Source organism: Cupressus sempervirens, chromosome 7, assembly GCF_028749045.1.
Source record: "Cupressus sempervirens isolate cs-2001-9-10 chromosome 7, ASM2874904v1, whole genome shotgun sequence".
NCBI lineage: Eukaryota > Viridiplantae > Streptophyta > Pinopsida > Cupressales > Cupressaceae > Cupressus > Cupressus sempervirens.
The window spans coordinates 622,908,467-622,980,555 of record NC_143124.1 but is presented as its reverse complement, the minus strand read 5'-3'; the positions used below and the strand labels follow the sequence as shown (position 1 = coordinate 622,980,555).

At 36.5% G+C, this 72,089-nt stretch overlaps 1 long non-coding RNA gene across 1 annotated transcript; it reads left to right on the top strand.

Moving 5' to 3' along the window:
• The first annotated feature begins 24,937 nt into the window (after window positions 1-24,937).
• LOC149548242 (uncharacterized) lies at window positions 24,938-59,316 on the top strand. The gene is made up of 2 exons (XR_016354007.1): window positions 24,938-25,118; window positions 58,949-59,316. It is a non-coding gene; the product is annotated as an uncharacterized LOC149548242 (long non-coding RNA).
• The last annotated feature ends 12,773 nt before the right edge of the window (window positions 59,317-72,089 follow it).

Here is a 72,089-nt window from a genome sequence, read left to right as displayed (position 1 = left end):
ATTTCGATTTGGATCATGAGGGGGTAGTACTTATCAAATTTGAATCCTTGATTCAATTTTATCCTCAACTTTTTCAAGTCAAAAATTATTTGTATTCTTTGTCTTGATGTGCTCCTGAATCAACCACACATTTGGGTTGTTTTGTGATCCCAAATCGATCTCAGGCTTCAATTTCTTTCTTTGACTACATGTGTTCCCAAATTGATCACACATTAGTCAAAGAGGGGCAAATGTATGTCCCCTTAAATGGTTGCCTAGACTATGGGCCCCCATTATTCAATTTATCAATTTATCAAATTTCTAGAATCAATGGTTTGCAATATTTTATTAAATCAATTTCCTTGATCAAATTTGATTATTTATTTTTCTAGGGTTGATCATTTTATCCTAAGTCTTGTTTAATTAAAATAAAATCACCCTTTTAATTAAATAAAATTAATCCCCATTTAATTAAAAGAGACCTCTCTTTTAATTAAATTCATTCACATTTAATTAATTAAGAGACAAACCCCTCTTTTAATTTAATTAAATATTTCCTATTTAATTAAAAGAACTTGCTCCCTTTTAATTAAATAAATCCCATGTGAAAAAGAAAAAGAAATAAATAAAAATTAAATAAATTCCTTTTTCCTTCCCTCATTTAATTATTCTCTTCTTTTCTCATTGGTGGAATATTGTCTCACATGGACCAAACTCTATTATCCCATATTGGTTGTGACTAGCTTCCCACTTCCACATTTTTTATTTATAAGGGAGAGCCCTCTCCTCATTTTTGACATCCATTATTATGCTATTGTTATGTTGTAGGTTTGGAGAGTGATTTTTGAAGAAGGAGTTTGAGTACTAAATCTTTTTGTGGAGAACTTCTATCTTCTTGTCTTCTTCTCTCATGCATCCATGGCTTCTATCATGAGGTTCCATCCTTGCATTTGCATATTAGCTTAGATCCATATTTGTTTTGATAGATTAGTATTGCATTGTTATTATATTTCCTTTCTTGCATTGTTTTGCATTGTTATCATTTAGATTAGTTTGAATTTTCATTTGCATGCATATTTTTATCCTTGAATCTCTTGTTTCATGGTGTACTTGCATGGGCACAATCTAGGTCAAACTGAGGGCCTTCATTACAAACCCTTGCACTCCATGAATAGAGAGCTATGAGTCGCCATTCGAGACCTCATTTTTGAGCAATCTTGGATATAATGACTCATAGAAGTGTGCCCACATTTTAGGCATACAAGTACTAGCGGGCATGTTTCCCAATGCATTTTAGCACGAGTCACAAGGCAATATTTTTTATTTTACCCTTCCTACTCTTTTTTGACCTACCTGTGGTTGTTTGGTCATAACTTGCTCATGCATACTTTGATTTTTGCAAATGAGATATCATCAGAAAGTTAATTTTGAGCCCATCGTGATGGTACAATTTATTTAGACTTTTGATACTATTTGGTTACCAATTTTTACAGTCAAAGTTATAGTTTATATTTTTCACTCTAGGAGACATGTCTTGAGACATTTTATTTTCCATATTCTACTCTAGGCACATCCCATTTAGTTTTTTGCTTTTTTGCATTGTTGTGAATATCTTGGTTGTTTTAGGTCCAAAGATCAATTTTGTTGCTTCAAATAATTTTTCATGGGATGTACTATCTCTTTTATCATCCTTATGTCTCTTTTGATCTTTGTTGACATCCTTTTGTAGTGTTTTTGCAAATGGACTGAGATAAAGTGCCACTCTATTACATTTCAGGATCTTGCACATCTTTGTGTTTTGTTGTACTCACACTACATAATAAAAGTGCCTTAGGGGGTTTCATGTTGGCCATATTTTTCATCTTCCTTTGTCAAGTGAGTGTTCCTTCCACAACATTAGCCTCATGATGTGTCAATGACACATGTTATTATGGGTGTTTGTGTTTCTTTTGCACTCTCAATGTTCCAGGTTCTTCTTTCTACAGGAGCTATTACATTCAACTTTAGTGTTCATGTCTTACCTTTTAGCATTATAGGGGGTTATGTTGATTCTTGTTGAGTTATCATTTTGCAAGATGCTTAACGACAAGAATCCTTTCAAACTCCTCTCTTGAAAAGCTAATATGAGATCAACTACAAGGTTCTAGGTGATCTTGTGACCTACTAGAATCCGCTCAGTTGAAGATAAATGCATTTGTTCACAGAGAGGCCTTTGCTAGTTCTAAAAAAATTGGATAAGATGTAGAATCTGCTTGCTATCTCAAATGAAAAATTCACACAAAAAAAATAATATTTTTTTCATTTTCTATTTTTTAATGAATTCAATCTAACAATGCAACTATATGAATTCCTAAATTAACCAAGTATTTATAAAAGCAAATAACAAAGATAGGGTAACAAGAAGTTTAAGCAAACGACTTGTAAAGTAAATTCCTAATGGACATAAGCTATGAGAACAACACAGCTATGAGTTAAGCCTTTGAAAAGATTGGTAGGTAACCAATAAAAATAGGAGTAGGGATTTCTTAATTGCACTGATGCAATTGCCGATGGGAATTCAATAATCTAATCACAAGGCCATGAAAAGTGCGCTCATACGAGACAAAAAGCTATGTAGGAACAATATATATAATCTCTTCTTGAACCAAGTATGTCAACAAAATTTGTAGAATTGTATCAAACACTAGAATTAAAAGATCATACAATCAAAATAATGCAATAAAACTATTGGCTTAATTACATTCCATGAACATACATTCGCAAAATATAACACAATTAGGCAAGGATCACTACACTCCAAATGCGAACACCAATAACATATATTATTGCATCAAAATAATGGCCTAGGATACATATTACATTCATCAATTTATAAGAAATCTTCTCCTCAATTTGTGCTAAGAGTGAGAGATATCTTTATGCAAACATATGCTTCTAAACTAATAAAGCAAATCTATTTATGTACAAACTAACTCTCTAACTGGTGCCCAGTAGGACTTCATCCATATTTATATCATTAAATGGATGCATGAGCCTTTACATGGCTTAAAATAAAGAAATCATGAGAAAATAAGAAGAACAAAGCCATTAGATGATATAGGAGTGTCTGGAAGTGCCAAAAATAGAAGCTCTATCTTCACTAGGTGTTTATAGGAGTTAAATTACCATCAGAATGTGTTTCTGATGCATGGAAAGCTCTAAATTTAGAATTGGTAGTTAACTGTTAGCGCACCTTTGAATTCTTCAAAAACTTCCAGCACACCTCTAAAAAAGCGCACCTTAGAAGCAACGCACCAACACACCCGGTGCACCTCAAAAGTAGGTTCAAAAAATGCAAAATTTCACCAAGTGTTAAAACTAAAATTCTAGCTTTTGGGTTTTTTTCCCCTTTGTACTAGAGCTATGTCTGGGTATTTGCTCTTGAATTTCTCAATAATCTTTGTGACTTGGACTGCATCTGACAAATCTAAAGCTTCACATTTTTCCTTCACCTTCTGCCTATAATTGCCCACCTCGATGCGAGTCTCTACAAAATCTCCTAGTTTCACATCCAAATCTAGTAATGCTTCTTCAGTCCTGAATGCTTGTCTAATATCATCATCATTAGAAGCTTCTTCAAAATTCTTTCAAAATTATTCAACAACTTTTTCTATAGTCATCAATTTGACCCTTGAATCATCTTCAAAAATATCTAAACATGCATCACTATAATGCTTCTCTGCCTCCAAAATATGCTCTTGGGTTTGATCCTTGAGCTTATGAATATCCATGTGTAATGTTTCCATTACTTTATTACCATTTGCAATCTTCTCTATCCAGTCATCAATTTTATCTAACTCTTCTGCTATATATACCTCCATTAACATCTGATACCTTTGACCCTTAATTAACTGTAGTGCTTGCAAGTCCTTGCCCTAGGTATGTATTTTGTCCATTAATCCAAAATCCTAGTTCAAAATGGTAACTAGCTTATCTACATTATTTTGCATATGATGTAGTAGTTTAAGATTTCCTTATATAATTTGTAAACCTTTTTCTTCAAAACTTTCTCGCCATTGCAAGCTTTCAAAAATGGATCAAGTTGCACATTCTCCTTATCCCTCTTCTCAAGTGTTGCATTCAAAGTCTCCTCAAGATTTTCAAGATCTAAGGGACCAAAAACTTCATTTAGATATCCTTTTAGGATCTCATTCTATTTCCTAAGTGTTATCAATTCTGTGTCATCTTGTTTTAAGTGTTTAAACACTTCTTTAATTCTAGTTATCACCATTAACTTGGCAGTGTCCAACGTGGGTTTCCCAAGTACAACCTCCCTAATTTGATAATCTTTTGGAGTCAATTCATCAACATCTACATGCAGAGGAGGGATAACAACATGAGCAAACAAATATTGATTCTGATCACTCATGATAAAGGCTAATGCTCATGCATCTTTTGATGGTGACTTAGGTTTCCTGAGAACTTCAATCAATTCTCTCATATCCTCTTCCTTAGTGGAATATTGTTGCCTTTTATTTCTAATCGCTTCTTTTCTCAACCATCTCGGAATATGTTCCATCAAAGATTTACCCTTTGAAGAAGAAGGAGTTTGTTCTGCTATGCTCTACTCCTTATCACTCCTCTCCAAAGTCTTCTCCTTTTGTGAGAGATCCACATCAGGAGTCTCTGTATCGATGGAGTCCACAGTTCTCACCTCTATGTCTTGGGAAATCAGTTGAGGTTGCTCACATATTTGCCCTTCCTTTGACAATTCATCAACAAGTATTTGTTTTGGTTCTTCCTTCTATTCCACTTGGACCTATTCTTCTTCATTACTCAGAGGGAGAGGAGTATCAGAACCTTTATCCACACAAAATGTAACTTGATTTGGTGATGGTGGAGCTACTTCAGGTCCTTGTGGTTGAGATGGCAACTGACTCCAATCCTCCTATTGAGGTTGATTAGTCAGAGTATCCCTTATCTTATCTCTTACCAACTCAGTGCCAACTAGCATAAAATCAAAATTTGACATCTAAAAGACATCAACCCCTTCATCTTCTTGTTGATCAATCCATTGTTGCAACTCATCCCCTGAAGTGGTATACTAAATAGGCTGCTCGAGAATGGATGATGGTATAATGGTGGAGCTTCTCTTCCATTCTAACTCTGTTGATCTAGCAAGACGAGTCCTCCAACTTGAAGGAAGGTTATCTTCTTCATCTTCATCATCCTCTTCTTCCTTTTCTAGAATGACTTCCAGGACTAATGGGAAAGGGATAACTTTTCTAATCACCTTTTGTCTCCTCTTGATCGAAGTTTTGATCTTTCTTCTCTTAGGAGACAATGGGGAAGCTTGTGCCTCTTGAGTAGGTGGAGACACTACTTGTACTTCTACTTCAACTCTTGCTTGCCCTTGATTTGAAGGTGGCACTTAAAGGATTATCCTAGGTTTGTGTAGCTTCACATTCTCTGACCCTTGTACATTTTCTACCCCTTGTTGTGGTAGTGCTTGAGTTGGTTCTTCTTCTAGCTCAACTTGTTGGGGAGAAGTTCACTTCCTCTTGCCTTTTCCCTTTTGAGCCCATAATATCCAACTTCTTTGTCAAGCTGGTGCAGTATTTTTGACCTCACTAGGGATTGAGCTGTGAAAGTGGGCACTGTTACCTTGGAACCTCTACCTTTTCCTAGGTGGGTTGTAGCTTGGAAGACTATTGCTTGAGGAATCAGATCTAATTTGTTACGTCTTTTGATCCAATCCTTAGTCAATTTGATGATGTGCCTGGCCCTATGATTGATATTTGAGTTCTCCTTCTCCACATTCATAATAGGTCGATAAAAAATCTTATCTCTATTATACAATGGATCCAGGACTTCTTCAATATCTTGTTGTACTACCTTTAACTAGACCTTTATCTTCAAAACTTTGCTTGCCAAATAAAGAATCATCCTATAATAATCCCTTATACAGATATCGTAGTCATCTACTACATTCATCCAATGGTCCTCAATTGCATCTTCATGTTGAAATTGTTTGCCCACCAAGTACTACACTCTTCCAATATTATCAAAATAGGGACGAGGAGAGTTAAATTCATCCAAAGGATACTGATCCCACTCAGACTCAAAAGATGGAATATCCTGAGTTATATTCATCCAAAGGATACTGATCCCACTCAGACTCAAAAGATGGAATATCCTATCTCTGGGCCACACTAAAAGGTCCTATTGTAATGGGCCACACCTAAGTTATCTTATATTGATTCCTTACTCTATCATATGTAGACAAGAGTTGTCAAGCAATCTCCAACAATATAAGTCTATCACTTGGATATCTAGGGAGCTTCTTGGGATTGATAGTGATACCTGCTACCCTTAAATAAGTGAATGTCTTATATTGGATGTAATAGGCTTCATTTTTTGAAATCTTTACCACTCCCTCATTTGACATCCTCTTTGTAGTGCCTGCCCCTAGTTCGCATTTCTGTTACCATTGTCAAATTCCTTAGGCTGATATTATGCATTGATTAGTTTTAGAGATACTAGATTTACAATATTATGATATTATTTCATGTCTTGAATTACAAATATATCAGTTATAATTGTTTAGTTGATTTCATTTCACATGACGTTAATGATGTTTTGATGATTCCTAGTTAGTAAATGTGGTTTCTTTCATAAAAATGTTAACAGGATGTCGTTAATAATGATTATGTTGTATTGATAGAGATGCATTATTATATGTACACATTTGATGTTAGACTTGTGATTTTTACGATACTTACCCCATACTTGCATGTGTATGGTGTGCGTGTTTATTTTATCTTTCTGTCTGATGTGTTTGATGTGGTTAGGGGAGGGAGTTGTAGTCACCTGCTAGTCGGGATCTACACGATGAACCACTCCCCGCCATTGTTTGTTTAGTTTAGATATATTATATACATGTACATGCTCATCTTTTATGCAGGATGCAGGTATCGGGCATCGACTTACCTGAATTGCCAGGATTAGCGTGCCCTATTACAAATACTCAAATGGTGAGAATGGGAAGATAATGATCAGGTCCAATCCTAGCCATAGCCTATAATACTTGTCCTGCAAGGAGGACTCGTAACAGACTGTCTACCTTTTTTTTAAAACCCGCGAGTATTTTGTGCGCATGTTGTTTTGGTGAGTCTTTGGTGAATTTTCTGTTAATTAAGTCTAATTAAAAGATTTAATTTAATGAAGATTATTATGACATTTTAATATTTAATTTTATTTAATTAATTGAGAAATTAATTAAATATAAAGAATTGAATTGGAAGATAAAAGCTATAAGATTAAATTTAGAACGTGATAATATTTATTTAATTTAATAATAATATATTTAGAGTTCATTTTTAAATAAATGCTAAATATTATTGTTATTTAAGTTAATAAATATTTATCAAATTAAACGTTCAAAAATGAATTAAGAAATAAAAAGATATTGAATTATGAATATGTTTTAAGTTCACATGAATGAGTTTAAAATATAGAAAATTAATTAAAAGATAAATTATGTGAACTTAACAAAGATATTTAATAAAGTGCGCATGTGATTTAAAAATTAATAAATTAAATAAAGCGAAGTCTAGTGGAAAATTAAATAAAGTAAATTTAGTAATTCACTTAAAGTGCATGAAGGAATAATAAAATAACATTTTAATTAAAAAGGAAATTAATTGTGCATGAAAGAATTAATTAAATAAAATAATTATAATTTTAGAAGTGGTGGTGACAGAAACCCTAAAAGGTAATTAGATTCTATATTAGAGGGTTTTGGAGTCATTATTACACACACAGGTTTCAGGGAACACACTTTTGGAAGGGGAACAAATGAATTTTTTTGTAGCTTGAAGGTTTTCACTTGCATAGGAATTTTCATCTAGCTGTCAGAGTTTAGCATCAGTACGAGGTAGGGTTTGAAAACCCGTGAATACATTTTCAATTGGAAAATATCTGTTTGCTCCGTGTTTGATTGGGTGGTTGAAATTATGTCTGTCGTCTTGATTGTTTTCTAGATCTGATTGATTGTAATTAGTCTCTCATTATTTAGTAGAAGAAAATTTAAAGAGAAAATGAAATTGGTTCTCTAGATTAAAGAACTTATTGTATTTAATATGGGTGGGTCTTGAAGTTAAAAGGATATTTAAGAATTTAAAATAAAAATAAAAATTTGATTGGTTGTTCAAATTTTCTTTATTAGATTAATATTGAAAATTATTATTTAAAAATAAAATAGATGTTCTATTTAAAATAAAAAAGGAGAATTGGTTTAGTAGCTTAAATTTTATTAAAAATAAAATTTAAAATAATATATAGTTTATTACATTTGAAGGGAATCAATTTTAAAATAATAATAATAGTGATAATCAATAAAGGGAGTGTTAGAAAGAATTTTAACGAAATTTATATATATAAAAAGAATTAATTTATATATATATATATATATATATATATATATATAACAATAAAACAAAACTTACCATTTTAACCCTATGATCTTTCCACATGCTGCGATTGTACGTACCTGCGTATTTAATAAAGTCACACGGTTTGGGCTATTAAAAGCCTACGGCAACCTTATTAAGGTTGACCGCATGGCTATATAAAGCCAGCGGCTTTATAATATAAAGTGCTATGTTTATAAATTATTATTATTATTATCATTTTATTAAATTTTAATTAAATTAAACTTTTAAATTATTACATTTATATTATATTAATTTTAAATTATTAAATGTAAATTATACCAAAATTTAAATTGTTAAATTTAAATCATATTAAAAAATTGTAAACTATTAATTTTAAACTATATTAAATTTAAATTATCAAGTTTAGATTATATTAAATTTAAATTATTAAGTTTAGATTTTATTGAATTTAAATTATTATTGTTAATAAATTTATTGATAAATTTTATTAGCATATAGTAATTTAGCAATTTAATTAATGATAGTAATGTGGTTATTACTTTATTTTAATTAAATGGAATCTGAGTATGTTAAATAATGGAAATTATTTAAGAAGATATGAAATGATTTTTAAATGACTGGAACCCTTTGTTTTCCACGTGCTTAATTGGGGCTTGTGGTGTTTTTTCTTCATGACAATTTTATTGAGTTATCTTTAGCAGGCCAACTAGGCGTACACCAGAGGCTTTTGTGATTCTTTTATGATGTTTATTTGTTCTGGATGTTGTAATGGGCTTATGTTTTAAGCTGGAAATTACATTTATGAGATATGCTTTGTGGAGCAATTATGTGTACTTGGGTTTGCCATCTTATTTTTGGGTTGCCCGTTAAGGAACCGAGCTTGATCATTATGGGTGTTGTGGTATGGGACACAATTGTGTAGTTATGTGTTTAGGAGAGGTTGTCTAGGTACATGACTTTGGGAGTGGCTTGCATAGGGGTCCGGGACCCAAAGTGGTCAGTGTCAGGGTAACCTAATGCAAGTTATGTAATAAGTGATAATCTAGTAATTAAAACTTTTGGGGAGGAAACACACTAAAAAGATAAGTTAGAGATATTTGATCCACCCATGTCTTGAGTGCTTGTATAGACTGAGGATGGGAATGGGATGATTGCCTCGTCTTTTTGAGAGGGCTTCTAGTTTCCACATGTGTGATGTTGAGGGTCCGGGGTTCAGTGTAACTAGTCCAGGGTAACTCAATGCTTGAGGGTCCGGGGTCTATTAAGAGACCAGTCCAGGGTAACTCAAGCAGCCATGTGATGACACTCCCTAGTATGTAGCCTAAGTTTCCTCTGTAGATCTTTGTGGATTTTGTGTGCCTCTGGTGGTGTACTTATTGTTGGATGTGTTTATTGTGGTTATTACTTTCATTGAGGATGATTAGTGATTCATGGATGATGTACTCTTGATATGTGGTTTTTGACTTGAGGTGATTATCTTTCGTTAAGTTTATCTTATGATCTTGGTAGTTGGTTTATACTTGGTTCATGTATGATGTTTGGTTATGTGGTGTCGGTATTGGATTGAGTGTTCTTACTTTTGGATTATTTTATCTTCTTGAGTAGTATGTGTTACCTTTGAGGTAGTTTTGGCTATTAGGGGTACCTTGCCTAGGAATGTTTTATGTTTGATTAGCCATATGTGGATCGTTCATTATCTTCCCTGCACGGTGGGAGTGGAAGCCTGACTAGGTAACCACGCGGTCAGGAGGTAGTGTCTTCTTACCATTTGGGTCTCCCTTCACATTGCCAGCTGTTGGATGTTCTTTGCAGAAGATGTACCTTTATCATTCTTATTTCTTATCTCAGAGACTTCTTTTCAGATGATGTATATATATGTGATCATGTATTTTGATGTATTGTATCTATTCTCACATACCCTGCGACATGTGCAGTGGATGTTATTAATTGGATGTACTTTCATTGTATTAGTTATACTTATGTTTTGCTTATGCAATTATGTATCTGTTATTTCTTTATGATCTTGAGACATTGTACTTGGAACTTAAACTAATTAATTTAAAATTATTAAATGTGACTCAACGTAAAGGAACCCTTGAGGAATTGAAACTATATCTGTAATTGATAATGTGTATTTTATGTGTATGTTCTTATTGCTTCTGCATTAATGTTATCTTGATGTTGTTAAAACTTTTTTAAAAAAAATAGTTCAATAAACATTGTAACATGTTAGGTATTTCTCTTGGATTCCCGAGCGGGGCGTTACACTCTTCACATAATCTCCTTCAAAAAATTGGATAATCGTGAAAATAAAAGCATCATTCACTATCCTTTATTCCTTGCTATGTTCTAGAAGATTTTTCTTCACCAACTAGGGGTATACTATATAGGGCCATGTGTTTACATCTTGCATGCTACCCTTTTTGAGTAGTCCTCGATAATTTGTTGCTCTTGCAGCTAATAGGTACACCAAATAGGATGCCATATAGAACTTACAATTGTTCTTGACTGCAATTAGTTTCTCATCCAAGTTCTCACTAATAATCGAAGCCCAATAAATTGGTATCTTCATTGTTTAGATAGTCTCAATGAAGTGTACCATCCATATGTTCAGGTGTCCTGATGTTGATAACCCCATGACTCTACTCAAAAGTATTATAGCATATCTGATATCCTCTTTCATATAGCCCCTTGTCATGTCCACTCTACCTACTTTTCATTCGAGAGGAGTCTTCTCAATAAGATACGAGGACTAAATGATTTCTGATGCTTCCGCTACATGTTCTTTGTACCACCTTTTCGCTTGATGATATGTCAATCTGATATATTGATCCACCCTCGGAAGATGAACTATCTTTTCTATGTTCTTAGGTCGGATATCTGGCAGGATCTCTCCAATTATATTATTTACAGCCCTTTCCTCAAAGACATAGTTTTTTGCTAGTGCCATGATCAATTCCAAGGATTGTACTGATACCGAGTGTGATGATGTATTAACTAGCCCTAATTTGAGAAGAGTAGATATCATCAGGCATCTCTCTATAGGTTTATTGCACAATAATAGGAATGCATTCCAATCTGTATGACCAAGTTCAGTGTCTTGGATCTCTGAATGGTCATCTTGGAAGCGTGACTTTGCGGGTACACCTTGAAACTTGAAAACCATTGGTTTTGGGACCTTTTTTGTAGTGAGGGAGGATGAAAAAGAAGCCATTGAATCTGCATAAAATCAACATCTACTAGTCCAGAGTTGAATAAAAATCAATTAATACAAACCCTAACGATGACAAAAAATAACCTAGAAGCCCTGACTCTCAAAAAATGTTAAAAAACCATCAAAAACCATATTTCTAACCTTGAAATGCAAAAAAGAGTGCAACTGGCGCACCTTAGAGGTGTGCTAGGTTCGCTTTCCTTTAATAATCAGAGTGCACATCTAGCACACCTAATAGGTGCACCAGGTGGGCACCCAAACTATACAAAGGTAAGTTATAAACAAAAAAGGGTGCACATTTGGCACACCTTTTGGTGTATGCCAAGTGCACACCCTTTAACCCTTTTAGGATGTTTATATTTAGCATAAGGTGTTCAGTAGCGCACCTTAGATAGGTGTGTAGCTATGCACCTATTTTTAAGTGAAGGCTTAGGTTTTTAGTTTTATGTTTGTTAATAAAAACAAGGTGTGCAACTTGTGACTCTAATTTATTTATTTTTCTTCATGTGTAGGTGGCAGAGGGGAGACCCGACGTAGTAACACACCTAAGGAGTTGCGTTGGTGCGACAAGGAAAGCTCTACAAGGAGAAATTAAGGTAGGGAGAGGGGCAGGGGTCCTGAGTTAGATAGACTGGTGACCTAGTGCACCTCTTTGAGGTGCACAACTGCACACTTCAAAGAGGAAGTGCTTTCCAATGTGGCTTAGTGTACTAGCACATGCTAGGTGTGCTAGTGCACATCTCTATGTGCAAAAATTAACTTTCTCCCTTAGAATTCTGGTTTCCAAAATCTAGATTTTTAGACCAGGACCCAGATTGGCCAAAGACATTACGCAAAATCCTAAAAAAGACTTGGATCCCAGACTAGGGATCCAAAAAGCTAAAAAAAATAAAGTAGGGGGTCCCCATTTCTAGGCGAAATGGGGCATGTGTTGTGAAACTGCAACAAATAGATAGGTGCACAACTCCACACCTATTTTTAAGTGAAGGCTTCGGTTTTTAGTTTTATGTTTGTTAATAAAAATAAGGTGTGCAACTTGCGTACCTTGTGACTCTAATTTATTTGTTTATCTTTGTGTGTAGGTGGCAGAGGAGAGGCCCAATGCAATAGCGAACCTGAGGAGCTGTGCTGGTGTGACAAGGAAAGCTCTACAAGGAGAAATGAAGGTAGGGAGAGGAGCGAGGTCCTGAGTTTTATAAACCTAGGACCTAGCGCACCTCTTTGAGGTGCGGAGTTGCATAGCTACACTGTTGTGCACTTCAAAGAGGAAGTGCTTTCCAATGTGACTTAATGCACTAACACATCTGGTGGGTTGTGCTAGGTGCACTAGTGCACATCTCTATGTGCAAAAATTAACTTTCTTCCTCAAAATTCTGGTTTCTGGTTTTTGGAATCTGGATTTTTAGATCAATACGTAGATTGGCCAAAGACATTAGGCAAAACCCTAAAAAAGGCTCGAACCCCAAGCTAGGGATCTAGAAAGCTAAAAAAATAAAGTAGGGGGTCCCCATTTCTAGAAGAAATGGGGTATGCATTGTGAAACCACAACAATTCTATTACTTTCTTGGTTTGATGGAGTGATTTATGTATTTAGTATTTGATCATATGTACTAGGCAATTACAGTGGTTGGATACCTATGTATTTTAGTGAGATGGATCATTTACCATATAGACATTCTTTCATTCCTATTTTTGGAGGCCATGAATATACCATCCATCTTTGATTGATCATCTCTTTAGACTTAGTCTTCTCTACCTAGTCATATTCTATAAAGTGGAGGTTTTTTAGATCAACAGTTTGGCAGTGTTTGCAGCTTCATGCTTCAGTGGTTTTCTTCATGATCATCTTTTGTTCCTATCTTCTGGGACATTCCCTAGTTTGGAGGCTTCTTTAGTCCTTCATTAGTTCTTTCAGCATTATTTCCATCTCTTTTTGAGTAGGGTTTTCCCCATGTGGTTTTCTCTCTTTCTCCTCTTTTCAAAGATTTGGTTGTGCTTGGGTACCTCATCAGGCTTCGTTGTCGGGACCCAGATTTGCTTTCAGTAGCAGTTTCTAGGTTTTTAGCTACTCCCTAAGTTTATCTTAAGGGGGGGTGTTGGAGTAATAAATTATTTTCTTATTAATTAAATCATATTGATTTAATTATTAAGTCACTTATTATCTCTATTTTACTTAAGCTAAACTTTAGGCATATAATAATTAATTCTTTTATTAATTATTATCAAGCAACCTAGGTTTTACCTATTAGGGTTTTGATCTCCTTTTATAAGTATTGATCTCTTTGTAATTTATTAATTCACTTTTTTTATGAGCAATTTCTCTTTTCGCTCATCAAGAATGTCCCATTTGTGGATCTGGGAATTCCAGCCTCCATAGCTTTTTCTTCTCTCTTTCTATGACAATTGTTTGCATGCAAGTGATTCTTGGGAGTTGTGGGGTTGATCTTTCATCAACTTCAACACTAACCAAGCTAACAATTTTATGAGTTTGAAGTATTTGATAGAACACAAGAAAATAGGGAGTCTAAGCATATCCTTCAAGATTGTATCATCTAGAGGGCCAATGCATACTTTCCCTTTAACAGTTGCTTAGAGACTGAGACACCATTTTTATCACTTTGGAAATGAATGGAAAGGAAAATTGTGTTCTTGCATCCAATTTTAGCCTTGAAATAGAATCTCATTAATCTTTGTAAAGCTAGGGTATGCCCCTTTTAATGTGTCAAACTGTACAGGATGAAAGTCCCAGGCAAGACTAGAGGTTTTCTTCTTCGTTCTTTCCTACTAGTGCCCATTTGAATGGAGAACTTGTAAATTCTTTTTCATAATACAATCAAATGGCCTCGACCTTTTATCGATCAAACAAATAAATTATTATTTTATTTAAATTAAATAATAAACTAGTTTGATAAAAAAAAACATTAATATTAAATTTTAATTAGTAATAATATAAGATTTAATATAGAATTCAAGACATCACTATATTATATTTTTATTAAAATTATTAGGAAGAATTATTATTCTAATATTTTAATAATTAAGTAATTCGTATTATATTAGGAATTTTAAAAATTATTTTAAAGGTTGGGTAATTTAACATGAGAATACATCAAAAATCAAGTCAAAGACACGTTAAGGAACAATATACTTTAAGAAATATAAGATGATGGGATATAAGAAATAAAAAGATCAACTAAAGTTAGTGTCAAATGCTTAACTACAAACAAATCTATTATATAATCAAAATTAAATCTCTTCAAAATTTAATAAGAATAGATGGCATAGTGTGGGGATTTAGAGTTTAGATAAAGCCATGGAGGCTATGCACAAGGTGTTTTCAGGAAAGATCTACAACAAGTGAAGGGAGGATCATTTTGTAAACATTAGGGTTTCTCCTATACAACCTAGTGGAGAAACATATGGCCTTTCTTTAGGGGAAACAAACAATCTTTTGATCAATGGCATGGAGGTAAGGAACAAAGGCGAAAGTTTTAACATGCATGTTGGGGTGGTGCAAAAAATGAGGATGGAAGGGTTCAAAATCAGTTGCAAAGATCCCATCCAATACAAAGATTCACCTCAACGAATTTGGGTGGAAGAGTGAATTTCAGCACAATAATCCAAAAGTTTTGGAAACCAAAGGTGGTGGAGAAACAACAGGCAGAGATTGTAGTTGAACCTAAGGAGGTGAGATGCATAGTAGAAATCTTCAAAGTTGAGCTTCAATCTTCACAAGAATCAGTGAGTTTTTAAAAAAGTAATGCTTTTTTCTGAAATGTGGGTGGGGGCAATGACTTGCTATTAGAAAACTCAAAGAATGGTGTGATAGGCAATGGGGTTAAGTGAAAGATTTTAAAACACTATAAAGTGGCTTTTGCATGATCAATGTGGACAGTGCTCATGATAGAGATTAGATTCTGAATAGTGGCCCCTATTTATTAGATGGGAAAAGTTTTTATATGAAACCTTGGGAGTCAAATTTTATTCCTAGAAAAGAAGCTATTCAATCCCTTCCGATATGGATAGGCTTAAGAAATCTCCTTCAAGAATATTGGAATGAGGAATGCTATCAACTGATAAGGAATAAACTAGGAATGTTTGTGAAGGCCATTGGGATGGTGGACAAAGTGTCCTTCCAAATGTTTCTTCGCCTATGTATTATATGTAATGCATGTCAACCCTTACCAAAAATGGTGGTGCTTTACTCGTCTGAAAGGGTATAGAGACAAGCTCTATCTATAGAAGAGGAGCTTCGAGTGTGTAGAGAGTGCCTAAGTGAGGATCATGAATCAGAGGGTTGTGATCATGGGGGAAAATAGAAGGAGATGGAAGCAACCAAGATCCTCAATCGAGCAATGGTAATTTTTGACTCCTTATCTCTCCAAAATGATGTTGTTTGTTAGAAGTTATTAGCAAAGACTATAATTTGGGAATGTGGAACTATATTGAAAGGACAATAAATCCTCTCAAGGGAGGGTTGGAGTGAGTCTAAACTAATAGGACACGAGAGTCAGTTTGAGGATCAACCTTAGTGGAAAGTGATGAGATGTGGGCTACTGGAGGGTTTATCTTACAAGAATTAGTTTCGGGTGAGAAGGATTGTAATTTGGATGGTGCAAATGATAGTGATAGCCAAACATTGTTAAGGGAAACAAGTGCATGGATTAGTGTGAGCGTCCCACATATGGTTCAAGATTAAAAAAAACACAAAGCAGAGAGGCTAGGCTTTTAGGGAGAATGGAGAAGTTGAACAAAGACTCCTTGTACTATGAAAAAGATTTGGATGTTGAAAGCCTATTGCAAGGGAGTATTAGTGAGGGCTTGGAAGAAGCTTGTGTGAAAGATATTGAAATCTCACCAATGAGAAATTTGGAAGGATCTTTCAACTTCAAAGGGGTTTATAGTGAATAATTTGAGAGAGTGACTCTGAGGAAGAGGAGATGGAGGACCTAGAGGATAATTTTTTGGGCCTTTTAGAAAGTGTGGTTCTTAGAGAGAAGAGAACACTATCTCAAACATAATGAAAAAAGAAGAAGAAGATAAAGGTCGGAGAAAAACAAAAAAGGGGACAAAGAACAATAAATGCTTTGATAAAGATTGCGGGGAGCACTAAGGAGCAAAGTAAACTAAAATTGGGAAAAGGGAATGCATCTTCTTAGAGGAGATGAAACTCCTATCATGGAATGTTAGGGGGTGCAATGCCCTTAACAAGATTTTCTTAATCAAGTGAGGTCTTGATCAAGTGAGGCCAGACATGGTTATTATACAAGAAACTAAGATTAAAGAGGAGGATTTTGATGTAATGACTAGGAGGTTTTGTAGATGGAATTGTGAATGCGAAGGAGCTTTGGGTGCTTCTGGAGGTTTAGGGGTTTTGTGGAAGGTTGAGTTTGCTCTGGTGGTGATGATGCAGTAGGCACAAAACTAAAAATGGTTAAAGGTAAGTTCAAAGCAATTAGGGGTCGATTTTAATGTAATAAATGTTTATGGGCCAACTCAAGATAAGGGAAAAATGATTTTATGGCAGTCTTTGAATGGTATGTTGGAGCTCTTGACTGACGAGATGGTTGTGTTGGGGGGAGATTTCAATGCAATACTTTATCTTGTAGAAAAAAAGGGTGGAAGAGGTTGGAAATTAGTTAGTTAGGATGACTTTACAAATTTTGTAGTGGGGAATGGATTATTTTAAATACCTTTCAAGAAAGGAGAGTTTACATGGACAAAAGGAAGGCCATGGTTTGTAAATATAGTCGTAAAGATGGATAAGTTTTTGATGGCAAGTGATTGAGAAAATGTAAATTGGATGGTGGAAGCTGAAATCCTCCCTATCCATGGGTTTGATCATTTCACAATAGGACTCATATTACAAGAGGACTCATCTCTGGATAGGTGCCCCTTTAAGTTTGAAGCAATGTGGCTTCAAGATGATGGTTTTAAAGAGATGGTTGAATCATGGTGGACTAGTGTCCCTTCCTTTGAAGGGAATAAAGCCTTTATTTTCTATAAAAAAACCATAGTTCTTAAAAGAAATGTTGAAAGTTTGGAATAGAGAAACCTTTCAGAATTATTTTTTAAAAAAGTTTGATTTGGAAGAGTCTCTAAAGAAACTCAATGAAAAGGTAATCAGGCAAGGGATGTGAGAGGATGATTTTGAGGAGGAAAAAACTCTGAGCAAAGAATATGATGAGGTTTTGGCAAGGGAGGAGATTTTTTGGAGATAAAAATCTAGAGAAAATTGGCTTAATGGAGGAGATACAAATACAAAATTTTTCCATAACTTTGTCAAGATGAGGCTAGCTCATAATAAGATCTTCTCAATTGAAAACCTGGAGAGTAAATTACTAAAGGAAGATAGGATGATTAATGCAGAAGCTAAATCTTTCTTATAAATGAAAGGAACAAAGGAGTAGGGCGGTGAGATAGATATTAAATGAGTGCTCTCTTGCATTCAAAAAGATATCTCTAATGAACATGATAAGATTCTATATGCAATAGTTTCTATGGAGGATGTGCTCAAATATTTGAATGGCTTGGGAGGAATAAAGCTCCCGATCCTAATGGGTTCCCTATCTGATTTTTTAGAACTTTCCGGGATTTTTTTGCAAAGGACATTTGGGAAGTGGTGGAAGAGTCTAGGTGGGGCGTGTTTATGCTTAAAGACGTGAACAATACTTTCACAACCTTAGTTCTAAAGAAATAAGAGATTAAGAATTTCAAGGACTTTAGATCAATTGCTCTATGCAATATCATTTACAAGATCATTGCAAAAGTTTTTGCTAATGGATTGAAAAAAGTCTTAAATGAGGTGATCTCTATTGAGCAATGTGGTTTTTCTCTAGGACGGTCTATTTATGAAGGGGTGATTATAGCTCATGAAATTATTCATTCCATTAGGTTGAAGAAGATGGAGAAAATGATGGTGAAATTAGATATCAAAAGAGCATATGATGAGGTAGATAGGGAATTTTTGTTAAAGGTGCTGGAGAAGTTTGGTTTTGACCTTAGATGGATAAATTGGGTGAAAATTTAGTTGTATTTTTACCCCTTGCTTCTTAGTTTTGGTTAATGGAAGCCCCCAATGTTCCTTTGAGACTGAAAAAAGGCATAAGGCAAGGACACCCCCTCTCCCATTTCCTTTTCATCATTTTGGGAGAAGTATTGGGTAGATTGATTTGTAAAAGAAGAAATGATGGACTATGGAAAGGTGTGAAGGTTACTGAAGGGGTGGATGTTGCGTCCCACCTACAGTTTGTGGATGACACCTTTCTAACATGAGAAGCTTCAGAGAGGGAGGCCACCTTTCTAGTAGGAGAAGCTTCAGAGAGGGAGGCTAGAGTCATTAAACAAAATCTTGATCTATATGGAAAAGCTTCAGGGAAGAAAATTAACTGGCATAAATATGAAGTATTATTTTTTAATACCCTCTTATGTAAACAAAGAGCAATTTGTAGGATCCTGAATATTAGAAATGAGGCTCTACCAAGTAGATATTTGGGGATTCCTTTGTTTCAAGGAAGAAATAGGGTAGACCTTTTGAAAGAATTGGTGGAGAAATGTATGAAAAGGTTGGAGGGTTGGAAGGGCAGATGGTTGAATTTTGCAAGGCACATTTTAATGCTTAAATCTGTGGTGTTTGTTGTTCCCATTTTCTCAATGATGTGCTTAAATATCCCAAAAAAGTGGTTAAAATGGTGGAGCAAAAAATGAGGTTTATTTATTTGGAATGGTGCAAGGGAGGGTGACAAGCTTCCTTTGCTTAGCTGGGATAGAATTTGTAAGCCAAAAAAGGTATGGTGGTGTTGGTTTGTGAGATTGGAGTTTGATGAATATGGCTTTAGGAGCTAAATTAGTTTGGTAGTTATATAGGAGTCCATAGCAACTGTGGGTTAAATTCTTAGAGCTAAATATCTAGATTCCAATGATTTAGAAAGAATTCTTACAATCAGGAATTCAAAAAATCAGCTATACGAAACTTTATTGTGTCTTGTAGGCATGTGGTTATTGGCCATGTTTCATGGAAGATTGGGGACAGTAGGAAAGAAATTTTTTGGGAGGATTCTTGGAATGGTTATTGTGTGGTTAATGAGGATTGTTAGGATGAGGATTTGAAAAGATTTTTTTGTGCTAGATGGAGAGTGAAAGTAAGAGATTATATGATAGAGTCTCAAGGACCATTAGGAAAGGAATGGGAGTGGAGGAATTGGAGAGTGGAGGGGCTATCTGATCAACATTAAGATTCTTTGAGGAGTTTGTTATAGAAAAAGGAAGCATGCTTAATTGATTGTGAGGAAAAAGTGAGTTGGTGTGCCTCCTCCTCAGGTGATTATGCTATAAAATTGGGTTATGAATTACTCCCTTAATGAAGGATGGATGCCTTTGAAGTTAGTGACTTGTGTTGGCATAAATATTGCCTCCTGAAGACATGAACCTTTGCTTGGCTATCCGTGTAAGGAAGGATCCTTATAGGTGAAAGAAGGAAAATACCTAGTTTTCAAGGCCCAACACAATGTCTTATGTGTAACAAAGCTGAAGAGTCAGTTGACCATCTGTTACTAAATTGTGAGGTGACAACTTCATGTTGGTGAATAGTGTAAGGTAAGTTAGGTTGTCAAGGTTCATGGATGACAACTCTACAAGATTTCTTTTTATCATGGCCTTAGGTTAAGCAGGGTGTAATGTATGGAGAGTGAGTCCACCTATTGTGATATGAGAGCTTTGGAAGGAACGAAACAAGCACATCTTTCAAGATAAAGTGGCGTTAATTGAAAGTTTGAGATGGAGGATTGATCACTCCATAGAGGAAGTAATGAGTGTTGTTGCTTTTAGATATGACACAAGGAAAGTTGGTTTCTCTAAAGAGTATAAAATTATCCAAAAAAATTGGCCAAGGATAAAAACTAGAACTATGGGATGTAAGAGGCAAGATAAAATGAATGATTTATCTAGGAATGCAACTAAATGGTGTGCCCCAGATGATGGACGGGTTAAATAATTTTTTTTATGGTACTACTAAAGGTAATCTAGGCCCATTTGGTGTTGGGGTCATTGTGAGAAATCAGGTAGGGGAGACATTGGCCTTTGGAGGGATGAATTTATTAGATGGAACAAATAATTGTGTAGAGATGAAAGCAACTCTATTGGTAGTTAAGTGTGCAAAGGAATTAGGGGTGCAAAGGCTCCATTCAGAAGAGATTCTTTAATTATGAGGCAATTAGATTAAATAAAATATTAGCATGACATTTGGAGAAATTTTTGGTAGCTATTAGAAAGGAGTTGGAAAGTTTCATGGATTTTAAAGTTAGTCTTTTTTATTGAGAAGGAAATGGAGAAGCGGATGCACTGTCAAAATCACCTATAAATTTTCAAGAAGTTGGTGAAAGCCACTTTGAATTTTGTAGCCATTGGAATGAAGGTTTTTTAAATGAATTTGGAGGGAGGCATAGGTGATGTGAGGCCACATTTCTTTAAAATGGGAGGAAGACAGATATAGATGTTGTAGTGTAGTTAAGTTTTAATTATTTTATAATTTGAAGAGGAAAAGTTCTTTTTTAATATGAAGCCACCCATAAACTTTTCATGGCAATGACTGATGACGTCAACAATTATTGCTAGAACAAAATAGATCTTGTAAGGAGGGTTTTTCCTTCTTGTGATGATGCTTGAAGTGTGTGGTCTGACAATGACAAGTATGTTGGGTGACGTTAATCATGAGGGTTATATATGCAAGGTTGGAAGTGGTCTGGCATCAGAAATTTCCATAGGTGGATAGTGGTTTGGTTTAGGTAAATTTGGCTTCATGGAGCCAACTTTCACTTTCAAAACTTGCAAACAACAAAAAGCCCTTCTTGGGCCATTCATGGAGAAATGAATTGAAGTTAATCTTGCTTTGTCCAACACCATGAGTGATAAATATTGTGCAACAAACATTGGTTCAACTATTTCAAGGATCTAAGCACCATTGGAAGGTGCAAGCAGACATAGCAACAATGGTGACAACATAGGGGCTGGAATTGAACAAGGACACATTGGTACTCTAGTGGGTAGCAAAGGCTTTGTTCCCCAAAGACCTAATTGAGGGGATAGATTCAATTCTGAAATGGGCTTTCCCAAGTTATGGTTATAATTATAGTGAGTGTTTTGCAAATGAGGATGAGGGGAATGAGGTGGGAAGATTTTCTATCCTTTGGTGGCCTAAACATGAAAATTAGAGAGCTTACAAGGTTGAAATTGTGAAACCTTGGAGACAATTAAAAGAGGAAATTCAATGTTTCCAAGAAAATAATGACCGTTGTGTGATAAGGTTTTCAATGGTTCACCCAAGAAGGTGGAGATCAACTAGACCACGACAAAAGAGGTTTGTAGTGCAGGTGATCTTTCCACAAGTTTGAAATGAAAATCGTAGCAGAGAAGGCTTATGCAGCATGAAGATTGTTTGAAGGATCGTCGACGGGCAAGAGGCTAGTGGATGGAACAACAAATGATAATGTGTGCCCATTTTGAAGGTAGTATATTTTAGATCAATGCAAAAACAAGTTTTGAAGGGACCCAAAACCCTTTACAAAAGATAACGATAAATAGGATGCATCACTAGGTTTTACAAAGACCTAAAACCTAAAGTTCACCACAAAACATCAAAAAACCAGGTTTTACAATGACCTGAAACCACAAGAGCAAACTAGAGACAAACCCAAGTTTTACAAGGACTTGGAACCTAGAGTTTAAACAAAAAGCTAGAAACAACAAAAAAACAAAATTGACAAACCAACACTGACCAAAAACTAACACATTAGCGAACCCGACCAACTCCTATATAAGCTCTTTAATGATCTTCGCTACCTCCTTGCCTGCCTTTGCAGTACTCTAGATGATATCAACCATGGCAGACCCAAGAACCTCAGGAGCCTTAGTAACCTTTTTCTTCATACTCTACCTTATTATCTTAATTGGACCTCCTGGACTCTTCACCCCAGCAGTATTTGGAGACATAATCTCCTCATTGCTTTTCTTTCCTAAATAGGTCGTCGCAACACATAAGGTGGAGGTAATAAGCTCCATCCTCTACCCACTATCATTGATTAATTGATGGATTTCCAATTCATACTTCTTAAGTTTGTTAGGAATATTTCCAACTTGGCTTTCCAGATGGGCTCTCAGAACTCATTCATGATCCAATTCTTTCTACATATATCCCCAACTTTTTTTCTTAAGCACCATAATCTCATTGTAGAGCCACAAATCACCTTGAAGAAATGCATCGACTTTAAGCTTGTCTCTATGAAAGAAAGACAAATTCACCTGATGAGAAACATCCCTAGGCCCATCAACAAACCTATTTGTAGAGTCGATGATAGTATCCTTGTTATCCTTGATATTGACCTGGTTCTCGATGTTTAAGCCTTGCTTCTCATTAAGCTCCTCTTTATTCTCCTTACTCAGACTGTGCTCTTTCGTGATAAGGGCTTTACCATCATCATTCTTTTTGGTTTCCATGTCCATTTTATCCTCATCAGAGTCCCTTTTAGTGGAAGTAGGGTGAGCACTTTGTTTCCCCTCTTCATGCTCTGAAGCTTCTGACCCAACATTAGACTTTGTTTTCCTATCTTTACTACTATCCACATTATCATTGCCTATATAAATGCATTTGCTTCCAGAGTAACCATCCAAATTTGAACTGAGGTCCCCCATTTCCATTTTATCATCATCTTCAACAGTATTATCAGACACCATAACTTCCTCCACATTTTTCTTCTTTATCTCCCTTTTGTTACTCTTCTTGGCACCCTTACCGTCACTACCTCCTTCCTCACTTTTAACCTTAATTTTCTTTGAATAAGGGTCGTTGCCAGTTAGTTTTCGCTTCTTCTCCACAACAGGAGAGGGTTTAACAACCTTTTTTTTACAGTAATTTTCAATAAGTAAAATTAGCCCCTCATGGAGCACAGGTCGTGACTACTTCCTATGGGCTTGGAGACTTTGAATCAAAGAGTATTTCAAATAAAATGGGAAAGATGTGGAGGACTATGGTGGTTGAAAGCAATTTGAAGTTGATAATTTTTTGCAGGCATTTACTAGTGGCTTGAAAGGTGGTTTGAATGTTGTTCTCTGGAAGATTGATTTCAATAGTTGGTTTTAGGTTTACGGGTTTGGTACCCTGGATTGTAATGTTGATATTGTAAAGGGTTTTCTGTAGTGGTGCGGCCTTAAGCTATGTGGCCATGGTTGTTATATACTTTCTAATGTAAGCTTTTTAATATTAATAAAATGATATATTATTACTAACAAAAAGAAAGTCTCTTAAATTTTTTGAATCCATACATACATAAATCTAAATAGGAGATTAATAGAATGAGAATGTTTTTAGAAGTAGCATTAAATTTTTTTTTTTCCATTTGTAAAAGGCCATGAGACCCCACAGATTAAGAAAAGCTATATTAAATGTTTTAATCATTTTAAAATTTTAATATTTAAAGACTTTTAATTCATGAGAACTTATTATTACAAAATATATTATAACTCTAAAATCATTATATTGTATTAAATTTGTTTGGAAACAAAATTTAATGATTAGAAGATGCTCTAATGGTGCGGTCCCATGAGGGGTGCTTCATGATCTATTTTTATGGAGTGGAAGGTCCCATGAAGTGAAAAATACTAGAGGATCAATTGGAATCTTCTAAAAAATAGCAACCCCTACTTTTTAGGGTGCAAATTTGAGCAGTGGAAAAGATGGGGGCTAGGAATTGCCCCACCAGCTTAGGCTTTTTGTTCATAACTTGTCAATCATATATATCTTTAATTCGTATAAATATTATTTTTTAATTTTTTAGTTATGTAAATTGACAATGATAAATAAAACATTCATGAGACTACTAGCTTCCATAAACTATAAAGGTTAAACTTTTAAGTGTAAACTTCACTTCAAAATTCATGACCTCCCACTTTAAAATAATCCTAAAATGTTTAAGTAGCACAACCTACCTCATATATTTCCCTTTTCTTCAATACCTTTGCTGTGATACTTTTAAGGCAGGGGTCCAATGGGAGGGGCTATTGGTCTATTTTTTAGGTGGAAGAAGTCTCATTATATTTTTTTTTGGAGGGTTGGCGAATAATTTGGAATCTTTTTTTCCAAATAGGAACCCTCCTTTTTACCCATTGAATTTGAGCAGGTGTAAATGAGGTAAGACTGGTAATAACTCCACTAACTTAAGAGAAATTTTAGCCACATGTCAACAATTTATATATTTTTTCTCACTAAAATCATTATATATATATATATAAAATCAATTACACATTGCTTAAATTGAGGACCCAGCCTAATTCTCGGCGAAAAATAAATAAGAAGCTGACGCAGCGGGGCCGGTTTCAGAAATCACAAGAACGGAGGAAAGATGATTGGGAGATTCTGGTGCCTGGGCACAGGACCCGTTATCATTCTCGGTGGCGTGGCTGCCGCAGTTACAGCCGCTACATTTGTCCTGACCAACGATGTAAGTCTGCCTTTCCTTCCATCCCCTGCTAAGAATGGAGACAATTTTTTTCATCTTCATACCACGAATATTATACATAGGTGCGCTCTGATTTTTTCCGAATTGTTAAAAATCTAACAGACTGGTTAGGGTTGCCAAACAAAACATCAAAATGCAAGAGTAGTTAAATCCTCGTACTAAGTGCTGTTAACGCTGATTAAACTAATTACTATCATCTTAATTTACGAGCTGTCGTGTTAGGAAGCTTATTAGAGCCAGCGATGAGAGGAATGCATATTTTTGTTAAAAAAGAAGAAAAAAGAAAACAGATCAGCTTTCATATGAAATTAGCCAGGCGATTTTATGATCTCACTTTGGGCTGCTTTATATTTTTTTTTCGGTTTTTAAGTAGTTTTTGGTTCCAGTGTGTAAAGAATACCATGATGGCGTCTAATTTTACAGACCAAGCTTCCGTCATTTATACTTATTCGTAAGCGTTTTTTCAATTACAAGTTAAATATCACGAGATGGCGTTCTTTAAACACAATAAGAGTGTTTGTCGCAGAGATTGATTAGAGATAAGACACTTTGGCAAATACTCTAGAAAAAGACAGAGAATAGGCATTTTGGGCAAGCATGCTCGTAAAAGACAGAAATGTGTGTCTGATTTGAATGAAAGAACTCATCCAATAAACATTCTAAAGTTAATTATGGGTAATCTCTTTACAAAATTCTGCGAGTACCTGGTTACTTTATTTCAGCTCATCAAAGATCATCATAGCATATTTACTTACCTGATAAAAGACCCTCACCCAAGATCCTCATCATGTGATAGTCTATAAATCTGTAAATAATGAAATGTGCATTTGGCCCACTTTGTTTGGTCCCTTCGACTGATCTGTTCAACTGACTAACTGTGATGGACTGGTATGCCCAGTTCTTGGATTTCTGCATATGCTTGGCATTATTCTTGTTGCATTATCCTTTGTCTTGTCAATTTGCATAATTGCCCAAATAAAAATGGAAGCCAACAAATTAGCTACTGTTCTGTTTTTTTCCCCCCTACTGTTTGCATATGAGCTATACCATCCGGTTTCAGAGGTTTGATCCTCCCTCTCATATTCTGCATGCTTCTGTTTGCTAAGACTGCCCCTTGCACAAGTAGAGGAATCAGAGGGATATACTTCTAGCTGACCCGTTGGCAGGGTTAATGCTGCTGTAGGGACATGCGATATTGATCCATTTTATGATTTATCCAATTAAAATATTGTCAGTAAAAATATGAAAATTTTCTAACTTATAAATTTATATTATTATTTTTTAATTTATAAGTGTGGGTTTCTATGGGGCCTCATTCCCCTGAGGAATTAAAATTGCATATTACATCTCTACGTTACATGTATTGTTAGAAACAATAGTCCACCAAGATAACTGATACCAAGATAACTGAGAGAGAGAGGGGGGGCGGGAGTGAATCAGTTATCTAATAATTAAAACATTTATCAACCTTAAACAACCTTATCCATTCAACCAAAGTAAACAGCAACTATACGAAGGTGCACATTCATCTTGTTCCTGAATACCATTTAGTTCCTATTACATTCTTATCTGCTGGTCTGGGGACTAATTCCCATGTCTCATTCTTAACTATTTGATCCAATTCCTCTTTCATAGCTTGCCTCCAATAGTCATCTTTACATGCTTCCTTTACATTCTTTGGTTCAAATTGAGATATCAAACATAGTTCTTCATTGATTCTGCTTCTTGTCATTACACATTTATCTTCGCTTTGGATGATCTGCTCGGGTGGATGATTCTTTGTCATATTCTTACCCGAAGTAGGAGTTATTATCTCAACTCTTAGCTCCGTTGAAGGTTCCGAGCTTTGTTCCTACCTCAGCTCTCCTTCATTCAGCAAATCATTGTTAGTCTCAAGGAATACCTCATTATTTCCTGGTTTAGTAACTACATTCTCATCATCTAAACTGTAATCAACTACTCTTTCTTGTATCCTAAATTTCTCATCAACTCTTACATTTGCACTTTCCATAATAGTCTTAGTTCTCAGATTATAACATCTATAAGTCTTGCTTTTCAATGAATAACCAAGAAACATACCTTCATTGCTCCTAGCATCAAACTTGCCAATATCATCATCTCTTTTGATACAACACTTACTACCAAAAATTCTGAAATACTTAACTGTAGGTGAGTGACCAAACCATAGTTCATAAGGAGTCTTGTTCGTGTCTTTCCTGACTTGTACTCTGTTCATAGTGTAGACTGCTGTATTCATAGCTTCTCTCCAAAACATCTTGGATACATCATTCTCAACTAACATAGCTCTTGCTGCTTTTGTTACTGACCTGTTTCTTCTCTTTGCTATACCATTCTGTTCAGGAGTTCTCGGAGCTGATAACTGTCTTTTGATTCCATTAGCTTCACAAAGATGTTAAACTCATTTGAAGTAAACTCTCCCCCTCTATCTGATTTTAAACATCTAATCTTCGTGCCTGATTCATTCTCAACTCTATTCTTAAATATCTTGAACTTATCAAATGCCTTAGATTTTTCTTTATGAAATGCGATCCACATCATTCTAGAAAAGTCATTACCTAAAATCATGAAATACCTTTCACAATAGAATCCTTTGTTCTTTGTAGAACCATTGGGATCTGTATGTACAATCTCTAATTTTGTTGCAGTGGTAAACTTCTTGTTGGGAAAAGAAGTTCTATTATGCTTTGCCAAAACACACTCTTTGCAAATTGTGTTAGTAGGTTTTATAATCTTAGGCAAATCTCTAACTGCAAACACTCTACTAGTCTTCACAATGCTGTCAAAATTTATGACAAAATCTTTTATGCCATAACCAACTGTCATCTACCTTTGCAACCAAACATGTCATTTCAGTGGAATTCAACTGAAATACATTACCTCTAGATCTGGTTCCTATTCTAGTTACCTTTCCATCTTTTCTGTGAACTGCAACTGATAACCTTTATCTACTAGTTGTCCAACACTCAGAAGATTGTGTTTCAAACCATCAACAAAATATACATCCTTAGTGTTAGTTTTACCATCAAGAGTTATAGATCCAATACCTTTATTCTGACATGCTACATTCTTTCCAACTTTGACAATGCCTCCATGACTTTTGAAGTCAACAAAAACTTGTTCATATCACCATTCATGTGATGTGAACAACCACTGTCAATTATCCAATCAGATTGTTTTTCAACCTGTGATACCAAAGCTATTTTCTCTGGACTTTCTTCTTTAATTGCTATAAATCCTATTTCATCATCACTAACACTTACTGCTTCTTCATCAGAATCATCTTCTTCATTTGCATACATACATTCTCTATTTCTTCTAGGTTTGAAATTTCCTTTATACTTTTTTTCTCTTTTAGGACAGTTAGATGCATAATGATCAAATTCATTGCAAGTCCAACATTTAAAGAGTTTTTTACCATCATTTTCTCTTCTTACCAGAAGGGCTACCCCTTCAATCTTTTTGTCCTCATCAGATCTATTACTACTAGCAAAGTCTCCTCTAGCACTTATGCTTCTTGACTGCCTCAAGTCTTCCAAGCAATGTCTCTTTTGTGAAATCTTTGGTACAAGATATCAGCAATTGTATCATTTGAACTGCTGACTTGAACGACGGTGTCAAGCTCTTCAATATCTTCCATATAACCTCATCATCTTCTTTGGTTCCTCCTTGAGATTTGATACTTGCAGTAATTTATGATATTCTGCCTACATATGTTCTTATAGATTCATCTTCCATCATTTTAGCATCTTGAAATGCGCAAATCCAACTTTGTAGCCTCAATTTCTTAGAATGTTCATCTCCTTCAAAACTATTTTCCAAAGCTTTCCAAGTCAAATGAGAAGTATTAAGTGATTTTACTTGGTCGTATTCAATTTCAGGAAGTGCAGACAATAGTGCTTCTCTAACTCTCATGTTGCACATGAAAAGATCTCTCTTCCTCGGTACAAGTTTCCAAGTCACTTTCAACAATAATTGTCTTTGATGATTTTGTCAAAATCCAATATCTTGGACCCATACACAACAAATGTGTCTTCATCTTTTCCTTCTAGCTGTCATCATTTGTTCCATCGAACTTCGGACTATCTTTCCTAAACATGTTTGCCATGGATCTCCCAAAGTTGTTAAACTTTATCTTTAAGGACCTGATGCTCTAATACCAATTGTTAGAAACAATAGTCCACCAAGATAACTGGGGGGGGGGGGGGGGGGTTGAATTAGTTATGTAATAATTAAAACATTTATCAATCTTCAACAATCTTATCCATTCAACCAAAGTAAACAGCAACCATACAAAGATGCACATACACAATTGCACTAGATATGTTAATTGGGGAAACCCTTGATCAGAGGGGGTAAACCCCGGTGGAAATGATGCCCACAAGATGATGTACTAATATAAATATTCCTTGTTAGAGGATGGACCCCGTTAGGAGTCTATTACAACATTTAGTACATATGAGTCCTTGTTAGGAGACTTTGAATCCTTGTTAGGAGTTGTGCCAACCCTGTTATGAGTTGTTGAAGACAAAATGACCCACTATTCAAATAGCTTATGGAGCAAGATCATCGAACTCACTGTCCAACTGGTCTCTCAACTATTCCTTGCAGAATAATTGTATGTACTGAACTATAACTTCTTTCCTCTCTCCTGTCAACCAAACCAATCACTGTCAGACATTGTAGACTAGCTTTCCTCTCTCCTGTCAACTAGACCAATCACTGTCAGACCTTGTAGACTAAGTCATGAACCTTGGATCCAAGTATCAAACTTCGGATCACACAATAAAACCATAGCAATGAAGTTTCTTGCACTTTCGCTCTGCTTTGCTCATCTTCGCATTCCACTCCTTGTGCTGCTTACAATCATTTTTCATTTCGCCTTTTAAGATAAAGGAAAATGCCCTTCCTTTATACCGAATCCATAAAACAATTCCTTGAGTTGGCTGTTACACCACTTCAATTAATTATTATAGGACCACATTAAGAACACGTTACACTTAGTGATAACATTAATCTTTCGCCTTGTAACTTGAATAACTTTCCGTCCACGTAACATTATGATGAGCCAACTTAGCCACGTCATCACCAACATGTCTTCTTCACATCTTTAACTTTGGCTTCTTAGAATAACAACTTTGCTAAGAGATATAACAAGTTTTCTAGAACATGCCTCTGTAAACTCTATCTCAAAACAGTCTTCACAAAAACTTGCATAACTTCTTCCAGACTTAATATCTTATGCTACTGAGGTTAGCTGCATATACTAGACACATAGTATAATCTCCCGTTAACCTCGCTACTTGAAAGTACTCAATGATCTGTTCGTATTAACTTGATCTTTACCATTGTTCTTCTGTTAGATACTACAAAAAACTGCTATGTTGACATCAATGACAAACACAATCATGAATGTAACCTATCATCATGATAATGATCTAATCATGTTTCTACAATACTCCCCCATAGGAATATCATTAGTATTCATGCTTCCAACATATATACCATTAACAAGCTACACAAAATTGCACTAGTGCCACAAGCACAGATGGTGTTAAACCGCTCGCATATCACAGATCATTACAGTTAACAGGGAGTATTTGCCACAACAGTTGAGAGTGCTATATATCTCATATTCATATCCTTTCTTTAGCAATAGATATGTGTGTGCGTGTGTGGGGTCGTGGAAGTCATATTTAATCATTTAAGTCAGCCTAGGTGGTATCCGAGGCATAATGTGGTATATATGATAAATTTGTTGTGTGGCAGAGTTAAACTTAAACATGTGTGTAAAATGAAGAGAAATAGCAACATTTTGTTCCAAATTGAACATCAAAAAATATGAGATGTATGGCGTCATAGTTCCTGCCATTGGTGATTGGTGTAGTGGTTTTTGGACAAAGATGAAGTGGGAAAATAAGAATTAGTTTATTCATAGTAAGGTCGGTCTTTGTGCAAGAGCATAGACATTGTCCATATTGTTTTAAGCAGCAGAAAGCATAATATAGATGTCTTATGAGCAGAGGGAGTGCCAAACATGTTGAAGGACTTTAAAATTCTCGTAACATTTTAGAAAAGAAAACTCTGCCATACCTGTTTCCATATTTTGTAAATTCAGAAATATAGTCTTTTTCCAAGGCAAGAGAGTAACAGTTGGATGTTGAGGTACAAAGCTACTTTCTGCATCATTTTTTCTCTTCTAAATATGTAGACCAAAAATTATAATCACAGGTGATTAACATCATAGGATAAATGCTATGTGCTGCATTAATCTTCTAGAGGTAATAATTTAGAATTTGAAGTTGCACGACATTTCATAAATTAGAGATGAAAATGGAAGATAAATCTTAAAAATTGATTATACTGTTTTATGGTAGTAGATTTTACCAACAACAGATTTTTACATTTTAATAGAATAATGCTTTATTTAATTGTCTATGAACATTTTACACAATCAAGATTGATGATAGATCATGGAATATGATCTGAAATGTTAAGGATCTAACAGATTCAAATACCATGAAATGCACAAACATACAAGCAATTCAGGAAACTCAATGGGCTTCATTCTGAAAGGGCAGGTAGAAAACCAGCCCTCAAAATCATGGGCACAGGGGATGCCACAAAGGACTTTGAAAAAGATGGGCTTATTCTTGTATGCCACATCCACAACTGACACAAAATGAGTAGGAACAGGACTGAAATGTTCAAGATATGTTATAAAGTCATAGGGAAAGCCTATGTAGAAGTGTCCGAGTTTTTTGGGAAGTAGATGAACTGCCTGAACATTTAACGAAATACATGTGATAAGTGGCATGCTTGTTGCTGTTTGAGCACTTTATTCAACTCACATCTCCCATTTTCTCTGAACTGCAGCCAATTGGAAAAGTGATGAGAGAAACAATAGTTTCATATGTTTACATTGGTATACCATATAGTAATGTAATGATAGTTGCAATTATAGAACAAGAAACAAACAGAGCATTTTTTTGGGTCTATAGTTAAGTACACTATTGATGTTTCGAGCAGGCAAGAAAAAAGTAATGGAAGGAAATAGGTCCTTGGAAGCATACCTTAATTTCAAGTCTGTAGGGATTTCCTGCATGAGCTCATTGTATACACCTGTAGTTCATAAGTGGGCGAAAAAGATCAGATACATTTTGAAAGAGACAATCATTTACTGAATATGAGCTTGCATCCAAATTCTCCAAAAAAAAAAAATCTACAAATAGATAATTCATAAGAAAAAATTACTTGGTGTAAAAGGGCATGCACGGTGCCTGTCAATATAATCTGAGTCAAACTCCAGTCTTTACAATCTTTTACATTATTCTGACATCAGAAAACTACATAATAGTATTGCTCCAGCAGCATCTATCCACCACTAGGATGTGCTTGCAAGTACTACAGCAAAAAGACAAATTGATTACAAGGGCTAACCTCACAAGATTAACTAGAGGGGACTAACTTACATATTTAAAATACAATGCAGTAAGACTAGACAGAGAATAAAACAGATGACACTGGAAAACCAAAAACATTATTTGTGGGACAGAACATAAACATATTCCATATTACATGTTACATTTACTCTCAACAATATATAGCTCCAAAATAATGGTCAGAATTATCTATCGTAAAACTCATAGCTTTTTATTTTAGGACAAAGAAATAGGCCTCGATTTTGTATTTAATTTTTGCATTGGCCCCAAACCATGTATATCAGACAAAGTGAACCTCGGAACCAAAGGTTTGTATGAAAAAAATTGCAGCGCTGGAAAATGATGTAAAAAAGAGAAAGCAAACAGACTTTCAGTAAAATCACAAAGCCAGAGCTAACGCAGAACAGGTTGTTTGGGGAAAATATGTTTAAATAACTAATCTATTTTATTAAATATTGGATGCAGACCTTAAACCAAACAAATGAAGTTCGCTTCAGATCTTCCCTTTGGCTGAGTTTGGCGGAGATGGTTTTTGATTGCTCTGGTATTTACAGTGACATATTTAATGTTCGGAATCTTGAAAGTTGTAGTCCGTCTGGGCCTGCAGACTCGTGCTAGATGGTACATTCATAGCTGCTTTAAAAAAAATTGTCCTCCTAGTAGTAAATTAGCCAAGCACAAAAAGTAGGAAATCACAAATCAATATTATACCAAGTTACATAAACTAATTCATGTAGTGTATTATATAACCTTACATTGTCTGCTTAACCTAGAAATTCTATGGGTTTGAATTCATCTTCTTTTTAAGCCTGAGTGCTTTGTTTACTTTTTCTATTTGTCTGCAGTTGGCAGGGAGTTTTCCGTCAAAAGCTTTGTTTAGAGATTTGTGGGTTTGTTCAAAGGACTTAAACTTTCCAGTACCCCTGATGAGTCACTTCCAGTTCCTGCATTAACAGATTGGCATTAAAGGCTATGGCCTTGATGAACAAAATACGTCAACATGAAAAAATAAACCAGGCAGTTGAAATTACATATAGAATTTGTTAGTTAACCAATATCATGGTTCTGCCCTCTATTGGGATGCTTCTATGGGCTTCCCAATGTACAATACTTCACATCTTTCATCTTGTCTTTGTGGAGGTAGATTTTTAATATCAAATGCATCAGTGCCTTGATGCTTCCTGTATGACTAAATAAAGATTATCTGCTCTATGATCGCACACGTGACATTTTATTATTAAGTTTATGGAATAGCAAGTGGGCAAAATGCATTATTTAAAGCAAGGAGTTACATAAGAAAGACTTCAGTTTGTGATATGAATATCAGGATTTAACTGTGTGATTTTTGAGTCAAACTCGATGACCCATGTTTCATGAGTAGTGATTCAACATGAATCCATCTCTCATGAGAATAAATGGAACACTTAGCACTCATTGGATCTAGGTGATGCTCACAGGGGTGAAGCACCGGGACTTCCCGGGAGGTCACCCATCCCAGTACTACTCCAGCCCGAGCGCGCTTAACTACAGAGTTTCCTCCATAGTTAAACCCAAAGCTTTGGGTTTAACTATGGAGGAAACTCTGTAGTTAAGCGCGCTCGGGCTGGAGTAGTACTGGGATGGGTGACCTCCCGGGAAGTCCCGGTGCTTCACCCCTGTGAGCATCACCTAGATCCAATGAGTGCTAAGTGTTCCATTTATTCTCATGAGAGATGGATTCATGTTGAATCACTACTCATGACACATGGGTCATCGAGTTTGACTCAAAAATCACACAGTTAAATCCTGATATTCATATCACAATTTGACTAGCTGTGGAAATTATCTCCTACTTATCAAGACTTCAGTTGCTAGAGAACATAGTTAGTGCTTTTCATGTTTGTTCCTTTTTGCCAATAGATAGTTGCACATGCTGCTATCATACAAATTGCAGCACATATGTAATTGATTGGCCTTCATGCCTGTAGTAGATTTTCAATTGTTGTGAGTTGCTTCAGCAAATATATGTGAAAGAGATGTGCGACAGCTGTTTGACAAAATGCTTTAGAAGCTACCCAGCAACACAAATCACAGCTCACACACTTGATGTGTTTGACAGAGTTCATCAAAGAGATAACTGGAGGAAATGTAATGATTCAAACGGACATGCATGAGAGCGTCATATCTTAATAACTACAGAATACACTTTAGAAACAATAAGATTCAATCTTGTATTCACATAGTCATTCTAGAAGCTTCTCAGTTCTATGACTGAGTTGCAGGGTATGCTCGAATGAAGGGTTAGCAATAACAACATTCAGCCTTGCAAATTAAAAGCGAAATTTTAAATTGTATAAGTTAATGACTCATTGCAGAGATTCCCAAGACTGTTTTGGTCTGTAGTCTTAGTTTATACTGAAAAACATTGCCAGAAATTTTAAATTAAGTATATGAATAAAAATAACACAAGTTCCTTGAAAATTATGACAGACAAAACATAAAGAAATTCAAGTAAGTTCAGAAATATTATATTTCAATGGTAATCAACAGTCGAATTTTAGAAAATAAATACTACCAGCATTTCTTAACTTTAAAAATTGCAACTTTTAATCCCTTCTGTAGAGAAGCTTCAACTCTCTGAGCTAAATAAACTCCAAACTTAATATCACTATAGGCTTTTTTAAAAGAACACAAAGTTTATCTGGAATTCATCAATAATAATTGTATGTGTTAAGAGCTGTCACTGTCTTAAATGTGGATCTGTTACATTGATCTGACTCTATTAGGACATATAATTCCTCCTCCATTCACTATTTTTGGAAGCATGCTGAAGTGGTCTCAATTACCAATTTACCACTGTATGAAGGCCAAGTCTTGCATACATTGAATGCTTACAGCTCGTAAATTTATTTTTAAGCATTATTTTATTTACCCCGTTGTCATCGTGACAGATTCGGACGGAGAATTTGAAAGGTAAAGGGACTTCAGATTTTAAAAGGTTTTATGGATTTAAATTGCAAAGGAGAGGCGAAAAAGCACACAAGTGCACTGTTTTACTGAGCATAGCATACATCTTTGCCTTGTTTTAGGCATTCTTCTGGCTTTAAAAAAAATTCCTTTTCTGTTCTTAAGGTTTTAAATTAGTTTTGGGGAGAAACTTTTGTGGCTAAAAATTGTACTCATTTATATATTGATTCAACATGGGGTTTAAGTTCGATTTTTCCACTTGCAAATCCTTTAGCATTCGCTCAAGAGCTAACAGCAGGGATTTTGCGAAAGTTAGGGCCATTTAAACTGCACTCTTATGCTCTATTTGCATGGTAGTTTGTTAAGATAGAGTGAGTATTAGCACAAATGGGGTTTTCTCAGATATATCAAAATTCATATGATATATCAATATGTGCTTCTCCAACATTAGAGTTTAGTCTTAGACAATAAGTTCAAATAGGTCATGTTCAAGATTCCAACAAAATAAAAACGTAGTTAATGATTGAAGATTCAATCAACTAATATGCATCAGAGTTTGAATCTTAATGATTTGCACGAAAATCCACATTCTCATCATCATCTCCAACTACTGAAAGATCATTTGAACCAAACATGGTTACACTTATGTTGGATGCACCACGTGCCACGCTATCATCATCACCATCTCCGATTGTAGTAAGATCATGAAGTGTTGCAACCAAATCCACACACTTTAGGGGCTACATCCCAAAGCTTTGTTGCCCCTTCTTTGTAATGATCATTCTTATGTGACAAAAGATGCAAGTTGGTGTGGACATAGACCAAGTCGTTAGCTTTCTTGGAGCCCAACCGGTTGCGCTTCACTGAGTGGATAAAGGAGTATGTACTCCGATTCCTTTCAGCAGTAGAAGAACTAGCAACCTAGATAGTTGCCACAAAACATACAAATGAAAAGCAAATCAATTTTAAAGAATGTGTGAAACATTAAATTCTAGAATGCAAGTGTAAACATAAATGTTTAAAACAAAACAAAATTAAAAACTTACTTGTGATAGGACCTTGATTGCAAGAGGTTGAAGATGCTTGAAAGGTTGACCATACATGTACCACCATGTGATAGCTCCCATTCTATTTTGGTCCTTTAGTGCAAATGGAGAATGCTTTAACCTCAAAGCAAACAACTCAAATTCTTCCCTCACTTTTTCATGCATTTCTTCAAGTAGGAAGAATCTTGTCAGAGCTTTTATTACAAGGTAATTGGTAAATACTTGCTTATAAATAACAGAGACTGAAAGGTCAATTTATACAAAAGAATGAGACGATGTTTCCTTAGGAAACGATCGTAAAGAATAGAAACATTCTATTCCAGAGAAAGCAAAAAACGAAAGCAAACTAAAGCTAAAGATATTTACAAGATAACCATTAACTAATAATAGACGTCTTATCTATTATTGTAATACCCTCCCTTAATGGTTAATCTATCTAACACACCAAGCTGTCCTCTGAATTTGACAAACTTATCGGGACCAAGAGGCTTGGTGAGAATGTCTGCAGTCTGATCTGTGGTAGGAACATACTGCAGATCTATAGTCCCGTCTTCAACCAGCTGTCGTATGTAATGACAATGAACATCCACATGCTTGGTTCGTTCATGGAAGACTGGATTCCGTGCTAACTTGATAACGCCTTCGTTATCAACAAACAGAGTAGTCGGTCCTGCTGGTGACATCTGCATATCCCCAAGCATCCGACGAAGCTAGACAGCTTCACATCCTGCCTTAACAGTCCCTCTATATTCAGCCTCTGTAGAAGAGAGAGAAACTGCCTGCTGCTTCTTGCTGGTCCATGTGACTGCACCGGATCCCAAACTGAACACATATCCAGATGTTGACTTTTTATCATCAACAGAGCCTGCCCAATCTGAATCTGTGAACCCACTGAGTTTAGGATTAGAACTCCGAGAATACAGAAGTCCATAATCAGAAGTGCCCTTCACATAACGAAGCACACGCTTTGCTGCCATCCAATGATCAGCCTTAGGAGCTGTCATAAAGCGTGAAATATAGTTGACTGCGAAGCTGATATCAGGCCTAGTAGCAGATAGGTAGATGAGGCTGCCTACTAGTTGCCTATACGTAGTATCATCAACGGAAGGAGAATCGGACTTGGCTGATAACTTGAGACCTTTCTCCATAGGTGTAGATGCAGGTTTGCAATCCTGCATTCGGAATTTGTCTAACAAGGCTCTGGCATATTTGGACTGAGAGATGAATATACCAGAAGACTGTTGCCAAACTTCAACACCTAAGCAATAATGCATGAGCCCAAGGTCAGTCATATCAAAAGACTGGCATAAGTGTTGTTTGATTCCCTGAATCAAAGATGCCGAACTGCCAGTGATGATCAGATCATCCACATAGATAACCAGAAGGATGATGTCACTGTCAGTAGTCTTGATGTACAAATTTGAGTCTGAAGAACTCCTCTTGAAGCCTTGATCACTGAGGTACGTATCAATCTTGATGTACCATGCCCGAGGGGCCTGCTTCAAACCATAGAGGGCTTTTACCAATTTGAGAACCTGATGGTCTTTACCAGCAACCTTGAAACCAGGAGGCTGCGTTATGTAGACCTCTTCATGGAGATCACCATTCAGGAAAGCACTCTTTACGTCCATCTGATGGACCTTCCAGCCAAACTGTGCTGCCATGGCTAAGACTAATCTGATGGTGCTCATCTTTGCAGTAGGAGCAAAGGTCTCCTCATAATCAATGCCCTGACGCTGAGAAAAGCCCTTTGCCACTAAACGAGCTTTGTACTTATCCAAAGTACCATCTGATTTGTATTTGATTTTGTAGACCCATTTGCAGCTAATGGGTTTCTTCCTTGGGGGAAGATCAGAAAGGACCCAAGTGTTGTTCTTCAGCAGGCTCTGGTGTTCAGATTGCATGGCCTGTTCCCACTCTGGAATTCCTTTAGCCTCAGAATATGTTTGAGGTTCAAACACACTGTGAATGTTGGCCATAAGAGCAAAGTTAATAGAATCTATAGTTTTGCTCTTTTTTCGAGTAGTTCTCCCATCAATGAGCTCATCATCATGAAGATCAGCAAGTGTCTTAGCCCACCACTTAGGCCGGAGAGGAGAATGACCAACAGTAGTACTAGGAGATGCTTGATCAGCAGGATCTTGATCAGAAGAATCTGGATCAAACTCAGGTGAAGCATCTTCAAAACGAGGTGCTCCTGTAGGAGAAGCTGGAGGTGGCTGTACAGGTATCACTGGCAGGATTGGAGCTGTAGGAGCTACTGGAGCCCTCCCATCAGGTGGACCTAATGGAAGCCGAACTCCCAAATCATGAACCTGCATAGGCTGGTTTGCTGGATTAGGAACAGGAGAAACAGGCATGAATGGTCCTCGCTGCTCATCAAAGACTACATCGCGGCTGTATATGAGACGAGATGTCTCAACATCAATAAGGCGGTAGGCTTTGTGAAGACTGTTATATCCAGCAAGCATCAGTTTCTGACTCTTGGCATCCAACTTGGTGCGTGAAGCATCAGGGATCCAAACAAAAGCAAGAGAGCCAAAAACCTTCAGGTGACTGATTCTGGGCTTGCGACCTGACCAGGCCTCTTCCGGAGTTTTACCTTTGACCGCCACTGTGGGTGAGCGGTTCAATAGATAAATTGCAGTGTTAACTGCTTTTGCCCAAAAACGCTTCGGAACATGTCTGTGTTCGAGCATGGAACGAGCCATCTCGGTGATTGTCTTGTTTCAACGTTCAACTACACTGTTCTGTTGTGGCGTGTGGGGTGTGGTGAACTGGCATTGGATGCCATGTGTATCCAAGAAGCTGGAGAAAACATTAGAACAAAATTCCCCCTCATTGTCTGATCTAAGAGTAATAATAGATTTCCCAGACTCTTTTTCAACTAAGGGTTTAAACTTCTGAAATACAATAAATGCATCGGATTTCTTTTTAAGGAAATACACCCACATTTTTCTACTGAAATCATCTACAAACAACAGAAAATACCTGTACCCAAGAACAGAAGGAGTGGCCATAGGGCCGTAGATATCAGCATGAACAAGTTTAAGTACTTGAGAAGCTCGCCAAGAATCGCCATTGGGGAAAGGTGTGCGATGTTGCTTCCCAGCCTGACATGCGTCACAAACTCCAAGGTGTTGGATTTGAATCTCTGGCAAACCAAGAACAAGCTCATCCCGAGCAAGTTGTGGGAGATAATGCACATTTAAGTGCCCATATCGCTGATGCCAAAGTGAGCTGATGGAAGATCGCCGAGTAGCCATAGCTAAGTCCTGAGAATCACCAGAATCAGTAAGTCTGAAAAGACCATGATCCTCAAGACCAACTGCAATAGTAGACTTAGTCGCCCGATCAGTGATGGTGCACTGATGTGAACTGAAGGTGACTGCCAAGTGTGGAGAATGTCGCAGCAACTGACTGACCGAGAGTAGATTTAGTTCCATCCCTGGAACGTAGTACACATCAAGGAATATGAGCTTCCTCCCAACAGACTGAATTTGAATGTTGCCTTTACCAACAACCGTGTACTCTTCTCCACCACCAAAGATAACAGAATTTGAATAAGGCTGGTAGTCAGTAAACCAGTCTCTGCGGTGAGTGAAATGTCGAGAGGCACCTGAATCAATGTACCAGGCAGATGACTGTACATGATCTGCAGGTCTTTTAGCCATGAAGGCATAAAAGGCATATTCCACCTGCTCAGTGTGCTCTGCACTATTCGCTTTGGGTTGCGAACCTGATTGCTTAGACTGGGCAGCTAAGCGTTTCCGACATGCAACCTTCATGTGACCATACTTGTGGCAATAGTTGCATTGAATGTTCTTCTTTTTGGTACCATCGGATGCTGGAGCAGAAGACTTCTGCTGAGATGGTTGCTGAAACTTGCCCTTATCCTTCTGAAAGGGTTTCGCAGCAAAGGCTTGCTCAGTGGAGGTGGAACTGGAGCTGCTACCGAACTGTTGTTTCCACCGATCTTGCTGAAGTAGCAGGGTGCAGAGATCATTGAACTTTAGATCAACACCAGTAGATGTGATGTTGAGAGTCTCGATAAAATGCTCATAGGAATTTGGTAAACTCCGAAGAGTGATTACCACAATATCCTCTTCCTCCATCTTGCGACCGATGGCAAGTAACTGATCACGGATTTCCTGAATCCGATTCAGGTGTGCCTGGAGTGAGGTGCGCTCATCCATGACAATAGAAAACAGAGTGTTTTTTAGAAAGAAGGCTTTGCTCTTGTCGGAAGTCTCATGAAGACCTTTTAGATGTGTCCAGATTTCGACCGCTGTCTTGCCGGATGGAATCTGAGAAAGCTGGTCATCAGCTACGGATAGTTTGAGAAGCATTATTGCCTCTCAATTGTTCAAATCCCATGTATCTTGATCTGGACCCGGAGAAGTCGGACACTGCTTAACACCCAGAACAAGTTGATCGGTGTTTCGATATTCGAAGATTGCGATGATGCGCTGCTTCCAGGTTCCATAATTGCGACCATTGAATTTGGAATTATGCTCGAGCAGAATATTTGTCAGAGATGCCATGGCACGTTTTTCAATGAAAAATTGTGAAAATTTGTGAAGGCACATTTTTCGAGGCAAAAATACGGAAGACCCAGAAGAATCAGAGAATGACCCAAAAGAGAGCTCGAAAAACCCAGAAGGAATCTGCTGTCGTTTTTTGAATCCGCTGCTCGAAAATTGAGGCACAAAAATCGAGGCACCCAGAAAAAAGGACGACAACCCAGTTGAGCTCTCGAAAAACCCACCAAGCATCTATAAACAAAAAATTTTTTGGACCCCAAAAATTAGGGTTTCGAAAAAAACGGCCCTAGCTGAAAAAAGCTTGAAAAAACTTCAGATTTCTTGATGAAAAATGGTCGAATCTGCTTCCCAGAGCACGATGACAGACTGAGACGGCTAAGAGCATGAAGATTTGATACAGAAACATGCAGATTTTCACCCCAAAAACGCGAGTCTTCAAAAAATGGCCACGATTTCCACGCGATTTGCAGACCCATAATTCGGGAATTTCTCCAAGCAGAAAAACCCTAGGTGGGTGTTGGAGAAATTAGCTGAAATAATTTTGGAAAAATTTAAACAAATAATTTCAAGAAGAAATTATAAATTTTTCCGAAAAAATTTAAGTATTTAGCTCTGATACCATATTACAAGGTAATTGGTAAATACTTGCTTATAAATAACAGAGACCGAAAGGTCAATTTATACAAAAGAATGAGACGATGTTTCCTTAGGAAACGATCGTAAAGAATAGAAACATTCTATTCCAAAGAAAGCAAAAAACGAAAGCAAACTAAAGCTAAAGATATTTACAAGATAACCATTAACTAATAATAGACGTCTTATCTATTATTGTAATAGCTTTGTGGTACCCCTCAGCAACCTCCTCATCCACAAATGGTGCAACTCTACCTAGCATACCAAGTACCTCCTCGCTATAGTACCTAGGAGATAAGGCATATGGTTAATCATCTTATTATAGTGATGGTGGATGATTGCTTCCACTTGATTGCATAAGGTTTTGCTTTGTGTAGGGTCACTCTCATGTGCTTATATAGAATGTTTTTCCTTCTCAACTATGATGTCCATGCCATCATACACATCCCCCAAGCAAGGTGTATTTGTATCAGAAAAGAAAAGCATAATCTTGATGGGCTCGGTGAAATCCAATACATATGCCACACAAGCTCACCAACTCTCATTCAAGACCAAACCCTTGACTCTTTGTGCTCTTTCTGAATTTGAGGCCTTCCATATGCCCCATTGATTACTAGTGACCATTTGGCTCAATGCATCTTTTACCTTGAGGAGTCGTCTCATAACAATTGTATGAGATGCAAAACGGGTCTCAACAACCTAAGCAAGTTAACAATATGTCAATTGACAATAAAATTACAAATTTTAATTTCAACTAAATCACAAATCCATGAAACTTAGTAATTTAAAAAAAATAATTTACCTTTAGCAACTCCAATTTGGAGTTTGTTCTAAAAACAGATTGTGACACGTGGTGGTTTGTCACAAACTTTTGTATCTCCTCCCCCTCTTGGTATTTTTCTTCACCCAATCTTCTGCATGATCGAGTTATGGGAGTGAATGGTGCATGGGGTCCAAAAAATATGGTCATACCAACTCTCAACCAAAGCACCTGCACCCCTACAATTTTTGGCATTGTCTGTAACCACCTGTACCACATTCTCATTACCCACCATCTTAATGGCCTTAATAAGAATTCTAGAAATAAATTCGGAATCCTTCACTTGCCCCTCACAATCAACAACCTTAATAATCATTGCCCCTTTGGGGGAAACTGCAATCACATTAATCAGTGGCCGATTTCTTGTATCCTTCCAACCATCTGACACAATAGTTAGACCCGAAATTTTCCAAGAATTTTTGATTGGTTGAAGGTCTTTCTCTATATGTGTGTTCTCTTGTTGCAATAGAGTTGTATGCACCTTTTCATACCCTGGGCTTGTGTAGTCAGTTGGTGATTCTTTGATTGCTGCCACTGTTTTCTTCTAATATGGTGATCTCACCAAGTCGAAAGGAAGCCCATTTGCATAGAGGCAATGTGCAATAGCTTCATCAACATGGTCTTTTGTCTCCATTTAAAGTGTGGTATGCAATGGGCCTCTTTTGTGGGTTGAACTTCCCATTTCTTCCTCATCCTCTCCTGGCATAGGTACTTGCAAGAATGGGTGTTGGGAGGATACAATTGGTTCAGTGGGTGCATGCATCTTGCTCTTTGAGGATGGACCTTGATAGTAGCTTTTTTTGATCTATTGACCAATGCATCAACATCTTCTTGTTCTCTTACAAATGAAAATATTTCTACACGAGTCATCCCAGCGTCATTTTTGTTTTTGCACATTCCAAATCCTTTGTTAGTAGGGCCCATAAAATGAAGCTTCACCTGGGAATATGAGCTATAGAAAGGTTTTCTTTTATTACTTTGACAATAATTGCACTTCCAATAGTATGAGCCACCTTCTGCAACCTGTGATATCCATGTTGTATGTCTCCACAAAGGAGAACCTATATCAGTTTTGAAATTATCAGTCCCTTGCCCTCCTTGGCCCCCCAGTGAACTTTGACTAGCACTATCATTGACATCCATTCTTGCCTAGTTTTTTGCAACCTATTCTATAAGAAAATAAATAAATTTAAATTAGGTCCTAACAACTATGAACATCATGTATACAAGTGGAAAGAAGTGAAAAAAAACTCTTAAAATAGATACCCAAACTTGCTTCTTTATATCTTTTAAAAAAATAAAGTGAAAAAAAAGTTGGAAAATTTCTTCAAGAACTTGAAAAAATAAATCAAAAACTCAAAAAAATTCATCAAAATACTCAAAAATGGGATTGATCACTTACCTTGAATGATTTAAACTCCTTTGAGAAAGCCATCTCTTGCTGTTCAATATATCCTCTTTGAAAATGTTGAACTTGGCTTCAGAATGACAATGCAAACTAGAGACAAATGAGAAGTGGCTGTAGGTGCAAATTGAGTTCCAAAATTAGTTGTGAATGCTTCAACATTCATCTTTAGGGTTGTTTTAGGATTTTATGGCAAAAAGCAATATAAAAAAATAAATTTAAGCACATGCATATTGGGCAACTTAAGTTTTTATTTGGGTTTTTTTAATGTTTTTGGCTGCTGGTCCCGCAGGTCCTCTCGGATACGTTAGGAAGCCCTGTGCCAGCTATAGGCTTCCAGATGCACGTAGAAGCTAGTCTTTGGCTTCCAAACACATCCGGGAGCCTGTAATTGGCTTCTCGCTAGCTTTTGCAAGGCTTCTGAGAGAATACCGCATCTATCCGCCTCCGAATCCGGGCAATACCTAGACAAATTGGTAACTTAGGTTAAGATAGTTACTCCTTTGTTGGCTGGCTTCCATGCGCATCCAGAAGCCTATGGCTGGCTTCCAGCCAGCTTCCACAGGGCTTCCGGGAGAATCCTACATCCGTCCGCCTCCGATTTGGAATCCGGGCAATACCCAGATGAATCGGTAACTTAGGTTAAGATAGTTACTCCTTTGTTGCTATGTCATAAAATTTTAGTAGTGAGTTTTGTGCATCTTTTAGGGTTCGGTAAAGCCCAATACAAGACAGCTGCCTCACTCAGTATGTAAAATTAGGACCATTTCAGATAATCCTATACTTTTTAAAACTATTTTGCCTTTAAAAATGGTTGAGACCATTTTTAGACTTAGTGTGCTGCTGTATTCAAACGTTTGTTGGAGGAGATGGTAAATGCCAGCAGAAATGTCGTCTCACTAAACTTGTCATGACAATTCCTATTGGACTTGTAAAATAAAGCTCCAGCTGAAAAATAAAATGCAGAGAATTTATACAATAGCAGAAATGCACAAGATAGTTCAGAAATAAAATGCAAATCAGAGAATTGGGTCACTGAGCCTAAGAACTAAAAACTTTTAAAAATAGTTTAGAATTAAAACAAAAATTGGAGAATTGGGTCTCTGGACCTAAAAATTAAAAAACTTTTTCAACTTTTGCTGCCGAGAACAGCAATTTCACAAGATCTTACTATTTCCAGAACAATAAGCCGTGAACAGGAACTTCATGGTAGATCTTGTGTCGCAATCAACAACAATCACTGCTCTGTGTGTGTGTGCTCATTAGCTGTAAACGGTGCAATGCTCTCTGTGCAGCTTATTAGCTGCAGGATAATTGCCACACATCGCACTTTTAATCAGGATAATTGCCACCGACAATGTACTTTTAATTAATAACACATTAATAAACCAAGCAAAAATTTTCTAATTAAAGTGCTGGGAAAAAGAATTTTCATCTTAACCAAAACTGGTGAGGAGCAATCAAAACATGAATAAATATTATTATTTGAAAAATTTAAATATTCAAAAATTAGAGAACTATAGTTAGTACTATTAAAGTCCAAAAATAATTGAATTTGATTGATCTATTGAAAAGCAAAATTGCATCTAGTAACTAACAAGTAATAAGCAATGAATGTCAGAGGGGATTTGTAACCCATATGAAGAAGCGAGCAAACTCCAGGATAAAAACTGATGACACATCAGAAATAAATTAAAAGAAATAATAATTCACATTAAAAGAATTTGATTTAATCCAAATAATTAGTCAGTAAAATAATAGTATAGACATTTGTCACACGTGGGAAAAAGATGGAAGACAGGTGGGCACATATTTAACCACACAAATTTCTCTGTTCATTCTCTTTTGGAAAATGGGAGTGGAAAGCGGTCTGAATAAATGAGAAAGGAACCATCCCATCATTACGACTAAATATTCCAATTAAACTCTAGAATAGCACACAGAGACTATGTTACGCCGAAGGAGTAGAATAAAAAGACTTTGGCAGCATTGAAAGAATTCAAGAGGAAATTGTGAAGATAGTTTGTGGAAGAGGAATATTATGTAGAATACAAGAATATGTGCAGATTTTGACAACACTAATAATGTTTGAATTTGTTTGGAGGCAAAAGAATATAAATACAAATAATAAGTATTTAATATTGATGATGATTTGAAAAAAAACGTTCACAATGAAATCTCTATCAATTCTATTGAGCATTTCCTCACCCATCGACTGATGAGGGGATTGGGGAGGCATTAGGCTTAACACTTCTTGTGTTGTTTAACTCACTGTCTCTTACATTGTTTGATGATATGCAATGTGTACTACGAATATAAAAAGGGAACATCTTGACTCCTGGTATTGTTTTTTAATCATTTAATAGAATATTTATAGAATATCTTTCTATTGGCACAACTATTGCACCTCCTTTTGGTGCAAATGCTAGTTCAGATTTAAACAGTGATTATGTTTTTGAATAGTTGAATAAGATTGTGGATGACTCTGAGATGGAAATAAATAATGATGATGAGAAATTTGAATGTGAGATGGAATTTTGGAGCAAATGAGAAAGAAATAAGGAGGAGAAAATATGGCAAGGACAACAAACATAAGCGGATTGCAAAGTTCAGAAAGAGTAACAATTGGTGTGGAATGGATCTAAAGAGGCAAATAGATGAGAGTAATGAAAAACAAGGATGGATAGTCAAGACATGTTATAATGTTGGCATAAAGAATGCAGAATAAGGAGATGCAAAAAAAGAGATGCAGAGTGAATGTTGGAGCAGCAACAATTAAGGAGGACGAAGGCCCAGGAAAACATGATGAAGAAACTGCAGCAGAAGAATTGGGAAGAAGTATAGTGAATAATAGTAAAGAGGAAGATCTGTGGGCCCAATTAACAGGAATAGAGCAAGAATGGAATGACAAACTCAAAGAGTTGAAGACAAATCAAACAACAAAAGACACAAAGATACAGTTTGCAGCTAAGGGTGGAGAAGTTATTGAGGCAGAGAGGGGATTTGGAACAGAGTATGCAGGTATTTGTAAGGACATTGAGGAGTGTGATTAAAAGGAAGAAGCCCCAAATGATTTATGATTGAATAGTTTGGTCATGCAGGAACAAGAGTATGGAATGATACATGCAGATTTTTGGCAGACTGAATGATTTTGTTGAATTGAGTAGGTTTGAAGATGTGGATGTTGGTTTCATAGCAGAAATGACATACACAACACAAAACAAAACTAGAGAACACAAAACTCAGAATTAGCCTGGGAAAACCCTCCAACTTGATGGGGAAAAACCCTGCCACAAAGATCATTTATTAATGATAAACAGGAGTCTGATCAATACATAAGTTGAAGCAGCGACAACTGAAGAGACTGCCGTTACCAAGATGAAGACTCTTCATTGTCTTCAAGTGCTCGTTGAAACAAGAAACCTGGTGATGTTGAAAGGAAATATGGTTGGCTGTCATAGTTGAAACGACACCAAGAGAATATCAATAAAAAACAGATAACAGAGACTGCTACATCAGTCATTTATTTAATTGTATTTCGCATAGAAGATCAACAGTAGAAATCTTAAATTTCTATGTAATTGTTTATATTACTGAATGGGTGAGTAGAGATTCGAGAGGGATGGCAAATAGTGAGGAATGAGTAGTAAGCAGCCCTATTGGAGGAATATGTGATTGGTTCTTGAGAGACTGTTGAAGAAGCGGAACAAATGAACAAAGGCATATAAGTTTTGATGAAAGAAAAATGTCCAAGAGGAACAATTACTGCTTTATGGCTTCATGTGCAGGAGCACATGCTTTCTTTTGTATCTTGGGGAGTCTGATGTAGGAGCATCGTCTTTGACAAATTCTTCTTTTTGATGTATTTTGTTTGGGAGGTTTTGTCTCCTGTCGCCACATGGCAAGACAGGGCAACTATGGTGACTTGTTGATGTTTGATAGCTTATGTCGGATAAACATGTTTATAATAATATGAGATATAATTGAGATATAAATATATGAGAGAAAGTAATATATATAAGATAAAATATGTTATTATATTAATTATTTGATTAACGAATAGACATGTCCCATGAAGAGACATGTTTATTCATTGCCTATTCTCAATATAAATCTAAGAGGATGTTGCATTTGGAACACATATATCAAGAAGATAGTGTTATTACATTTGCAAGCGATCCTCATAAAATAACATGGTATCACAGCTTGATTGCAGATGTAAACTGAATGAAGAATATAAGAAAGGGATTGTACTTTGCATAAAAAGAGGGCACCATTGAATAAATACCAATCATGCAATAACAATGTATAATATATTGATTGAAAGAGAATGAAATCATATAAGATTACTTTTATAATAATTACGACTAGAAAGTGTGATAGTTCAAATTGCACAAATACATCTTTGGGAGCTCGCTTACTACTAGACGAAATCATGTCAACACAAAGGGCTTTGAAGTTGAATGGTTCTCTCAACCAAAATGGGTATTAATTGAAACAAACAAGAAGTTCAAGATAGGATGGAGGGGTTGAATACTCATGAGGCACCAATGCTATTTGAATTTGAGCATTTAAGGCACCAATTGGAACAACCTAACACTCACATAGAGGCAATAAAATTAATTATAAGAGTTTACTGTAGATGACTTGACAATTATGAAGATCTTATTGTCATGCAGTCAAGGATGATGGGAGACTTGAAAGGTTGTAGTGGGAGTTTATGCTCTGCACGATGAACAACATGATGCCCGGCAAGAAACATTTCAACCCCACATTTATTAAATGGACGATGAGACTCCCTCCCATGTACAGTGGAGATTACGTGTAGAATATCTAACGTACATTAGGCTTTCTGCATAGATAAGTAATGGACCATGGTAAATTAGGGAAAGAATAATGCTCTTGAATAGGCAAAGACCTCAGATTAGATATCACATTCTCTGAAATGAATGTAAGAAAAGAATTAGTATTGGAAATGACAAGGACCCATGAAAGTGTGCATTCTATTTATTGTACGTATTTAGTCACCGAATGTAAGTATTAAGTGTTTATTTTTATATTGTGAATGAGATATAAAAGCATATTAACATAGGAAGATAAAACACCAATTACCAACCCGACAAGTTGTATGCAAAAGTAAGTATATTGTGTAAGTTCTTTCGTTAATTTAATATATAATATGTTATTTAATATAATGGTTATATTAAGTTTATAAAGAATGATATTTAATATTTTGATAATATTGATATTGGAAATTTAAATTAATTCAAGAATGAGATTTGATATTTTATCGAAATATAAAGTGTTAATTGACTTGAAGTATGATTGGTAATAACTAAATTATATATATATATATATATATATATATATATATATATATATATATATATAATTGACTTGAAGTATGATTGGTAATAACTAAATTATATATATATATATATATATATATATATATATATATATATATATATGAATAAGTTATGTGAAGGGCATTTTCTTTTGACTACATAACATAAATTCTCTTTTGAGTAAAATTGTATTGGATTTATATAGTAAACCCATCTTTTCTATTTCAATATGTACTATAAGATCTATTTGCCTTGATCTTTTCCTTTGAGAATGTTATTGTAGGAAAATGATGACTATTATCAGATTCAGAGTGAGTTTGACACTGGATTGAGGCAACATTGGATGAGGAGCTCTGAAGATTGATATTTAGAGGGAATTCGAAAGTCGATATGTGTGACTGTATGATTTTAATGGGCCTACCACCTGTATACATCATGAGGAAGTGACTACTTCCAAAATAAGTTGCCGGTTCGGATTCCAATTCAAATGCGGGTTCGAGATTCGGGTTCGAAATTCGTCCAAGATTTTTTTGAGTTGGGTTTGGATTCGTTTTGGGTTCATCATATATATGTGTGTGTGTGTATATATATATCATTTTAAAATAGTTTAATAATATTAATAAAATAAAAACACTTGTATTTTGTTAATGACTTCAAATTTTGAGTCAAATAGTAAAAATATAATTTAGAAAAGCATAAGTTAAACATATTAAATTAAAGTTTATTTTAAGAAAATATTTAAATTCTAAAACTTGAAACGTTTTTTTTTTATATAAAACATAATATAACTAAGAAAACCTTAGATTGCACGATATAATTTTTACAGAATAGGAAAAATTGAGAAAAACATTACAAAGCCAAAGACAAGTAGAGTCGCAGTGCTGAGTTGGAAATCTGTCACTGGTGTTGCTGGTCCACGACACTGTTCTGCGGTAAACTGCGTATTTCAAATAGCCATTTCTGTGTTTATCTGCGTTGCTGGTGTAATGCGTGTTTAGCTGCGTTGGTGGTGTAAATATGTGGGTTTTATAATGCCGTGTGTGCTTTTCAAACCAAAAATTGAAATCGAAAAAGTAGAAAAAACTCTAAAATGGAAGTCCAAACTGCTCAAGTTGTCACCCAGTCACCAAAAATTCATTCAGGGCTCGCATAGGGAAAAAAACAAGTCGACCAAATTCACACGGAAGTTGACCAGGGTCCTGCGTGACGAATATGGAGGAATTTCTCAGTTTGCAGGCGAATTTGAACCAATTTCGAATTGAATCAGAATTTTGGATGAATCGAACCCCAACTTCCACCCTCAGTGACCGAATGTGGTAACTTAGCTTCCGAATGATGTCACTTTTATCTGTAGAAGTTACTATAAGGTGACGATCTTACAATAACTTATATTATGAGATCAAACAAATTGAGTATATGGTGAATGTCTTGCATATCAACATTCTGGAAGGCCATTACTCAAAGAGTATTTGGTGAATATTATTGATATTTTGGGAGGTCAATACTCTTGATATCAAAACTTTTTTGAGTACTTGGTGAATATCATTAATATTCTAGGAGGCTAATACTCTTGATATCAGATGTGATGCCAAAACCTTTTGAGTACTTGGTGAATATCATTAATATTCTAGGAGGCTAATACTCTTGATGTCGGATGTGATATCAAAACTTATTTGAGTACATCAAATGCGATACCAATTGGTGGAAAACTTCTGAGGTAACAAATGAGATATTTTAAAACTTGTCATTCCCAATATTACCAATGGTGTAATATTTGTTTTGTGTTTATCCTCCCTAGCTAAGAGGGAGTGTTGATGTTTGATAGCTTATGTCGGATAAACATATATATAATTATATGAGATATAATTGAGATATAAATATGAGAGAAATTAATAAAATTTTATATATATATATATATATGATAAAATATATTATTATATTAATTATCTGATTAACGAATAGACATGACTATTCATTGCCTATTCTCAATATAAATCTAAGAGGATGTTGCATTTGGAACACACATACCAAGAAGGCAGCGTTATTACATCTGCAAGCGATTCCCATAAAATAACATGACTAAATGTGTCTGTAGATTTTCCTGAAATGAGGATGGTTGAAGGAAGTAGTCTTCGAGTTTTACTTAGAAAGTGAACAGTTTTGAATAGAGGAGAAAGATTGGTGGACATACCAGTAAAAGGAGAAGGTGTGCTCGAGGGGAAAAACAGAGATTGCAGATTGTAGAGGGTGAGTTGAAGGCATGAAGATCTGCATAGTAGAGCGCGATTGCTGATAAGGAATTGGTGTGGTCAAGAGAGAGAACATACATGTATATAGCGTTTGGATCAAAGGAGAAAGAGAAATGGTGTTGACCGTGCTTGTTGTTTGGTAAAACCAATAAACCAAGTCATCGCTAAGTAGAGATGGAGAGAGTGGTTTCTCAATGATAAAGGCAGAGAGAAAAAGGTACTTGTCAGGGATAGCAGCAATTCTGAAGGAAGGAGTTAGTGAAATGGCATGAAGAAAAGGCTATGGCCGAGCAGTTTAGGTAATCTTCAGATTGTATGTGCGAGAACAAACCTGAATCCCAAAAGGGATCCCTTAAGCAATGTCAAATTTGTTGGAGAATAAAGAATGATTCAACTCTTACTTTGGATCTGTGGTTCATCTCATCATGTGAACTGTAAGAGATATGATTTCATTGGTTGCTCGTAGGCTATGCTGTTATTTGTGTTGATATTGGAATTTTTTCTGTGCTTTTGTGTTATAGAAATTAATTAGTTGTGGTTCAAGTTCCTGTCACTGGTTTGACTGGAAGTCTGTACAAAGTTATTACTGGTTAAAGCCTTCCCATTTGAGTGTGGGTGTGAGACCTCCTATGGTGTCCTGTGTCAGGGTATATGTGTGCGGGGAAACATTTCACCATTCATTTTTCAGCTTCCATTTCTTGTTGCATATGTTCCTCCATTTTGGCTGCATCTGTTTTTCCTTCTACTTTCTTGGTGTCACTTTTCCTTGCCAGTGCAAGAAGCATTTTTTGTTGAGTAAAAATTTCTCTCGTCTTCTTATATCTCCTCTCTGTCATCATTACCAAGTTTTATAAAATCCTCTTCTATTTCAATAATAACATTTAGACTCCTTATCACCACTGACTCGCATTTCATTTATCTTGCTCACAAAGAACTCCGCTTTTGATGCCTGTAGCAAGGTTACATTTGGGAATGCTTTGTTGATGGCTGTTAGTGTACAGTGTTCCTTCTAGCTATTTGGAATTTCAGAAACAACTCCTCCTGTGATGGCCTAACTTTGTCATAGTGAATAGATACTTTGTTTCCTAGATTATGCTATGGAATATATTTATCATATTCTTCCTTGAGCTATCTTTTTTTCCTATAATTTACCCTTGAAATGTTCTCATTTTTACACCTCATGTTGCTCAATAATTGTTTGTTTCTGCATTCTTGTGCATCGTGTCAGTTTATGAGCTATAAAAATACCTGAATGGTATGTTTTCATAATCTAATTCCTCTTTGAAGATCCCCTTTCCTGTTACTTGTTTTATTTGCTTAGAAAATGGTATATCTAGATCTCTTCTTATTTTCGCTCTAGCATATACCTTGCAAGAATGCGTTAATGCTCTGCTATCTGCTTCTACTACTTCAATACATTTTCCCATCTCTATCAAATGTTCTTCACTCTAGTATTCCAAGGGTAAATTATTTAGTCTTGTCCAAATTTCTGTATCAAGAATTTTATATAAGAACATTCTTTTTCCATTTCTGTTTTCTTATTCTTTTGCTTTTATAGGTCCTCTGCAATAGCTTGTCGCTGCTCCTCATGACTGGAAAATTGTATTTCAAATATCCCCTTTTGTTATGAATGTTATATTTGGCTCGAAAATTTCCGAGGCCGGTTAAAAGTGATTGGTAAATAAGCCCAGAATTTTATATAAGGACAGTTAAACTGCCTTTTCCATTTCTGTTTTCTTACACTTGTGCTTTTATAGGCCCTCTACAATAGCTTGTTGCTGCCCCTCATGACTTGAAAATTGTATTTCAAATATCCCCTTTATGAATGTTATATTTGGCTCCTTACCCCATATTTGAGCTATCCATTTCTCAGCATTTTTAGGAAAAACTCTGAGACTCGTTAAAATTGATTGGTAAATAAGTCCAAAATCCATATGGGAGTTATGAATCAAGCCGAATTGGACACAGTAAAATGGGGTGCTAACAGAATGTAAGGAAAACATTGCGTCCCACAAATTTTCTTGAAAACCCAGAAGGGAGTCTGAAAGATCCTTCTATCCTGGAAGTAGAACCTACTATAGATAGATATTTGTTGGTGGATGGGCAATGGGGAGATTTTTGCAAACTCTGATACTTTATCCCAGATCATAATCCCTCTGGGCCACAGGGTGGAGATTCCATAGGTAAGGAAACTGAAGAGAGGGGGTACATGTCCAAAGAAGGGAGTAAGAGAGAGGAGGTACATGTCCATAGAAGGGAGGAAGAGAATGAGCATCAGTTTCATTTTTCAGTCAGTCTTTCTAGAATCCTAAGGCTAGTGGTACTGGGGTGCAGCGCTCAGTGGAGAAGGGAGGTTTCATGCCAGGGCTCCTGGGTAGGACACTAGTTTCAGCTTGCCACAAGAAAAAGGTAAAGCGACAATGTTCTCTGATCAAAACACGGAAAGCTTTCTTTGGTTTTCTAGACTCTTGCCCACCTTCCTCTAAGGCTTCTACTCAGTCTCTGGGCAATTTTGAGACCTTGGAGGATCTTACTAGCCACGTTAAACACATCAACACTAATATTGACACCTTGTTTGAAGCTTCATAGGTTCATAAATTGATGAAATGGTATTATATTGAAATTAATAGGATGGATGCTAAATTCTCTATTCTTAGAAATCAATCTCTTCATGATATGCAAACCCCCAAGGTTGTGGATTAACTAAATTATCATCTGTGGGAGGCCTTGATGCAAACAAGCTGATTTCTGAAGGCATGAATCTGAAGGAAAGAATTAGTAATGTTGAATTATTCTTGCCGCAGGCTTGGTATAGCAAAATCCAGAATTGATAAACTTGATTAGGAGATCAGAGACATAAATGGATCCTTAAACTTGGTTATTTAAGTGAAAAAAGCACCGTTGAGAATGGTGCTTTGGTTTTGAAGGCATTCAAAGAGAGCCCTGGAAGAGGCTAGTGACAAAGGGAGAACTACTGCAATGCCCTGGAAGAAAAGCTGGTGAGATTTGCACAATCTTGAATAATCTGTAGTTTCAGTTGTGCTCAGTGATTTTCTTAGTGGTAATGTTTTGTTGGTTTTTCTGTTTTTTGGCTGTTGGTTAGCTATTGTTTAGCCAATGTTCAGTATATAAAGTTTCCAGTTCCTATCAAATCTGTCTTTTACCATTGAATAAAAAACTCCTATAATATTGTCTGTAATAGGATACTTAAGCCCTCCATTATAGTGAGAATTTCCATGGGATTGTGTCATGTTTATTGGAAAATAATGCATACCCTAGCTAGCTGTAGTTCCCATTGGTCTTTAGTCTAAAATAGGTAGCTATTTTTTAGTTGACATTCTGTATTTTGCCAGTTCTCTTCAGATCTGTCTTTCGCGCTTGAATTAAAAACTCCTATAATATTACCTGTAATATGTAATATAAGTCCTCCATTGTGGTGAGAATTTCTGTGGGATTCGGTCATGTTTATTGGCAAATAATGCATACACTAGGTAGCTAAAGTTCCCATAGCTTCAGGTCTTTCAAATGATTTCTCAAATAGGTGTTCCCAAGACATCTGTGGTTTGTATGAGAACAGCCTATAGGAGGACTGTCTAAACCAACCTTTGGAAGAAGCAAGGCTTCGCAAAACTGCTGGTTTTCTGATAAAGATCCATAATTGGAGAGTGGGCATTGAGAAGAACATGAAGATGACCTAGGATTTGACGCTTGGTTCCTTAGACTGTCGGTCTTATGGACACCATTAAAATTCATTCATATGTTTAAAAATGATTTTTGATGATAGAAAGTGAGAACTTTGAAGTTGGAAATCTTATATGCAACTGTGGAAATTTTCGTACTTGATGGTCTTTGTACTGTTGTACTTTCTACTACAAAGGACTCATTGAAACTGAATGGTGATTTATTTTTGAATGTGCTGCTTACGAAGACATCCGTGGTCGGTATGAAAACAGTCGGAAGGAGGGCTGTCTAAACCAACTTTTTGAAGAAGCAAGGATTCACAAAACTGCTGGTTTCCAGATAAAGATCCATAATTGGAGAGTGGACATTGAGAAGGACATGAGGATGGCCTGAAATTTGATGCTTGGTCCCTTAGACTGTTGGTCTCATAGACATCTTTAAAATTCATTTATTCTTTCATATGTTCACAAATTATTTTCAATGATTGAAAGTGAACCCTTTTTCGAAGTTGGGAATCTCAAGTCCTTGAACTGTACTGGGAACCATTGTCTTGTTCTATTTGTTCAAACACATTTCTTGAAGGGGGGATGTGTTTCCTGGCAGCTTGTAAAATTTGGGAAATTTATTTCGTATAATAATTGTTTGAGGTCACATACCTGACAGTAGATTTATATGACTACAGAAGATGGTGGAAGAATCAACTTGATCAATATTTATGAATACATGCAGACATTTAGCACTTTTGTGTTGAAGCTGCAAATATTGCTATTTAGCTAGTTGAAATAAATGTTCTTTGGTATTGATTATTTAGAGTTCATCTATCAAATGAATTGACTTAAGTTGATGGTATAATAGTTGAATACAGAGTTAAATATTTAGATACCACTGGAAGAAACACAAGATTGATCTTGTAACAATTATGGAGAGAAATCTTGTTCATGCCTACTGGTGAGAATGGAATAACAGGGCATTTGAATCATTTGATGAATCCCCTAGAATGTTTTATCAATTGCATACTTAATGACAAAGGGAATTTATGGATTTGACAAAAAGTTTATGCACCAACAAATAAATACATGCAAGTTCCTTCTTATTAAATCTCGTGCTTTCAACATGGTAGCATAATTTGGAATGGCATTAACTTGGCAAACCAAAAATAAATTGAAATTCAACAACCTGGGTTGAAATTGGAAAAAAACTCAAGGAAATAGGAAACCAAAGATGTTGACATTTTCATAAAAATTCAAAACAGGGAGAAATAAATGCTGATTTTGTTATTTTTTGCCAAACTGACTGGAGAGCCAGAAAGTGAAACAAATTAAAAGTCCAAGACATGAAAGGGGTAATTTTCTACTTAATTTTGCCAATTACAATTATGCTTTAAGTTTGAACCTATAATATCAATTACAACTTAGTAACTTATAGAGGATTGACAGAATCTCGAAACATGCTTGATTGGCAGGGTCCACTATTCAACAATGTAAGGAATATTTTTAGTGGTTGGCCAATGAATGAGCCTTTTGATGACTATCCCAGGCATGATAATGCGGCACTTATGAAGTGAAGGGAACGGCAGGATTCTTAAGGACACGGAAATGTTGACTCTAGAGGGAGATTGAAGCTTAATTTTATGGAGCCTCTTAGAGGTAATCCGGCTGCCTCCAGTTCAGTTTTCATCATCAGGAATAGCAGTGGGAGCTTAATTTGGGCAGCTTCATTGAGCTTCCAAATGGAACATACCAATGTCGAGTTTGCAGCACTTTATAAAGGTATCTTATTGTGCAGAGAAAAGAGCAGTGTAGACACTGAAGGCGATTTACCAATAGATATAGAAGCAATCATGAATAAAAAGACACCAAATTGGAAGTTATACATGTGGGTTATTGGGAAGTTATACTTAATGAACTGGAAGATTACACAATTATGCATGTCTTTTAAGAAGTGGATATGGTTGCTGACCTTTTGAATCAAGCAATAGACCAGGAGGACAACAGGATAGTACTTATTACCAATCAAATAAATTCATGGCCAAATTTTCAAAATATAAGAATTTCTGAAGTGTCAATCAATCGGGCAGATCATTGCATGGACATGTGATACAGATACGAGGAATCACATGGAAAATATACGAGGATCGCATTTCAACTCAAATAATTTTATTGAGTCCTCAAAAAGTAATGCCAAGACAGAAGGCTGATTGCAAGCTTAAAAAGGCACTACATTACATTTCAAAAAGTTGGATTCTCGTGCCTTTCAACCCTTAGGGTGTAAGGTCATTGTGCATATAGAATGATGAGCTTTTCAGTTAACACAGTGGTGAACGAAGGTGATTTCATATCTGTTCTAGAAACTGTAAGCAAAGGTTGGTAGAAGATCAGTTTGAAGATGTGTTTATCATCCATGGAAAAGTGGAGGCAGACATCATCAGGCGGATCATAGGTTAGAAGGACCTGACAGGGCACATATCCACAATATCGATTTATTGGAGCATTTCATTTACAATGTGGTGCAGACATCTGGTAACTTTGACTGCGTGGAATGGGCAATGAATCATGTGGCAAATCCTATCTGTGTGATTTCAATAAAGGCTTGTGAAGCTTAAAGAGACGGTGAGTGAAAGTTATGATATTTGGTGCAAGCTGAGTTGAGATGATGCAGGATGTCAAGGGTCTGAAATAGAATGTGGTTGTAATACAGCAAGGGCTGTCTCGTAATGTGATGTGCACTTGTGCATAAATTGTAAGATTCCACAAAATGTATTACTCCTGCACAAATCAAGCAACTTCAGGAGGTCATTGAGGTCACTGGAGTCCCAATTTTCTCTGTGGCTGAGACATTGTAGTTTTTTGATTTTTAATGCAATTAGGTACACCCATTGGCAGCAGTTTGCCTGACAAAACAAGAGGTTATGGGGTCACAATCTAAAGGCTACAAAATATTGCATTGAATCTCAAGGTTTTGGCTTGCTGGCACTCAATTATGCATATGGTTATTGACTACCTTCTCCAAGATGGTCAAGTCCTAATTGTTATGATCCATCTAATTCAAAATCATAATTGTTGTGGTCTCCAATTGCATTTTTCAACATATATGTTCTCAAGGGTGTTGCACAAGGGGCCTGTGAAGCTATGGCCTACAACTGTACTCGTCTCAGCCATCTTGCAAGCATCATTGACTGTAATAAACTGGATTTAGCAAGTAATCATGAATGCATTGCTGATATTTTAGCCTTGCAAACTGTGCCCAGGTTAGCAAAAAATTTTGCAATCTGATCTGAATAAGATAGGAATGTTGTAAAGAATTATTTCCTTTCAGACAGTGTTGCTTGTAGCTTTTACCGTTTAATGAAAGCTATTGCTTGATTTTTCCATTGGTAATGAGGTTGCATCAGCCAGAGGTTGTCAAATCGTTTCAGTGACGGTCGCTTTGGACAGCTTATTTCAATCTGATTATTACAATTTTTTTTTTGTATTATGCAAATATTATAAAAAACAATTGAATGAATGCCAGAAAAATAAGATGGTGGTGTTCTATGTGCTTGATTGGCTCTAAATTTGTGTAAATTGTTTCTCTTTTCTATAAGATCTGTACAATAATGAAGAAACTTTCATCTAGTGAGATTATATGGATGTACAATTTGTGTCAACATTTGGGTTCTAATCCATTTCCATTTGTCACAGTATCCTTTCAAGGACAAGGGACGGAAACAGCAAGAGAAGCCAAAATCATGACTTGAGGGGCTGAAATTCGATTAAAACATGCAGTTACAGGCTTCTTACCACCTTTGTCAAGTTATTGCATATCTGGTTTTCTTTAATAATGCATATGGAACACTATGCTAGAATTGGAAGTTAAATCCTTTTGTAATTTGAAGTCTGTATCTCTACTGGTATGGTTGAATCTTACATGAAATACTGGTGTAGACATGGAATGGGTGATTTATAACTTGTTATGAATCTATGATATAATGGCCCCTCATTGCCCTGCACTTGATGAAAACTTGGACAGAAACATATTCAAAATCATGGCCATTTGAAATTTTGTGGGAGGATGTGTGTAGTAGTGTTAAAATGTCAGAGTTACTATCTTTGACATAAAAAAAACTGTTCTTGCATTTGACTTCAGGATGTCTTAGATCAGTTAGCTGCTGGGGCATTTTGACTAATTACAAAGTTTTATACTAGGCATTTACTGTTTTAGAAACTAACATAGACTATTGTTCCACAGTTGGCTTGGCCTTGGGTTTTGCTCCACAGTGGTCTCAGGTTCAACTCCAAAGCCAAAGGGGTGCCAGGCTAGGTTGCAGGGATGCCCTGTGGCAAAAAGCCAAAAAATGGACTATTGTTCTCCAATAGTCCAATATTAGCAAAATTCTTGAAAATTTCAAAATTATAAGTGACTTTCCTCTATGGTCCTTAGACCTGTAGTTGTTCCGGAAAGGAATCGATTTCCATATGAACATAAGCTATTCAATCTTTACTAGTAGTTGGACAAGCAAGCTCCAATGTCTGACAGTGCTCATTCCCACTTTTGATTATAGCTTTTTCTTTTCAGTGCTTTAGCTTGTTTGAGGAAGCAAGTCAAAGTTTGTAGGATGAACTGCTGATGGATGGAAAGTGGCTAAGAATGCAGGGACTTAATATCCACATTGGTAACAGTTTGCCATATCAATGTATTGTTTCCCAATTGCCAGTTGTCAGCATCTGCATACTTTTTTATTGACGACTTAACTACATTTTCAGCACTTGGTGTGCATACAAACATATCCTTCGCACACAGCCAAACCATCTATGTAAGCATAGGATTAAACTGCACCTTCTTCTTAGTATGCGCACAGATTGGAAACCACAACTTTGAAGTTAATGCATATAGTTAGATATTTTTAATGTCCACAAGGCTAAACATAGCATATGGGACAGCCCAAAAAGTAGAGCCAATGTCAGCAAATCAGTTCTTTTCTTGTGCAAGTTGACAATGAGCACTCCCAGCGTCTCATTGCACTCCTTGCTGAATAAATTATGCCAAGAGTCCCTTAGACTTGGGTTTGTTCCTGAAAGGAATCACTTGCCATATGAACACAAGCTAGTCAATCTTTACTGCTAGACAAGCAAGCTCCAATGTCTGACAGTGCACATTCCCAATTTAGATTATTAACTTTTTTCTTATGAGCTTTAGCTTGCTTCAGGAAGCAAGTCTAACTCTGCAGGATGGACTGCTAATGGATTAAATGTGGCTAATAATGCAGTGTCTTAATATGCACATTGGTAACAGTTTTATTGATGACTTTACTACATTATCAGCACCTAGTGAGTGTGCATAGAAACATCCTTTACACAGCCAAACTATAAATGTAACCATAGGATGAATCTGCACCTTCTCCTTAGTATGCGCACAGATTGGAAAGCACAACTTTGAAGTTAATGCATAGATGGATATTTTTAATGTCCATGAGGCTAAACATAGCCTATGGGGCAGCCTGGAAAATTAAGCTAACTTCAGCAAATCAGATCTTTTCTTGAGCTAGTTGATGATGAGCACTCCCATCTTTTCAATGCACTCCTTATTAAATAAATTATGCCAGAGCAATTAGATATAATACTTGCAAGTTTGTCCCTGCTGTCCTTATATGCATCACATTCTAAAATAAAGTGATATTCATTTTTCACGGTTCCAGAATTGCAAAACTTGCAAACTCTCTCCTCCCCAGCCTCTTTTGGCCTCTTCCAGTGCCCCAGCTCACACCTGAGTTGATGAGAATTGGTTCTCAACTGGGCAAGAAGAGTTTTAGCTCCCTAAGAAATGTTAGCCCCTATGTATGTTTTTTGAAGTTGATCACATTTGGGATTGAACTCATTGATATGATATAGTTTCTTCCTTCCAAGCCCATTTCCCCAATTTCTCTTGTGAAATCTCTGCATAACGAAGACCTTTATTTCTTGTTATTTGTGGGCCACATATGAAAATGGATATTCCATTTACTCATCCACCTTATGTTTTGTTGCTTCCATGTTTTTTAATGTTTGCACAATATTATTAAAGACAACTTTAGGTCATCTACCTTCTTCCATTTTTTCGGTTCTTTTTAGATAACTTATGAGATGTACTATAGCAAGTGCCTCAATAGGGGTAGTCCCTGTTCCACTTAGCACTATATCATATGGGACAATGCTTTTGATTTTAAACTTGCTTGTGATCAAACGCTTTTGGATTCCCTTGACTTACTTCCATTGTGAGACTAAAATGCTGCTGACCCATAATTCACACCCATAAAGAACAATTGGCAAAACTAAAAGAACAAATGAAGTTTGAATAGTTTTCTAATCCCAAACCTTAACCTCTCGACACTTTTCGAAAGCATAAAAAGCCTTCAAGTTCTTTCCTTTTTGCATCCATGCCACTATAGATTTTTTTTGAAGTCAATGCTAAGATATTTGTACTCCTCCACTTCCTCGAGAGTGTTCACTTCAAAATAAACTTATGCTTATGTTGTTTTTTACTATTAGAGAAAACCATGACTTTAGTCTTGCTGATATTGACCTGCATCCCCCATCATTCTAAAAAACACTCAAGGGAAAATAAGTGCACATGCAAACCATAGGCAGATTTGACAATCAAATGAGATTGTTTGCATAGAGGAGCAACCTTATTAAATATTCTTCCAATTGGATATCCTCACCATTTTGTATGTTTAACCACTCTTCAAGTTTGTCGATATATAAGCCAAACAAAATGGGTAGTAGTGGGCAATGATTTTGACTTTTACCTCTTCATACATTCTCTTAACAACAACTCTAAGATGTATAGGGATCTCCAATTCTTCCATTCTGAGCCAAAGCTTGTCTCTAGGGATAGTGTTGAAAGCCTTTCTCAAGTAAACAAAGCAACATAATAGCTCATCCTTTTTCTCGAACCATTTTTCAATAATGTGCATTGTCAAGTGTTTTGACCTAAACCAACTTACCCTTTTGCATGTTTATATTTTTCTTCGACTCATTTATTGATTCTATTTTCTATCTTGTTGCCAAATAATTTTACAAATAGAGAATTGATCATTTTTATATTGTAGTTGGAGCGGTTATTGGCATCACCACTCTTAAAAAGGGCTATTGCATTGCTATAATTGTCCAATCCTTAAGAAACCCATGTTGGTTGATATTATTGAAGATTTTCGTCGTGTAGTGCAAGGGTTTTCGTGCCCCACTTGAGGTATCAACTTGAAGTTCAACCAAGTCCATAGCTTTACTACTATCTAACTTCTTAATACTCATCTCGACCTCTTACATGGTGAAAAGATTTGTCATATTGTTGACCAAGTGTGGCTGGTCTACCTCAACTTCTTGTTCATTCAGTCTCCTAGCATAATTGAACCATTAAGTGGCTAGAATATTGTTTTGAGTTTGTTTCCTTCTTGGTTGAAGTTCCTTCTAGAATAATTTGGGGTTATTTTTACCAAGGCAAATTAGCTCCTTTCTTCTTGTAATCATAAAATCAACTTTTTTCATTTGTAGAGTATGCTTGTAAACTTAAATGTCAAGGTTTGTTTTATTTAACTCTCTTAGAGAGTCCTCCTAGCCATTTTATATTCCTTATCAAACCACACATTGAGCGGAAAACAATTTGTCTCCTTTTCTTTTCTTTGTTCTTTCACACTTGCATGTTCTCCCCTGCACGCAGCCTTTCAAGCGTGGCTTTGAAGATGTTACCATTTTGTGAAGTCAAAACAATTTGATCGATGATGCTATGGATCAGATTGATTGGAAAAGGCTATGTAAGGGGAAGAACATGCAAGTGCCAGTACAAGCTACATAATCCTTTGATCCTTATATTAGAAATGAGGAAAAATATGATTATTGAAGTACGTAGATATGGTATTGAAGTACAATGCTTTGAAGTACATGTAGAAATTATACGGGTATTGAAGTACGCATACGTAATATATATTTGGGTGTTAAGTATTTATGTCAGAATCTTCCATGGCTTCAAAATCTTGTGCACACAAACATGATCAAACAAGCAATGAGACAATGACTTTTTCATGTCAAACATTGATTAGGTGGCAAACGATTGTATAACTCATGTTTGACATCAAATGTAATGCCTAATAAATAATGCCCATTTTTTATTACAATAATAGATAAGAAGTCTATTATTAGTTAATGGTTATCTTGTAAATATCTTTAGCTTTAGTTTGCTTTCGTTTTTTGCTTTCTCTGGAATAGAATGTTTCTATTCTTTACGATCGTTTCCTAAGGAAACATCGTCTCATTCTTTTGTATAAATTGACCTTTCAGTCTCTGTTATTAACAAGCAAGTATTTACCAATTACCTCGTAATATGGTATCAGAGCTAAATACTTAAATTTTTTTGTTAAAATTTATAATTTCTTCTTGAAATTATTTGTTTAAATTTTTCCAAAATTATTTCAGCTATTTTCTCCAAAAACTCGCCTAGTTTTTTCTGTCTAGAGAAATTCTGAACTCGGGTCTACAAATTGCATGAAAATCGTGGTCGTTTTGTACCATTCTCAGCTGGTATCTGAAAATTGCGATTTCTTTTGCCTAACATCTTCTGCAAATCGCGTTTTTTTATTGGTATTTTTTACCACGGATAGTCTGGTCCTTCAGACTCACGGCTCTGTGTTTGGTGAAAATCGTGGCTTCTCTCTTCAGCAAGCTCACGTGGTATCAGTCGCGGCTCTGCGTTTTTTTCACAAACCTTTGCAAATCCGCCATCATTTGGAGGTCACACTCTGTGTCTTACAACGTCTCAGTCTCTAATCATTTGCTGGGAAGTAGATTCGACCATTTTTATCAAGAAATCTGAAGTTTTTTCAAGCTTTTTTCAGCCAGGGCCGTTTTTTTTTGAAACCCTAATTTTTGGGGTCGAAATTTTTTTTTGTTTGCAGATTCTTGGTGGGTTTTTCGAGAGCTCAATTGGGTTGTCGTCCGTTTTTCTGGGTGCCTCGATTTTCGAGCCAACGGATTCCAAAAACGACAGCAGATTGCTTCTAAGTTTTTCGAGCTCTCTTTTGGGTCATTCTCTAATTCCTCTGGGTCTTCTGTATTTTTGCCTTGAAGAACGTGCCTTCACAGATTTTCACAATTTTCATTGAAAAACGTGCCATGGCATCTCTGACAAATATTCTGCTTGAACATAATTCCAAATTCAATGGTCGCAATTATGGAACCTGGAAGCAGCACATCATTGCAATCTTCGAATATTGAAACACCGATCAACTTGTTCTGGGTGTTAAGCAGCGTCCGACTTCTCCGAGTCCTGATCAAGATACATGGGATCTGAACAATTGAGAGGCAGTAATGCTTCTCAAACTATCCGTAGCTGATGACCAGCTTTCTTAGATTCCATCCGGCAAGATATCGGCCGAAATCTGGACACATCTAAAAGGTCTTCATGAGACTTCCGACAAGAGCAGAGCCTTCTTTCTAAAAAACACTCTGTTTTCTATTGTCATGGATGAGCGCACCTCGCTCCAGGCACACCTGAATCGGATTCAGGAAATCCATGATCAGTTACTTGCCATCGGTCGCAAGATGGAGGAAGAGGATATTGTGGTAATCACTCTTCGGAGTTTACCAAATTCCTATGAGCATTTTATCGAGACTCTTAACATCACATCTACTAGTGTTGATCTAAAGTTCATTGATCTCTGCACCCTGCTACTTCAGCAAGATCGGTGGAAACAACAGTTCGGTAGCAGCTCCAGTTCCACCTCCACTGAGCAAGCCTTTGCTGCGAAATCCTTTCAGAAGGATAAGGGCAAGTTTCAGCAACCATCTCAGCAGAAGTCTTCTGCTCCAGCATTCGATGGTACCAAAAAGAAGAACATTCAATGCAACTACTGCCACAAGTATGGTCACATGAAGGTTGAATGTCGGAAACGCTTAGCTGCCCAGTCTAAGCAATCAGGTTCGCAACCCAAAGCGAACAGTGCAGAGCACACTGAGCAGGTGGAATCTGCCTTTTACGCCTTCATGGCTAAAAGACCCGCAGATCATGTGCAGTCATCTGCCTGGTACATTGATTTAGGTGCCTCTCGACATTTCACTCACCGTAGAGACTGGTTTACTGACTACCAGCCTTATTCAGATTCTGTTATCTTTGGTGGTGGAGAAGAGTACACAGTTGTTGGTAAAGGCAACATTCAAATTCAGTCTGTTGGGAGGAAGCTCATATTCCTTGATGTGTACTACGTTCCAGGGATGGAACTAAATCTACTCTCGGTCAGTTAGTTGCTGCGACATTCTCCACACTTGGCAGTCACCTTCAGTTCACATCAGTGCACCATCACTGATCGGGCGACTAAGTCTACTGTTGCAGTTGGTCTTGAGGATCATGGTCTTTTCAAACTTATTGATTCTGGTAATTCTCAGGACTTAGCTATGGCTGCTTGGCGATCTTCCATCAGCACACTTTGGCATCAGCGATATGGGCACTTAAATGTGCATTATCTCTCACAACTTGCTCGGGATGAGCTTGTTCTTGGTTTGCCAGAGATTCAAACCCAAAACCTTGGAGTTTGTGACGCATGTCAGGCTGGGAAGCAATGTCGCACACCTTTCCCCAGTGGCGATTCTTGGCGAGCTTCTCAAGTACTTCAGCTTGTTCATGCTGATATCTGCGGCCCTATGGCCACTCCTTCTGTTCTTGGGTATAGGTATTTTCTGTTGTTTGTAGATGATTTCAGTAGAAAAATGTGGGTGTATTTCCTTAAAAAGAAATCCGATGCATATACTGTATTTCAGAAGTTTAAACCCTTAGTTGAAAAAGAGTCTGGGAAATCTATTATTACTCTTAGATCAGACAATGGGGGGGAATTTCGTTCTAATGTTTTCTCCAGCTTCTTGGATACACATGGCATCCAACGCCAGTTCACCACACCCCACATGCCACAACAGAACAGTGTAGTTGAACGTCGGAATAGGACAATCACCGAGATGGCTCGTTCCATGCTCGAACATAGACATGTTCCGAAGCGTTTTTGGGCAGAAGCAGTTAACACTGCAGTTTATCTGTTGAACCGGTCACCCACAGTGGCGGTCAAAGGTAAAACTCCGGAAGAGGCCTGGTCAAGTCGCAAGCCCAGAATCAGTCACCTGAAGGTTTTTGGCTCTCTTGCTTTTGTTTGGATCCCTGATGCTTCACGCACCAAGTTGGATGCCAAGAGTCAGAAACTGATGCTTGCTGGATATAGCAGTCTTCACAAAGCCTACCGCCTTATTGATGTTGAGACATCTCGTGTCATATACAACCGCGATGTAGTCTTCGATGAGCAGCGAGGACCATTCATGCCTGTTTCTCCTGTTCCTGATCCAGCAGACCAGCCTATGTAGGTTCATGATTTGGGAGTTTGGCTTCCATTAGGTCCACCTGATGGGAGGGCTCCAGTAGCTCCTACAACTCCAGTCCTGCCAGTGATACCTGTGCAGACACCTTCGGCTTCTCCTGCAGGATCACCTCGTTTTGAAGATGCTTCACCTGAGTTTGATCCAGATTCTTCTGATGAGGATCTTGCTGATCAAGCATCTCCTAGTACTATTGTTGGTCATTCTCCTCTCCGGCCTAAGTGGTGGGCTAAGACACTTGCTGATCTTCATGATGATGAGCTCATTGATGGGAGAACTGCTCGAAAAAATAGCAAAACTACAGATTCTGTTAACTTTGCTCTTATGGCCAACATTCACAGTGTGTTTGAACCTCAAACATATTCCGAGGCTAAAGGAATTCCAGAGTGGGAACATGCCATGCAATCTGAACACCAGAGCCTGCTAAAAAACAACACTTGGGTCCTTTCTGATCTTCCCCCAGGGAAGAAACCCATTAGCTGCAAATGGGTCTACAAAATCAAATACAAATCAGATGGTACTTTGGATAAGTACAAAGCTCGTTTAGTGGCAAAGGGCTTTTCTCAGCGTCAGGGCATTGATTATGAGGAGACCTTTGCTCCTACTGCAAAGATGAGCACCATCAGATTAGTCTTAGCCATGGCAGCACAGTTTGGCTGGAAGGTCCATCAGATGGACGTAAAGAGTGCTTTCCTGAATGGTGATCTCCATGAAGAGGTCTAGATGACGTAGCCTCCTGGTTTCAAGGTTGCTGGTAAAGACCATCAGGTTCTCAGATTGGTAAAAGCCCTCTATGGTTTGAAGCAGGCCCCTCGGGCATGGTACATCAAGATTGATACGTACCTCAGTGATCAAGGCTTCATGAGGAGTTCTTCAGACTCAAATCTGTACATCAAGACTATTGACAGTGACATCATCCTTCTGGTTATCTATGTGGATGATCTGATCATCACTGGCAGTTTGACATCTTTGATTCAGGGAATCAAACAACACTTATGCCAGTCTTTTGATATGACTGACCTTGGGCTCATGCATTATTGCTTAGGTGTTGAAGTTTGGCAACAGTCTTCTGGTATATTCATCTCTCAGTCCAAATATGCCAAGGCCTTGTTAGAAAAATTCTGAATGTAGGATTGCAAACCTGCATCTACACCTATGGAGAAAGGTCTCAAGTTATCAGCCAAGTCTGATTCTCCTTCCGTTGATGATACTACGTATAGGCAACTAGTAGGCAGCCTCATCTACCTATCTGCTACTAGGCCTGATATCAGCTTCGCAGTCAGCTATATTTCACGCTTTATGACAGCTCCTAAGGCTGATCATTGGATGGCAGCAAATCGTGTGCTTCGTTATGTGAAGGGCACTTCTGATTATGGACTTTTGTATTCTCAGAGTTCTAATCCTAAACTCAGTGGGTTCACAGATTTAGATTGGGCAGGCTCTGTTGATGATAAAATGTCAACATCTGGATATGTGTTCAGTTTGGGATCCGGTGCAGTCACATGGACCAGCAAGAAGCAGCAGGCAGTTTCTCTCTCTTCTATAGAGGCTGAATACAGAGGGACTGTTAAGGCAAGATGTGAAGCTGTCTGGCTTTGTCAGATGCTTGGGGATATGCAGATGTCACCAGCAGGACTGACTACTCTGTTTGTTGATAATGAAGGCGTTATCAAGTTAGCACGGAATCTAGTCTTCCATGAACGAACCAAGCATGTGGATGTTCATTGTCATTACATACGACAACTGGTTGAAGACGGGACTATAGATCTGCAGTATGTTCCTACCACAGATCAGACTGCAGACATTCTCACCAAGCCTCTTGGTCCTGATAAGTTTGTCGAATTCCGAGGGCAGCTTGGTGTGTTAGATAGATTAACCATTAAGGGAGGGTATTACAATAATAGATAAGACGTCTATTATTAGTTAATGCTTATCTTGGAAATATCTTTAGCTTTAGTTTGCTTTCGTTTTTTGCTTTCTCTGGAATAGAATGTTTCTATTCTTTACGATCGTTTCCTAAGGAAACATTGTCTCATTCTTTTGTATAAATTAACCTTTCGGTCTTTGTTATTAACAAGCAAGTATTTACCAATTACCTCGTAATATTTTTTACCTACAATTTTATTTTGTCTGACTAAACAAGTAAAAATCTACCATGTTTGATATAAAAACAAAGCTCCTTTACCTACAATCCCTTACCTTTGGATGGTCGCCAACTTTTTAATCATGATAAATGGAGGTCTTTACAAAAGGTTTTTAAATTATGACAGGGCCAGTACAGGTTTATCATGTGGAGTTAAGTGGTTGCAGGATTTGGGCTTTTAATCACAATGATTTATGCCTTGTTTCGCACGGATTCTGGTCTTTTGTGCTATTTTCCTTTTGGTTTTCTAGAAGACTCTTTGCTTTTGGGAATTGCAGACTTCAAAGCTTTGGTATTTCAGTGACAAAGATATGGGAGGAAAGAGGAAAAGGGTTGAACCAGTGAGTTGTATGGAGTGGATGAAGAAGGAGGAGGTGTGGGATATCCTAAGGCGGGGTAATTTTACCGACCATATGGAGAGACTTAATGGCAGTAACCTGACCATCACGCAACAGTTTATCAAAACATGGAAAGAGGGCTTTGTTATGGTTGGCAACTAGTGTATGGAGATTTCAGAGGAGGTGATTGTGGAGGCCACGGGTTTGGAGCTTGAGGGTATCAATTTCTACAGGGAGTAGAAGCTGTCAGACAGAGCTATTGAGGAATTCGTGGAATTTGAACAGGAGAAGAGTCGTTTGATCAAAACTGGTAAGTCTTACATCAACTCGGCCTCGGTCTCGCGCCCATGGTGCTTTGTTTTGTTTGTGATCATGGACTATTTGACCTTGGATGAGAGGTTTACAAAATGTTATGGGTATCACTTTATGTTGGCCAACCACTTTAGGCACAGTTTGAAGATTAATTTCCCTTATTATTTGAAGCAATCTCTTAGCATTTTTGTTCAAGCCATTCAAAAGGACCGGAATGGCGAACATGTTTTCTATGAGGGCCTCATGGTCCTTATCATGAATGTTTTAAAGTCCAAGAGGATTGTTAGGAGTAGAGGTCGCATGAAGGACACTGATTATGATATGGAGGGTAGTATCCAGGAGAAGTGATATGATTCTGAAACCCAGGGTGAAGCCGAAGGGGGTGAGGAGAATGTGAACAAGGGCACTGGGGGCAGTTCAAGGAAGAAGAAAAGAGGGATTGGTCACTCTGATTCTGAGAAGGAGAGTGTTATTGTTGAAGAATTGGTGAGGGATTATAAATCAAAAAGTGAGATTAAGGGTAAGCAGATTAAGGGCAGTTCGGTTGGGATGGCTTCATGCCCCTCGGATGATGAGACCTTAGTTCGCAGGTTGGAGAAGAAAAGATTTCCTTCAAGACGGCTTGAGAAGCAATTGGGACATAAAGGTGACTCAGGAGATGAGGATTCTCAGGAATAGGGGACCCTCCTCGATGCTGGTGAGAAGTATGGTGGTTCTTCAAGGGCTTTGAAAGGGATGTATGGTAACCCTGGCGCTATTATGAAGGAAGTGGGGGTTATGAAAAATCAAATGCAGACACTTGGTAGGGATATGGAAGCTTTAAGGAATGAAGTCAGACATGCTTACAAGATTGCTCGCAGAGAACACACTCTTGGGCAACATATTGACAGATTAATGGAGGTGGTTGGGAGTGTTGAGGATGTCAAAAACCTAATGCAGAAGATTCCGTAGTTGGAGGCTAAGAATAGGGCAATGGACAAAGACTTTACTGCCAACCAAGGAAAGATCACAAAAATGGAATCCAAGATGAAGAACCTTGAAAAACTGATTAAACAAATGGCTGACAATTTCACTACTCTGTTGAAGAAATTGGAAACAGAGAAAGGTCAGGATTCTTCTCAAGTTGTGGAAAGTCAAGGTCCCAGCAAGCGAACTAGGGCTCACTCCAAGAAGACTGAAGATACGGGCAAAAAGGATGAGGTGAAGGCAATGGCTGAAAACATGCAGATTTTGGCGGACCAGGTGTTGGACCTGATCAAGGCTACTTAGCTAGTTCTTTGCTGTCTCATTTGCTATCCTTTTGCTGACTTTCTGCTATCTTTTTGCTATTTTTTTTTTCAGCAGATCTTTTTATGACCTCCTTTTTTGTTCTCCTTGGAGGTCTGTTTCATGTTTGCTTTTAACTGGTATCTCGGATTCTAGCTAGACTTTTGTATTTTGTAATAAGGTTTCGGGTCCTTTAAAACTTGATTTTACTTAATCAAAACAAAGCTCCTTCATTATACAGAAAGCTGCCTTATTCCAAATAAAAACAAGTGTATCTATAATTTTAAATCATTTTGCGATAGGACTTTTTAATGTTTTGAAATTTAAATAATATGAAAAGTCATGGAATTGAGTCACAAGTAGATTAAGGTGTAGCATGCAAATTATACATTTTCTAGTCTTTACTAGTAAGACATGCATATTTTGAAATTAACTTGTTTAAAATTAAGAGATTTAAGTCTTAACAAAGAATATAATTGTAAATCAGAAAAGCTTCTCTAGTTTCAATAGTCTATTTTTATAATCTTTGAAAGATTTCTAAACATTGCAAAATTAAATCACACATCTTCATAAAAGCACTAATTTTTAAAAAAAAAGTTAATGTAAAATAAAGATTAACATAAGTTTATTATATTGATTTCTCTGTTATAACTTGGGCTAAAGAGAGAACATGTGATAAAGAGAGAACATGTGATACAAACATATGGTTTATATAATCACTTATTTGTGCTTCGCTTGTTCAATGTCATACAAAAAATTGAATTATGTATTTTTTTATCTTTAGCATTTCATTGCTCTATTAGTTTATTCCTTACTTGATGTGTAATACATCATGTGGTACTATTATTTTTTCATAGTTAAAGCTTCTCCTTTTTTCACATGCTTATGTAACACGTGATACAAACTATCTTATTCATTTTATCTTTAATAGAAATGTTGGCCCTACTTGGGCTTCCATTAATTAACTAAACAAATTCTTCTATAATTTTCAAATTATTCTTTTCATTATTGTTATAAAATTATTACAGTGCAATATCAATTTAATCCTTCGTCCATCTTCTGTATTCTACACTTTTCTCTAATGTTTCAACACCAAATTTAAATGTTTCATTCTTCAAGGATATAATCTTATTTTCATCTTAAAAATTGCTCATTTTTACCAGTTCTTACAAGAAATCTCTTTAATAAGTGATGTTATCGAGTATATGACATTCCATTTTGTTGACTACATCTAACTATCTTAATTATTGCAAAATATTGGACTCATCAATTGTAAATAATTGTTGATAATTAGTTGGTAAATCCAATAACAACATTTCTAGTTATGAGACTTTTTTTAAATTGAGATTTTTTGAATTCTAGTTTAAGGATAACTTAATTAAATGACCAATGTCAGCGT